The 72,089-nt window shown below is 39.2% G+C and overlaps 1 protein-coding gene and 2 pseudogenes across 1 annotated transcript; all 3 read right to left on the reverse strand.

The window, feature by feature from the left end:
* Positions 1 to 9,372: 9,372 nt before the first annotated feature.
* On the reverse strand, positions 9,373 to 11,134 carry LOC101137594 (CDK5 regulatory subunit-associated protein 3-like; annotated as a pseudogene).
* Positions 11,135 to 27,217: 16,083 nt separating this feature from the next.
* Positions 27,218 to 39,006, reverse strand: DEFB116 (defensin beta 116). Its single transcript, XM_004061964.2, has 2 exons — positions 38,949 to 39,006; positions 27,218 to 27,459 (listed from the first exon to the last, which is right to left on the reverse strand). Exons 1-2 carry the CDS (start codon positions 39,004 to 39,006, stop codon positions 27,218 to 27,220), a joined length of 300 nt encoding a protein of 99 aa, XP_004062012.2.
* A 32,545-nt stretch (positions 39,007 to 71,551) lies between these two features.
* The window catches only part of LOC101137973 (HAUS augmin-like complex subunit 6), a 5,096-nt pseudogene continuing 4,558 nt past the window's right edge, over positions 71,552 to 72,089 (reverse strand).

Below are 72,089 nucleotides of genomic sequence, written 5' to 3' on the forward strand. Positions count from 1 at the left end.
TGGATAGTATAAAAATTTTAACAATATTAAATCTTCCAATTCATAAACACAGATATCTTTTCATTTATTTGTGTCTTCTTCAATTTATTTTATCAATGTTTATAGTTTTTAGTGTACAAATCTTTCACCTCCCTGATTAATCTTTTTCTTAAGAATTTTATTTTTAGTACCTATTGTGAATGGGGTAGTTTTTTTCTGCAAAGTTTGTTGTTAAGGTGTAGAAACACTACGGATTTGTGTATGTTGATTTTGTATCCTGCCACTTTAATAAATTTGTTTATTACTTGTAATTTTTGTGTGTAGTCTTTAGAGTTTTCTGTATATAAGATCATATCATATGCAAACAGTGACCATTTTACTTATTTCTTTCTGCTTTGGATGCTTCTTATTTCCTTTTCTAGCCTAACTGCTCTGGCTAGGACTTTCAGGACTATAGTGGATAGAAGTGGCAAGAACGGGCATTCTTGTTTTGTTCTCGATCTTAGAGGAAAAGTATTCAACTTTTCACCATTGAGTATGACGTAAGCTGTGGTTTATCATATAAAGCATTTATTGTGTTGAGGTACATTCCTTCTACACCTAGTTTGTTGACAGTTTTTAATCATGAAAGGATGATTAATTTTATCAAATGCTTTCTCTGCCTCTATTAAGATGATCTTATGGTTTGTGTTCTGCACATTTTTAATGTGGCATATCACATTTATTGATTTGCACATATTAAGCCACTCTTGCACTCTTGGAAAAAAATCTCATTTGGTCATGGTAAATAATACTTTTAATGTGCTGCTGAATTCATATTTCTAGTATTTTGTTGAGGATGTTTGCATCAATGTTCATAAGAAATATTGACCTGTAGTTTTCTTTTTCTGCAATGTTCTACTATTTCTTTAAATAAGAATATTACCCCTTTGACGCTTTCTTCCCCTTATTGATATTCTATAGCTTCAATATTTGCTCTTTTGATGTTGTCCTATAAATCCCATTAGCTTTCTTCATTCCTTTCTTATTCTTTTTTCATTTTTCTCCTCTGCCTATATATTTTGATATAATCTGTCTTTGACTCCACAGATTCTTTTTCCTCTTTGATCAATTTTCCTGTTGATGCTCTCTGTTGCATTTGTTCATTGCATATATTTCTATTTGATTTTTTAAGTAATTTCTATTTGATTTTTAAAATAATTTCAATTTCTCTGTTAAATTTCTAATTTTGGTCATTTAATGGTTTTCTGATACCACCCAAATGTTTCTCTTTATTTTCTTAATGTTCACTGAGCTTCCCTAAAACAATAATTTATAAATAATTATAAATTCTTTGTGAGGCATTTTGTATATCTCCAGTTATTTGGGGTCAGCTATTGGAAGATTACTGTGTTTTTTTTTTTTGATGGCATTATGTATATCTCCTTGGTTTTTCATGTTTCCTGATGTTCCTTATGTTAATGTCTATATACAAGACATTCTAAGCATGGTGTCTGGCATGGTCCGTGAATGGGCTTGCATTGAATTCCTCAGGCAAGCTGGGTTGGTGTCTGGGTCAGCATACCAAAGGGCCTGGCACATGGACCCACAGGGTTGGGCCTGGAGCCTGGATCCAGTGGGATAGACTTGTTGATTGCGTTCATGGAGGTGGGCCTGGAGCCTGGGTCCCCAATGCTGAGACTGGAGTCTGTATCCATGGGGCTGGCCTGAAGCTTAAGTCCGAGGGGGTTGATCTAGTACTGGGGTGGGCCTTGAGCCTGGGTCTGCAGGAGCCAGCCACTTTCTGTGATGGGCCAGTCACATGGGTCCACTGGGATGGGCGTGGGGCCTGAGTTCAGTGGGGTTGGCCTGCTGTGGTTTCAATGATGGTGTCCCCTCCAAGATTTATGTTAAAACTTAACACCCAATGCTATAGGATTAAGGGGTGCCACCTTTGAGAGATTATTAAGTCATGAGGGTGGAGCCCTCATGAATGGGATTAGCAACCTTATAAAGGTGTTTGTGACTGAAGAGAATTCTCTCTTGCCCTTTGGTTTCTTCTGGCATGTGAGGGTACAGTATTTCTCCCCTGCAGAGGACATAGCACTGAGGGATCATCTTGAAAGCAGACAGCAGCCCTCTCTAGACCCCAAATTAGCCAATGCCTTGATCTTGAATTTCCCAGCCTCCAGACCATGATAAATAAATTTCTTTTGTATATAAATTACCCAGTCTGCAGTATTTTATCTTAGCAGCACAAACTAAGATAGTGCCTGGGTCCTAGATCTACAGAGGTGGACTTGCAGCCTCAGTCCACAGGGGCCAGCCTGCTACTGAGGTCTACTGGGCAGACCTGAACTAGACCTTGGGTCTGCTGGAGTGTGGGCCACAGAGGCTAGTTAGGAGTATGTGTGGGGCCACAGAGACAGGCCTGTCACTCGGCAGGCCTGAGGACAGTGTCCATGTTTACTGATCTGGTGCCTGAGGCCAGGGTTGCCAGTCCAGCACCAGGATGGGCCCAAAGCCTGGGAGTGTGTGGGCCAATCTTGCTCAGGGTTGGTCTGAAGCCTGGGACAGTCCTGGAGTCTGGGGCTGCAGGAGCTGACCTGTCACTGGGTAGGCCTAGAGCCTGTATCCACAGGGACCGATCTGATGAGTAGGGCTGCTGGGGCTAGCCTGGTGCTGGGGCAATTATGAAGCCTGGGGCAGTGAGGGCCAGCCCAGTGTTATGGGAAGTACAGAGTCTGGTCTGCTGGGGTCATCCTGGTACTGGGGTGACCAAGTCCACTGGGCATTCTTGGAGTCTGGGACTGCAAGCACCAACCTGGAGCTTCAGTCTATGGGAACTGTCCAGTCACTGAGGCAGGTCTGATGCTCAGGGTCATTAAGTTACCCCAGCACTGGGGTTGGCCTGGAGCTTGCACTGCTGGGGTCAGCCTAGTAGTGGGAAGGCCTGGAGACCAAGTCTGCAGGGGCTGTGGGATTCCATGTGGTGCTGGGAAAGAACTGGAGGCTTAGTCTACAGGTACTGGACAGGAGTCTGGGTCTGTAGGGGCCTGCCCTGCACTGGGTTTTATTGAGGTGGGCCTGGTGTTGGGGTTCAAGGCAAAGGCTTGTGCTTGCTTTCCTCTCCTTCCCCCAAGCAGAAGATACATCTCTTCTAGGTGTTCTGCCTGGGACTGGGAGAGGGATGAGGTGGGTAATGTAAAATGATTCTTCTTACTTTCTTCAATGCATATTTTCTTATTTCTGGGCTGCCCAGGTGCTGTAGTCTCTCACCTGGTTTCCTTGGCTCCTTTAAAGCTATTTTTGTATGTGAATAGTTGTTCAAATTGATGTTTCCACAGTGGGATGAGCACTGGAATGTTCTGTTTTACCATCTTGTTGATGTCAGTCCCAAAAACATATTCATAAGCAACCAGTGGTCAAAGAAGAAACCACAAAGATGGCTGGGTGCGGTGGCTCATGCCTGTAATCCCAGCACTTTGGGAGGCCGAGGTGGGCAGATCACGAGGTCAGGAGATCGAGACTATCCTGGCTAACATGGTGAAACCCCGTCTCTACTAAAAATACAAAAAATTAGCCGAGTGCAGTGGCGGGCGCCTGTAGTCCCAGCTACTCGGGAGGCTGAGTCAGGAGAATGGCGTGAACCCGGGAGGTGGAGCTTGCAGTGAGCCGAGATCGCGCCACTACACTCCAGCCTGGGTGACAGAGCGAGACTCCATCTCAAAAAAAAAAAAAAAGAAAAAAGAAACCACAAAGAACATTGGAAAATATCTTGAGACAAATTAAAATGAAAACACAGCACACCAAAGTTTATATGATTCATCAAAGCAATACTAAGAGGCAAACTTATGGTATAAAGTTTTACATTAAGAAAATGAAAGATCTCAAATCAATAACCTAACTTTATACCTTAAAGATTAAAAATACACAAACTAAACCCAAGGCTAATGGAAGGAAGAAAATAATAAATATTAGAATAAAGATAAGCATAGAAAACAGGAAAATGACAGATAAGATCAATAAAACAAAGAGTTGGTGTTTCAAAAAGTTTAAGACTCCTGCTACAAGATGGCCAACCGGATGCAGCCAGGAGGAACATATCCTACCGAGGTACCAGGACATCGGGAAGACTGGTGCACTCCTAGCAGCTCTGCAGGCGGAAGGCATTAAAGCAGATAGAGGAAAGACGCAGATGCTAGGCTGAATGGAAAGGGAGCTGAGAACCCTGCACGGGGCTACTGCACTTCTGAACTCGTTCCTGGCCCCCAACAACTCCTGTGGAAGGCGTGAGTTAAACAGGCAAGGAGCCTCTCACCACAGGCTTCTGGAATCCCAGCAGGAGACCCCCTCAACCACCACAGACACTTGTGCTGGCAAGGAGAGCTGCTTAGAGAAGTGGTGGAGGCAGAACTTCAGCCGGTGTGGAGCCCAGAGGGTTTGGTGCAGGAGTATCTGTAATGGAGCATGACAAGGGACACCCATCCTCCTAGGCTTGACTTGCTCCCATATGAGACTTTAGCCCTAGGGGAACTTTTGGACCTAAACACTGTAGGGCATTCTTGCCCATGAGATGGGACCTGTTTGACCTGAGCAACTCTCAGTCTGCTGGCCCCTCCCAGGGCCCCAACCTGGCCATGATTGAGAACACATTTTTAAAAATCCAAAATATCAATGAACCAAGGAGTTGGTTTTTTGAAAAAATTCATAAGATAGGCCATTATCTAGACTAATAAAGAAGAGAGACGATCCAAATAAACACAATTGGAAACAATAAAGAGAATATTACCGTTGACCCCACAGAAATACAACTAACTGTCAGAGGCTACTATGAACTTGTTTATACACACAAACTAGAAAGTCTAGGTTGAAAATCTAGAAGAAATGGATAAATTCCTGGACACATACACCCTCCCAAGATTGAATCAGGAAGAAATTGAATCCCCAAACAGACCAATAATGAACTCCGAAATTGAATCAGTAGTAAATAGCCTTCCAACCAAAAAAAAGCCCATGATTAGACAGATTCATAGCAGAATTCTACCAGGTATATAAAGAAGAGCTGGTACCATTCCTACTGAAAGTATTACCAAAAAAATTGAGGAGAAGGGACTCCTCTTCAACTTATTCTATGAGGCCAGCATCATCCTGATACTAAAAGCTAGCGGAGATACAATAAAAAAATAAAACTTCAGGCCAATATCCTTGATGAATATTGATGCAAAAATCCTCAACAAAATACTGGCAAGCCAAATCCAGCAGCACATCAAAAAGCTTACCCACCATGGTCAAATAAGCTTTATCCCTGGGATGCAAGCTTGGTTCAACATATGCAAATTAATAAACATGATTCATCACATAAACAGAACCAAAAACAAAAACCACATGATCATCTCAATAGGTGGTGATGATCAAAGCAGAAAAGGCTTTTGATAAAATTCAACATCCCTTCATTTTAAAAACTGAAAAAAATAGGTACAGAGGAACATACCTCAAAATAAGAGCTATCTATGACAGACCTACAGCCAACATCCCACTGAATGGGCAAAAGCTGGAAACATTTCCCTTGAAAAAGGAAAGGACAAGTATGCTCTCTGTCACTACTGCTATTCAACATATTACTGGAAGTCCTATCCAGAGGAATTGAACAAGAGAAAAAAATAAAGGGCATCCAAATAGGAAGAGAGGAAGTCAAACTATTCCTGTTTGCAGATAACATGATTCTGTATCTAGAAAACCCCCTAGTCTCGGCCCAAAAGATTCTTAAGCTGATACACAACTTCAGCAGAGTTTCAAGATACAAAATCGGCATACAAAAATCACTAACATTCTTATATACTAACAACAGCCAGGTGGAAGCCACATCAGGAACACAATTTCATTTACAATTGCCACAAAAAGAATAAAATACCTAGGAATACAGCTAACCATGGAGGTGAAAGATCTCTACAATGAGAATTACAAAACACTGTTACTCAAAGAAACCAGAGAGGACACAAACAAATGGAAAGCATTTCATGCTCATAGATAGGAAGAATCAATATCATTAAAATGGCCATTCTTGCCCAGAGCAATTTACAGATTCAATGCTATTCCTATCAAGCTACCAATGACATTCTTCAAAGAATTAGAAAAACATACTATTTTAAAATTCATGTGGAACAAAAAGCCCCAATAGCCAAAGCAATCCTAAGCAAAAATAACGAAACAAGAGGCATCATGCTACTCAAATTCAAATTATTCCACAGGGCTACAGTAACCAAAACATCATGGTACTAGTACAACAACGGATACATAGACCAATGCAACAGAACAGAGAGGCCAGAATTAAGGCCACACACCTACAACCATCTGATCTTCGACAAAGCTGACAAAAACAAGCAATGGGGAAAGGACTCCCTATTCAATAAATGGTACTAAGATAATTAGCTAGCCATATGCAGAAGATTGAAACTGGACCCTTTCCTTATGCCATATGCAAAAATCAACTCAAGATGGATTATAGACTTAAATGTAAAACCCCAAACTATAAAAACCCTGGAAGACAGCCTAGGCAATACCATTCTGGACATAAGAATCAGCAAAGATTTCATGAAGAAGATGCCAAAAGCAATTGCAACAAAAGCAAAAATTGACAAATGGATCTAATTAAACTAAAGAGCTTCTACACAGCAAAAGAAACTATCAACAGAGTAAACAGACAACTTACTGACATGTTTTGGATCTGTGTCCCCATCAGAATCTCATGTTCAATTTTAATCCCCAATGTTGGAGGTGGTGCCTGATGGCAGATGATAGGATCATGGGGATGGATCCTTCAAGATGGTTTTGCACCATCCCCTTGATGTTCTCACGAGCTCTGGTTGTTTAAAAGTGTGTGGCACCTTTCCCACCTTGCTCTCTCTCTCTTGCTCCTGCTCCCATCATGTGAGATGCCTTGCTCCCCCTTTGCCTTCCACCATGATTGAAAGCTCCCTGAGGCCTCCCTAGAAGCAGAAGCCTCAATGTTTCTTGTACAGCTTATGGAACCATGAGCCAATTTAAATTATTTTCCTTTAAAGTACCCAGTCTCAGTTATTTCTTTATAGCAATGTGAGAACAGATTAATATACCTACAGAATAGGAGAAAAATTTTGCAAACTACACACCTGACGCAAGTCTAATATCCAGCATCTATAAGGAATGTAAACAAATTTTCAAGAAAAAAACTACCCCATTAAACAGTGGGCAAAGGATATGAACAGCAATTTTCAAAAGAAGACATACATGTCGCCAATAAGCACATGAAAAAAAGCTCAATATCACTAATCATTAGAGAAATGTACATCAAAACCACAATGAGATACCATCTCACACCAGTCAGAATGGCTGTTACTAAAAAGTCAAAAAATAACAGATGTGCAGAGAAAATTGAATAGTTATATGCTATTGGAGGGAGTGTAAATTAGTTCAACCATTGTGGAAAGTGGTGTGGTTATTTCTCAAAGAGCTAAAAATATAACTACCATTCAACCCAGCAATCCCACTACTGGGTATATACCCAAAGGGATATAAATCATTCTATCATAAAGACACAGGAACATGTATGCTTATTGCAGAACTATTCACAATGGCCAAGCTACGGAATCAACCTAACTGCCCATCAGTGGTACACTGGATAAAGAAAATGTAAATATTATGCAGCCATAAAGAAGAATTGTATCATGTCCTTTGCAGGAACATAGTGCTGGAGGCCATTATTCTTAGCAAACCAATGCAGGAACAGCAAACCAAATACTGCATGTTCTCACTTACAAGTGGGAGCTAAATGATGAGAACACACAGACACAAAGAAAGGAACAACAAACACTGGGGCCCATCTGAGGGTGGAGGGCAGGAGGAGGGAAAGAAGCAGAAAAAATAACTGGGCTTAGTACCTAGGTGATGAAATAATCTGTACGACACACTCCTGTAACAGGAGTTTACCTATATAACAAACCTGCACAAGTACCCCTGAACCTAAAATGAACGTTTTTAAAAAATTTATAAAGAAGTTCAATAAAATCAAAAATCTTATGTAGACTAAAAGGAAAAAATAAGAATGCTCAAATAACTAAAATTAGAAATGAATAAGGGGACATTGCTACCACTTTTATAGAAGTGAAAAGGATTATAAGAGACTACTATATGAACAACTGTATGCCAACAGATCGGATAACCTAGATAAAATTGATAAATTCCTAGAAACCCCTAACCTGCCAAGACTGAATTAGGAAGAAATAGAAAATCTGAACAGACCTTTAATAAGTAACGAGATTGAATCAGATATCAAAAACCTACCAAAAACAACAACAAAAGTCTAGGATCAACTTACTTCACTGGTGAATTCTACCAAACATTTAAAGAATTAACATTAATCCTCCTCAAACTCTTCCAAAAGCCTGAAGAGGAGGAAGTACTTCCAAACTTATTTTACAAGGCCAACATTGCACTTACACCAAAGACAGACACAGACACAGACACTACAAGAAAATAAAACTATAAACCACTATCACTGACATATATTGATGCAAAAATCCATTTTAAAAACTGGCAAACAGAATTAAAGAGCAATTTAAAATGATTATACATCATGATCAAATGGGATTTTTTTCCTTAAATACAAGAATTGTTCAACATTTGAAAATCAATCAGTATAATATACCACATTAAGGGGAAATAGAATTATGGGGAAAAAACACATGATTATCTAAATTGCAGATAAGCCATTTGAAAATTCAACACCCTTTTATGATAAAAGCATCCAATAAACTAGGAATGAAAGGAATTTGCCTCAACATAATAAAGGTAATATATAAAAGTTCCACAGATAATATCATACTCAATGATGAAAACCTGAAAGCTTTTTCTCTAAGATCAGGAACAAGATAAGCATCCTCACTTTCACCACTTCTAGTCTACTATGTTCTATTCCAACATAGTACTAGAAGTCCTGACCATAGCAATTCGGCAAGAAAAATAAATAGAAGGCATCCAAACTGGAAAGGAAGAAGTAGAATTATCTCTATTCACAGGCAACATGATCTTTTTCTTTTCTTTTCTTTTCTTTTTACTTTAAGTTACAGGATACATGTGCAAGTGCAGAACATGCAGGTTTCTTACATAGGTATGTATATGCGTGTCATGGTGGTTTGCTGCACCTACCAACCAGTCACCTAGATTTTAAGCCTGGCATGCATTAGCTATTTGTCCTGATGCTCTCCTTCTTTTCTCCCCGCTCCAACAGACCCCACTGTGTGTTGTTCCCCTCCCTGTGTCCATGTGTTCTCATTGTTCAGGTCCCACTTATAAGTGAGAACATGCAGTGTTTGGTTTTCCGTTTCTTTTTTTGTTTGTTTGTTTTTTCCTCTTTTATTAAGTCTGCTATACAAACTAGAAGGAGAAGCTGTGGTTTTCACCTGACACACCACAGGGCCAATCACCACAGCTTCTTCTAGAGAACATGGAGAGTGCCAAGATCACCATCAGGTGCCGCTTCCTTCCTGTGGCTTTCCGTCTTCCAGTCGGCCTGGTCTTTTGCCTTGAAGGGCCCCAAAACATCAGCCCTGGCTATCATCTTCATCCCAAATGCTGAGAAGATGGGCAGACAAGAACACGGAGGGTGTCACAGAGAGGTTCCCATCAGGTTCACAGGGCGCCTGCTGTACCTCTTGGAGATGTCAGCTTCAATCAGCTTCTGCAGCTCCTTGGTCTTCTCCAGCAGCAGGTCCAGCTTAGGCTCCAGAGCCGCCTGCTCCTCAAGTGCCTCCTGCTGCTTTTGCACCATCAGCTCTTTCTTCAAAGCCAGCAGCTGGGACTGCTTCAGCTTTTGCTGGAGGAATTCTGTCACTCGGTCCACATACCTTGGTGAGGCCAGGATCATAAACAGGTGTTGCAGTTGAAGACTGGTAAGTTTGCCAATCAGGTCTTCCAACACTGACACCATGATAACCATCTTCTCTTTGGTCTGGCCCTGCAGGATGGCTGGAGCCAGCTGGAACTGGCTCACAGACAGGACATCTGCCTTCTCACTCAACTCCACTGCTCTCTGGGCTAAGAAGATCTCAAGTTCCATGAGCTCATCAAGGAACTGATTCTGGGCCTCAGTGTATTCAAGAAGTGTCAGAGCATCTGGGCCCCTGGCAACACCTTCTGGAGCCTGGATTCCTGCTTCCAACACTGTGATCTGCAAAGCAACAGCATCGTCTCCCTAGTCTATCCCATCATCTCCAAGGTCCTTTGAATCTGATTCCGGGAAGATGCCCCAGTCGATTCCAGCAGCCTCGGCAGAGATGCCAGCGTCAGTCCCCTCAGACACTGCCTCTACCCCAAAGTCGCCCCAGTCAATCGCGTCTTCTGCCACCTGCTCAGGAAGCTCCTCGAGGTGGGGTCGCTCCACCACAGAGGGCTCTGTCCCTGTCCTCCACTCATACACCGTTGAGTTTCCCCACTTCTGCACGAACCGCAGCATTGGCAACAACTGCTCTGTGGGGCTCTCACACACAAACCCCACAGAGGCCTGGTACACGTCGATGGCTTCCCCCAGGGACTGCTGCGCCGCTGCCCCAGTCTCAGCCAGCTGACTTGGCAGGTCCTTCACCAGGGCCAGAAGTTCTCCTCGGGTATTTTCGCCCATGATGCCATACTGCTTGCAGGAGTGGTAGAACTGCTCCCCCATCTCAGCAGCCCCTGCCTGACACTCCTCTTCCTTGCAGCTGTATTCTTGCTGCAGCTGCTGGCACTTGGCAATCTGCTTCTTCAGTGAGGGGATCTCATAGTTGACATTCCAAACAAGGAGGCTAGAGAGTTCCACTAAGTAGGTGTTGTCCTTCTCATACAGGGCTATAATCTCCTGCCAATCCTTCATCCACTGTGAAGAGTATCAGCCAAAAATATTTTTCGTGGAGGCCTCTGTGCCTTTAAAAAGGTCCAGGATTCTTAGGCAGTGAAAGTAGTGAATGTAGGATCCAGACAGCAGCTGGGTGATCTCTTCGCTCTCTGGCATGTCCTGGATGGCAGCATTGATCTTCTCTCAGATCGTCAGCACCAGACTCTGCCATTTCAGGTTGCAGTACCTTCTGTCCACAAGCCAATCGAGCAGCTTGCTGGTCTGGATGTCGATGGGCATGTGCTGATGGTCTTCCATCTTTTCTCCACTTCCACTTCAGGCCGGAGACCTGGTTTTCTATTTCTGTGTTAGTTTGCTGAGGATGATGGCTTCCAGCTTCATCCATGTCCCTGCAAAGGACGTGATCTCATTCCTTTTTACGGCTGCATAGTATTCCATGGTGTATATGTACCACATTTTCTTTAGTCTGTCATTGATGGCCATTTGGGTTGGTTCCATGTCTTGGCAACATGATCTTATTTGTAAATATTCCACACTAAAATAAATGCTAGAACTAATAAACAAATTCAACCAAGTTGCAGGATATAAAATCAACATACATGACTCATAACACATATTCTATCCTGTCTGTCACATTGCTTCCCTTTCTAATACAATTTCTTGGAGAGGCTGGTATCTTCTTGAATAATGGGCACAAGAAGTTCCCAGTGCCTTCAATATAAAATCTACACTCTCTAGCCTGTATTTCAGCTTAGGCTACTACAATCCATCCATCCCCTCATTCCACACCAGTTTATCATTTCACACTCTGTACCAGGCTAGGAACACAGAGGTCTCCAATGCCTACCACACTGATAAAAATGAGTCCAAAGAACCTGTAAACTGTACCACTCTTGATTGTGATTTTCTTTATGGGGAATGTCTGTCCTTTCTCCTTTAAGCATGGATGAAGCAGGAAGATAGAAAAGGAAAGAAGTGAAGTAAATGACGTTTGCATGCTGTGGTATATTCAAACTACCAGAGAAATACAGAGAAAGCACTCAACTGCTGCTACATCAGACACCTTGCTAGTCAACCAGAGGAAGGGGGATGAAAATGGCACTCATTCATCCATGCTCCAGCATCATAGTATCACTGTCTTTTTTACCTCAATCCTTTTTTACCTCAAAACCCTCATCATGATGTCTCTCCTGGCACCATCCTACTTACAATAGGATGAGAATATCTGCAGGGGGTTTCCCCAGGGTGGCATCCACACTTTTCTGGATAACACTAGATCTGGAGAATTTTCCTCTCATCCAAACACACCAGATGGAACACTTCCTGTTTTTAGTCACCAAAGAGAGGAGTAGGAACATATACAATAAGAATAAGGGAGAAATAATGCATTTTCTTCAGTCTCTCCACATGTGGAGTAGCCCAAGACAGCCTTGGAAGGAAGCCTCCTCTTCTCTCTTGAACAGCTTCCATGACTTCATATTGTCCTGAATCATTGTGCATTGTATCTCCCATGTCAAATTAATGTCACCTTTGAAATCTCTCCCTCTTCAGACCAGAAGACAGAGGAGACCTGCTTTCACATCCCAGCATGGACTTTAACAATGATTTTGTGTCTCAACTCTCTGAAACTAGCTTTTCTATCTCAGAAATGGACTTAGAGGAGTTTCAGATATGGGCATCAGATATCAAGTGTGTATAGAGAAAGAAGTTTTAGAGGCAAGAACATACTAAAATAATTTGAGGAAATTATTTTAAATTCTCACACTAAATCTTCTTCTCTAGAAATTCAGTAGGCCTGGATAGGGGCCCAGGGAATGGTATCTTGCATGAGTCTCCCCCTCACCACTATCATAAGCCCCCGCTTGATATTAATTCCTCAACTATTCCCAATCATGACCTTCTAACTCTCACATTTATGTATCACCCAGACTGTCTTCCCTCACAATATAGTCCATGGCTTAACATCATAAATCAAGTAACACCTACAACCACCATCAATAACTTATGCATGTACTTTTTTAATAGTTCCATCCAGAGCTCTTAAAAATATACCTAAGTACACCTGATACATTTATCTTCTGCCAACTGGGAACCCCAAATTGTGTTCTCCTCAAACTTCAAAGATCTTTCCATCTCATTTATATCTGCTTATGGCATACTATATTTATTTAGTCATAAATCATTTATATATTAATTTATTTAATAGACGTTTACAAATAAAGTAAATAAAACACTCAGCTTAACAGGGATACAGAGATTTATATGAAAATATAAGTAGATAAATCTCTTATGTGTATGCTTGAGATGGTAAAAGAAAAGAATGAGTGACTTTCTTATTAGAAGAGATTGTTCAAAATAGTTCCTGGCCCTGAATTATTCCAGCTGGACACATGTTAAAAATCATTAAGGAAGGAGAAATTTTTATAACCCTTGAAACATAAAGTTCTGTCTTCATTTTATTGTAAATTCATTTGCAGTGATGATTACTATTCCCGTGTTTTACTGGGAACAAGGATACCTCAAGAAAAAAGGTAAAAGGAAAAGGGTTTTGGAGGATGGAGTGTAAGAGAAAAAGTGAGGAGAGTAAAAGGAAGGGATTATGGAGCAGTAGAAGTAGAAACAAGGGGAGGAAGAAGGGAAAAGGCTAGACATCATAACTGAACTCACTCCCAAGAAAGGAGAAATAACTTTGGTTGGTTGTCCATATGTCTGTATGTCTGGTTAATGTTCGTCCTATGTTTCTTATTTCCTTTTTGTAGAGAGAGAGAGAGAGAGAGAGAGAGTGTGTGTGTGTGTGTGTGTGTGTGTGTGTGTGTGTGTGTGTGTGTGTGTGTGTGTGTGTGTGTTTATTGGAACTGCCATGGTTCGAAGGAATGCATCTGGAAACATTCTAGCCCCCTGATTTCATTTACCTGCACTGCCTTCTCCTACATTTAGGGCTATTTATGGTCAATGAAAGTCACACTCAAGGGAGTTTTTGAAGAATGTGAAAGGACACACTAGATGTATTTTATTCAAGACTAATTAGTTGCCATTCCATAAGACCCTTGCTGTGGTGCACTCAGGTGTTTTATTAAACTCTAGCCAGCCCTCATCCCAGACTAACCCAAATTCTGCTCATAACAACCCAACATTCATTCTTTTTGCACCAAACATCTGACAAAACCAAATGCCAATCCCAGTTCTACCTCTATGTTATGCCCACTCAAGCCCCAATCCCAAGACAAACACAACACTAGTCAAGCCATCCAACACCAACACCCAGCTTCAACCCAACAACCAGCTCATCCACAAATGCCCTCTACTCCAATTCTCAGTTTCACCCAATTTCACTGCTGGATACATTCATCCACAAATACAATTCTTAACCCAGCCTATCCCAAACCACTGCCCCAGCCTAATTTTATAAATATGATCCTCACTTCCATCTCATCATTGTTTATTGTTTCTATCATTACACCAACACAAAGGTCCCATCCTTTTTGTACTACAATTCACTACCCAATCTCCAAATAGCCCCTTGATTCATCCTATAAATGTTCAACTTGAACTCAATTTCTCACACCTAACCTGTATCCAAATCTTTCATCTCAATGACATTGCTAACCCTAAATTGTTCTATGCCAATCCTCTCTACCACTCTACCAACCAAAAGCATCACATTCTTAATTTGATCTTAGAAGTACAAAGCCAGTAAGAGATCCTGACATGGTACAAACCTGAGGGTAAAATCCCTAAGCTGCCTGACAGCACATCATCAAAACTGCAATACACATGCAGGACCCCAGAACCTTTGAGAGACAGAACAAAATAAGAAAACTTCATGGCAATATCTTTGATGAACATAGATGCAAAAATCCTCAACAAAATGCTGGCAAACTGAATCCAGCAGCATATCAAAAAGCTTATCTGCCAGAACCAAGTAGACTTCATCCCTGGATGCAAGCCTGGTTCAGTATATGCAAGTCAATAAATGTGATTCACCACATAAATCAACATAGTACTGGAAGTGCTAGCCAGAACAATCAGGTGAGAGAAAGAAAAAAAAAGGATCTAAATAGAAACAGAAGAAGTCAAACTATCCCTGTTTGCAGACAATATTATTCTATACCTAGAAAATCCCATAGTCATTGCCCAAAAGGTCCATGATATAATACACAACTTCAGCAAAGTTTCAGGATACAAAATCAATGTACAAAAATATGTAGCATTCCTATATACCAACACCATCCAACTGAGAACCAAGTCAAGAGTGCAATCTCATTCACAATAGCCACAAAAAGAACAAAATACCTAGGAATACAGCTAGCCAGGGAGGTAAATTATCTCTACAATCAGAATGACAAAACATTCAAAGAATGTTCATCTCTGCTCAAAGAAATCAGAGATAACACAAACAAAAGGAGAAACATTTCATGCTCATGGATATGAAAAATCAATATTGTCAAAATGGCCATGCTACCCAAAGCAATTTGCAGATTCAGTGCTATTCCTATCAAACTACCATTGACATTCTTCATAGAATTAGAAAAAAATATTTTGAAATTCATGTGGAAAACTATTTTGAAATTCCTGTGAAAAAAGAGCCTAAATAGCAAGGGCAATCCTAAGCAAAAAGAGCAAAGCTGGATGCATCACATAACCCGAATTCAAACTGTACTACAAGGCTACAGTAACAAAAACAAGACACATAGACCAATGGAACAGAATATAGAGCCCAGAAATAAAGCTGCACACCTACAACCATCTGATCTTTGACAAAGTATACAAAAACAAGCAATGGGGAAAAGACTCCCTATTCAATAAATGGTGCTGGTATGACTGACTAGACATATGCAGAAGATTGAAACTGGACCCCTTTCTTACATCATATTAAAAAAATCAAATCAAGATGGATTAAAGACTTAAATGTAAAACTTAAAATTATAAAAACCCTGGACGATAACCTAGGAAATACCATTCTGGACATAGACTCTGGCAAAGATTTCATGATAAAGACACCAAAAGCAATTGCAACACAAAGTAATAAATGGGAACCAACTAAACTAAATAGCTTCTGCACAGCAAAAAGAATCTATCAACAGAGTAAACAGACACCCTACAGAATGGCGGAAAATATTTGCAAACTATGCATTTGACAAAGGTCTAACATCCAGAATCTATAAAGACTTAAAAAAAATTAACAAGCAAAAAACAACCCCATTAAAAAGTGGGCAAAGGCATGAACAGACACTTCACAAAAGAAGGCACATATGCGACCAACAAACGTATGAAAAAATGCCCAACACCACTAATTGTTACAGAAATGTAAATCAAAACCACAACGAGATATCATCTCACACCCGTCAGAATGGCTATTATTAAAAAGTCAAAAAAATAACAGATGCCGGCAAGGTTGAGCAGAAAAGGAAACACTTATGCACTGCTGGTAGGAATGTAAATTAGTTCAACCATTGTGGAAAGCAGTGTGGTTATTTCTCAAAGAACCTAAAACAGAATTACCATTTGACCAAGCAATCCCATTACCGAGTATTTGCCCCAAGGAATATAAATTATTCTACCATAAAGCCACATCCACATGTATGTTCATTGCAGCACTATTCACAATAGCACAGGCATGGAATCAACCTAAATGCCCATCAGTGGTAGACTGGATAAAGAAAATGTGGTATATATACACCATGGAATACTATGCAGCCATAAAAAGAATGAAATCATGTCCTTTGCAGCAGCGTGGATGGAGCTGGAGGCCATTATCTTAAGTGAACCAATGCAAGAACAGAAAATCAAATACCCTATGTTCTCACTTATAAGTGGGAGCTAAACATAGAGTACGTATGAACACAAAGAAGGGAACAACAGACACTGGGGCCTACTTGAGGGCGGAGGGTGGGAGGAGGATGAGGATTGCAAAACTACCTATCAGATACTAGGCTTAATACCTGGGTAATGAAACAATCTGTACACCAAACTCCCATGACACGAAACTTACCTAGATGACAAATCTGCACATGTACCCCTGACCCTAAAATAAAAGTTAAATAAATAACTAAATAATAAAACAAATGTTTGGTAGAATTCCATGGTAAAGCCATCAGGTCCTGGGATTTTCTTTGATGCAACACATTTTATTACTGATTCAATCTCCTTACTCATTGCAATGGTTTGAATATTTGTCCCTTCTAACACTCCTGTTGAAACTTAATCCCCAATGTGACAGCATTGAGAGATGGAGTCTTAAGAAAGGATTGGGGAGGAAGGTGAAGCAAGATGGCAGAAAAGAAGGCTTCACCAATCATCCCGCCCTGCAAGGACACCAATTTAACAACTATCTACACACACACACACACACACACACACACACACACACACACTCAGACACAAACCATCTTCAATAGAAACAAAAATGAGGTGAGCCCTCAGAATTTTATATCACTGAAAGATGCACCAAAGAGGCAGAAAAAAGTCTTGAATCACAGATGTCACCCCTCCCCCATCCTCTGGGAGCAGCAGCATGGTACAGAGAGCATTTCTGTGTGCTGGAGGAGGGAGGGCACAGCAATTGTAAGGCATTGAACTCAATGCTTTCCTGTTAGAGCAGAAAGAAAAACCAGACCAAACTCAGCTGGTGCCCCCTCCCTCCCATATACACACACAGTGGGAGCACTTAAATCAGCCCTACCTAAAGGGGAGTTGCCCATCCCAGAACTTGAGTTCTTGCAAACCTTGCCACTGAGGGCTAAAGTGCTCTGGATGTCTAAGTAAATTTGAAAAGCACTGTAGGCCAGAGAACTGCAACTCTTAGGCAAGTCCTAATGCTGAACTCAGCCCAGAGACAGTAGACTAGGGGTGCACACAACTGACTGAGACACCAGCCGGGACAGCTAAGAGAGTGCTGGTATCACCTCTCCTCTAACCCCAAGCTGCACAGCTTGTGGCTCTGAAAGAGACACATTCTTTCTCCTTGAGGAGAGATGAGGGAAAAGTGGGGAGAACTTTGTCTTGCATCTTGGGTATCAGCTCAACCACAGCAGGATAGGGTGCCAGTGAGAGCCGTGAGACCCCTTTTTCTGGCCCTAGCTCCAGGATGACATTTCTTGACACACCCTGGGCCACAAGGGAACCCACTGCTTTGAAGGAAAAAACCCAGTCCTGGAACGATTCACTGCCTGCTAACTGAAGAGCCCTTGGGTGCTGAATAACCAGCAGAGATACCCAAGTACTATGTTGAGGGCCTTGGGTGGGCCTCTGAGACTTGCTGGCTTCAGGTACCAGCTCAGCCACAGGTGAGTAGAATACCAAGCACTCTAGATTCTAGAACTTGGCTCTTGGATGGCATTTCTGGATCTGCCCTGGGCCAAAGGGGAGCCCACTGCCCTGAAGGGTGATTCCCAGGCCAAGCAGCATTCACCACAAGCTGACTTAAGAGCTCTTTGGCCATAAAGGAACATTGGCAGCAGTCTGGCAGTACTATCCATGTCCTATGGTGGTGATGGCTATGGGGTGAGGCTCCTCTGCCTTTGGAAAGGGGATGGAAAAGTGGGAAGAACTGCATCTTGTGGTTTGAGTGCTGGCTCAGCTGCAGTACAACAGAACACCAGGTAGACTTCTAAGGCTTTTTACTCTAATCTCTGACTCCTGAATGACACCTATGGACCCACTCAGGGTCTGAGGATACTTGCCATCCTGAATGGAAGGACATAGGCCTGGTTTGCTTTGCCACCTCCTGATTATAGAGTACCAGGGCCTTGAGAGAACATAGGGAGTTACTACCAGGGAGTGGTTACAGCAGGCCTTGGGTGAGACCCAATTCTGTGCTGGCTTCAAGTCTGACCCAGCACAGCCAGAGTGGTGGTGGCCACAGAGGTGCTCATCTTCCTCCCCCCGACACCCCCACAACTTTAAATGGCTCAGAACAAAGACATTCCATTTGTTTGGGAGAAAGTAAAGAAAGAGAAAAGAGTATCTTCCTGGTAATCCAGAGAATTCTTCCAAATCTTGTCTAAGACTATCAAGGCAGTACCTTTATGAGGTTGAAAGAACCACAGTGTTACTGGGCTTGGAGTGCACCCTAAAACAGATACAGCTTAGATCACAATACCCAAGTCATTTCAAGTATTTGGAAAGCCTTCCCAAGAAAGACGAGTACAAACAAGCCCAGATAGTGAAGACTACAATAAATAACTAACTTCTCTGCCCAGACACCAAAGAACTCTATAAGCATCAACACCATCTAGGAAAACATGACCTCACCAAATGAACTAAATAAGGCATCACAGACCAATCATAGAGAAACAGAGATATGTGACCTTTCAGACAGATAATTCAAAATAGCTGTTTTGAGGCAACTCAAAGAAATTCAAGATAACACAGAGAAGAAATTCAGAATTCTACCAGATAAATTTAATAAAGAGAATAAAATAATTTAAAATAAGCAGAAACTCTAGAGCTGAAAAATACAATTGGCAGACTGAAGAACACATCAGCATTTTTAAACAGCAGAATTGATCAAGCAGAAGAAAGAATTAGTGAGTTTGAAGACAGACTATTTGAAAATACACAGTCAGAGGAGACAAAAAAAGAATGAAAAAGAATAAAGCATGCCTATAAGCTCTAGAAAATAGCTTCAAAAGGGCAAATTTAAGAGTTGTCTTAAAGAGGAGGTAGAGAAAGAGAGATAGGGGTAGAGAGTTTATTAAAAGGGAAAATAACAGAGAACTTCCCAAACCCAGAGGAAGATATCAATGTGCAAGTACAAGATGGTTATAGAACACTAAGTAGATTTACCCCAAAGAAGACAACCTCAAGGCATATAATAATAAAACTTCCAAAGACCAAGGCTAAAGAAAACATTCTAAAACCAATAAGAGAAAATAAACAAATAACACACAATGGAGCTCCAATATGTCTGGCAGCAGACTTTTCAGTAGAAACCTTACAGGCTTATGCCAGGAGAGAGTGGCATAACATATTTAAAGCACTGAAGGAGTCGAGGCATGGTGGCTCATGCCTGTAATCCCAGCACTTTGGGAGGCCAAAGCAGGAAAATTACTCGAGCTCAGGAGTTCAAGACCAGCCTGCAGAACATAGTGAGATCTCATCTCTATTAAAAAAAATAAACAAAATTAGCCAGGTGTGGTGGCACGTGCTTGTAGTCTCAGCTGCTCAGATGGCTGAGGTGCGAGGATCACTTAGGCCCAGCAGATCAAGGCTGCAGTGATCTGCGATAATGCTACTACACTCCAGCCTGGGCAATAGAGCAAGACCTTGTCTCAAAAAAATTAAATTAAATTAAATTAAATTAAAAAGTACTGAAGGAAGAAAACTTATCCTAGAAAAGTATATCTGGTAAATATATATATTTGAATATATATATACACATATATATATTTGAATATATATTTGATACATATCCTTCAAACACAAAGATAGATCTTCCAGAGAGAAAATCAACAAAGAAACATTAGACTTAATGTCTACTATAGACCAAATGAATCTAAACAATATTTACAGAGTTTTCATCCAACAGCTGCAGAATACACATTCTTTTCCTCAGCACGTGAATCATTCTCAAGAATAGATCACATGTTAGGTCACAAAACAAGCCTTAAAACACTCAAAACATTGAAATAATATCAAGCATCTTCTCTGGCCTCAAGATGAATTTTGTAAACTATACAAATACATGGAAATTAAACAATATACTCCTGAATGACCAGTGGGACACTGAAGAGATTAAGGAAATTGAAAAATTTCTTGAAACAAATGGTAACAGAAACACAACATATGAAAACCCATGGGATACAGCAAAAGCAGTACTAAGAAGTTTATAGCTATAAGGGTCAATGTCAGAAAAAGAGGAAAAACTTCAAATAAACAATCTAATGATGCATCTTAAAGAATAAGAAAAGCAAAAGCAAACTAAACCCAAAAATAGTATAAGAAAAGAAAGAATAAATATCAGACTAGAAATAAATGGAATTGAAATGAAGAGAACAATACAAAAGATCAATGAAACAAAAAGTTGTTTTTTTGAAAAGTTAAACAAAAGTGACAAACCTTTAGCCATACTAAATAAGAAAAAAAGATAGAAGATCCAAATAAATAAAATCAAAAATGAAAAAGGAGACATTACAACTCATGCTACAGAAATTCAAAAAATCATTAATGGCTGCTATGAGCAAGTTTATGTCAATAAATTGGAAAACCTGGAAGACATGGATGAATTCCTAGACACATGCGACACACCAAGATTGAACCAGGAAGAAATCCAAACCTGAAGAGACCAATAAGAAATGAGACTGAGGCTGTACTAAAAAGGCTCCAAGTATAGAAAACCCCAGGACCAGATGCCTTCACTGCTGAATGCTACCAAACATTTAAAGAATTAATACCAGTCCTACTCAAACTATTCTGAAAAATAGAGGAGGAGAGAATACTTCTAAACTCATCCATGAGGTCTGAAAAATAGACGAGGAGAGAATACTTCTAAACTCATCCATGAAGCCAGTATTATCCTGATACCAAAACCAGACAAAGAGACATCAAAAAAAAAAACAAAACCAAAAACTACAGGCCAATATCTCTGATGAATATTGATGCAAAAGTCCTCAAAAAACTATGAGCAAACCAAATTCAACAATATATTAGAAAGATTATTCATCGTGATCAAGTGGGATTTATCCCTCAGATGCAAGGATGGCTCAACATCAACAAATTAATCAATGTGATACATTACATCAACAGAATGAGGACCAAAAACATATGATCATTTCGATTGATGCTGGAAAAGCATTTGATAAAATTCAACATCCCCTCATGATAAAAACCCTCAAAAAGCTGGATATAGAAGGAACATACCTCAACACAATAAAAGCCATATGTGATAGACACACAGCTAGTATAATACTGAATGGGGGAAAACTGAAAGCCTTTCCTCTAAGATCTGGAGCATGACAAGGATTCCCACTTTCACCACTGTTAGTCAACACAGTACTGGAAGTCCTAGCTAGAGCAATCAGACAAGAGAATGAAATAAAGGGCATCCAAATTGGAGTGGAAGAAGTCAAATTACCCTTGTTTGCAGATAATATGATTTTATATTTGAAGAAACCTAAAGACACCACCAAAAACTTTTACAGCTGATAAATTCAGTAAAGTCTCAGGGTAGAAAATCAACATACAAAAATCTGTAGTATTTCTATATGCCAACAGTAAACAGTGTGAAACAGAAATCAAAAAAGTGATCCCATGTACAATAGCCACACATAAAATTAAATACCTAGGAATTAACTTAACCAAAGAAGTGAAATATCTCCATAATGAAAACTATAAAACACTGATGAGAGAAATTGAAAAGGACACCAAAAAATGGAAAGATATTCCATGTTCATGGTTTGGAAGAATCAATATTGTTAAAATGTCCATCCTACCCAAAGCAATCTACAGATTCAATGCATTCCCTATCAAAATACCAAGGACATTCTTCACAGAAATAGAAAAAAACAATTCTAAAATTTATATAGAACCACAAAAGACCCAGAATAGCGAAAGCTATCCTAAGCAAAAAGAACAAAACTGGAGGAACCACATTACCTGACTTCAAATTATACTACAGTGCTATAGTAACCAAAACAGCATGGTATTGGTAAAAAAAAAAAAAAAAAAAAAAACAGACATATAGACCTATGGAATAGAATAGAGAACACAGAAACAAACCAGACACCTTCAACGAACTCATTTTCAACAAATGTGCCAAAAACATTCACTGGGGAAAAGACTGTCTTTTCAATAAATAGTGCTCAGAAACTGGATATCCATACTCAGAAGAATGAAACTAGACCCCATCTCTCACCATACACAAAAATAAAATCGAAATAGATTAAAGACTTAAATCTAAGACCTCAAACTATGAAACGACTACAAAAAAATACTGGAAAAATTCTTCAGGACCTCAGTCTGGTCAAAAATGTATTGAGCAATATTCCACAGGCAACCAAAGCAAAATGTACAAATGGGGTCACATCAAGTTAAAAAGCTTCTGCACAGGAAAGGAAATAATCAACAAAGTAAAAAAACAACCCACAGAATGGAAGAAAATATTTGCAAATTACCCATCTAACAAGAGATTAATAAACAGAATATATAAGGACCTCAAACATCTTTATAAAAAAAATCTAATAATCCAATCAAAGATGGACAAGAGAGTTGAATAGACATCCCTCAAAAGAAGATATATAAGAGACAAACAGGCATGTGAAAAGGTGCTCAACATCATTGATCATCAGAGAAATGCAAATCAAAACTACAACGAAATATCATGTCACCCCAGTTAAAATGGCTTTTATCTAAAAGACAGGCAATAATGAATGCTGACAAAGGTGTAGAGAAAAAGGAGCCCTCATACACTGTTGGTGGGAATTTAAGTTAGTATGAGCACTGTGGAGAACAGTTTGGAGGCTCCTCAAAACACTAAAAATAGAGGTATTATAGGATCCAGCAATCCCACTGCTGGGTACATCCCCAAAAGAAAGGAAATCAGTATATTGAAGAGGTATCTGCACTACCATGTTTGTTGCAGCACTGTTCACAACAGCTAAGATTTGAAAGCAACCTAAGTATCCATCAACAGATGAATGGATAAGGAAAATATGGTACATATACTCAAAGGAGTACTATTCAGTCATTAAAAAGAATAAGATGCTGTCATTTGCAACAATGTGGATGGAACTGGAATTCATTATGTTAAGTGAAATAAGCCAGCACAGAAAGACAAATATCACATGTTCTCACTGATTTGTGGTATCTAAAACTCAAAACAATTGAATTTCTGGACTTAGAGAGTAGAATGATGGTTACCAGAGGCTGGGAAGGGCAGTGGGGATGTAGGGGTAAGTGGGAATGGTTAATGGGTACAAAAAAAAAAGAATTAATAAAACCTACTATTTGATAGCACAACAGAGTAACTATAATTAATAATAACCTAATTGTACATTTTAAAACAACTAAAAGAATGTAATTGGATTGTAAATGCCTGAGGGGATGGATACCCCAATCTCCATGATATGATAATTACACATTGCATGCCTGTGTCAAAACATCTCATGTATCCCATAAATATATACACCTACTATGTACCCACAAAAAATTATTTTAAAAACAAAATAAATAATAAACAATTTTTAAAAATAAATAAAATAAAATACAATCATAAAGACTTTAACAATGTAAAGAAGAGTAAAATCAATGAGGACTGCTGTAATCCAGGAATCTGGAAGAGCAACAGCACAGAAGAATAAAAGGAAAGATGGAAATAAAAATAAAATAAGTAATTAAATTAAATTAAAATACAATAAATGTATCTACCCCCTTGGCCTTGGTAATTTAAAACATACTCTGAGGAGACAGTTCTCTATTTATATCTATTATGTTTGTACAGCAGGAAAATTAATTTCCATAAAACAGAGTAAACCTGGTGAAAGGTCTTTAGTGTATTTAATCTAAATGGAATAGTTTCTCTTTATCATTTTTTTCTAGGGCATATTCTTCTAAACACAAGAAATTTTAGTGCAAATGCTTTGAGGGCTTAATCTTATATGGAGGCAATTTAAGAGTTTCAGGAACCTCTGTAGAAAATCTAGAGGCACATAGAAACTCTGGTATTTGGTTGCTTTTTAAGTTTGAAAATAAATACAACTGTTTTTCTAATTTTTTTTGTCTTTTTGCCAGTGGGTTTTTTACATGAATCTGAAAGGGCTTCTGAGGGTTATTTATTTATTTATTTTTGCCTTTGAGTTTCATTGATGATGCTTTTTAGTGTCTTATAGGTCTTTCTGTGAATGAGAAAAGTTAGAATTTTGATTTCTTTGTAAGCCTTTTCTTTCCACAAATACTATGACTGCTTTCTGGCCAAAATGGGAAATGTCCAGATTTTTCTCTTAGATATTTTGGGACATCCTGTCCTCAGGACAAAGCAGGAAAAAAGCCCACTAGTTGGGGGGGTAATTTCTGGTCACCAATTCCAAATTATATCGAGTAATAAATACCACAGTAGTTTAATATAAGCTAAACAGAAATGGAATTTCTTCTTGGTCATTCAACTGAGGACCCCACTCTGTGGGGTCTAACCTAAAAGAGTAATCTGATTTTTCTCAGGTACACATGGTAAGGGTTAACAGACAAGCAAAAAATATGGTCAGACTCATCCGATAGTCTCTACCGGAAAATACAAAGCATTTCTGAGCTCAAGTTGGGAGCAATGGTATCTTTGGGCAGCAGATATTGAGAAAAATCTGAAAGTACAGTCATGTGTGAATTCAGCCCACATCCTATATTCCACCTCCATTCTTCCTAGGATCTTACAAACAATGCCAAATTGTTCCACAAGAATGACCAGACTCAAAAGTTTTAAATAAGTGTTTGCCATTTATAAGAACTGCTTTTCAGAAAGAAAAGTTGTGGGTGCTAATTACCGAGGATAGGAAGATGACAGAAAAGCTGGGTAAACAGATTTGGAGTTAATTTTTGGGACATTTTGAGCCTGAAATGGCTGAGTAATCCAAGAGAATAGAACAAATATGTAATTCGATATGTAAGTCACAGAACAAGAGAAAAATCCTGCTGACTTCATATTCGTGTTTCTCAATACACGTGGAGCCAGGGAAATAGCAATCTATACATTAAACCTGAAATTCACAACAATTTTTCTTCTCCAAATACTTCCAAAGTAGAAAGTCTGGAAACATTATATCTCAACTATGCTACTGAATCCAAGGCCAATACTTTCTTCCAAATTTTAAAATTTTTTTCTTTTTTTTTCTTTTTTTTTTCTTTTTTTTGAGACAAAGTCTCACTCCATCACCCAGGCTGGAGTACAGTGGCACCATCTCAGCTCACTGCAACCTCCACCTCCCAGGTTCAAGTGATTCTCATGCCTCAGCCTCCTGTAAAATTTGTTTCCTTGTCATGCTACTTAGGCCAGCAAATTTATGCATTCCTCCTTGAAACCTGGCTTCTGTCAAAACCCCACCCTCTGCTAACAAACATGTCTAAATGTCAATGAAAATCTCTAGCATAAAAACATTTAACTTTCACACCAGGCTTTTAAGCTTCATGCAAATTAAAAGTCACACATATAAATTAGTCATTTAGTGCATGGCCTTGGATCCATTGGTTTAGGCTGGGATTGTCATTGATCTAAGAAACAGTGAGCAAATGCCAGCAAAGTATATTAAAAAATAGAAAAAGTAGTGAAAATGACAAAGAAATATTACAGGGCAGATGGCAGAAGAAGAAACTCCAAATATGACTAAGAAAGAACATGCAGAGACCAGAAGCCAAGGCAAAAAAAAAAAAAAGCGGGGTGGGGGGTTTCAAAGGATTGAGAAATGTTGTAAAACGCTGGCTAAAGGCAAAGCAAATGGTAAAATGTAAAGAATGCTTACATTTTTCAACAAGAAAGGCACTGGCAACCAAAAGCAAGGCCATTTCAGTGGAGTGATGGCACAAAAAGCAGATTTCTCTTAGTTGAGGTAAAATTGGGACTCTAGACCTTGGAGAACTTAGTTGGGAACACTAGTTCTAGAAGTCTGGATCCAAACAGGGGGAGAAATTAGACATTAGCCATAGAAGAGGAGTATATATAACACAATGAACATTTCTTAGCATTTCAAGTACTAGTTGTGAACTAAGTTTGAACTTGGAGGACAATATTCCTCAATTCTCAGGAATGTATGGACATCAAGCACAGTGTCTAGCCTCTGTGCAAAATCGCTTTCTAGCACCATAACCACCATTACCTCTGTCCCACATCCAGAAATGGTCCTCTAGCCTCAAAGCAGGAAGAATGCCCAGTGACAAGGCTGTTTATTCTGCTTTCTACTTAGAAAGTTTTACCCTAGTTTGTCTAACAAATTTCTATACTCACTTTCATTCCTCTGTCTTGTTCTGGTTCTTCCTGGGGACTCATCATTATGGCAAACATACCAGGTTAGTTCTCTGGATATCAAAGGCAGCTCTATTGTCTCTATCCTTAGCCTACAACGTTTACTTGAAGGACCTGATCCCTCTACATGTTCACAGGAGCATCCAAACTCAATACAGTTGTCATCTTCCCTCTGCAGTCACCACAATGGTATCAAAACAGAACAGAAAGGTGACCTTCTCCTTTCTAGGCACACCTGTACTAAGTGATGCCACCATCTTATTGGCTTTATTGGCCAGTGCCCATTCCTATACTCCATAGCTTCACAGCTCTCAGCTTAATCTCTCCAGACCAATGATGACTACCCACAGATGAAAGACACACCACAAAAAGGAATGCATTTTTTATAAGGAAAGCATTCCAGAATGGAGGAGAAATTACTACAGAGGAGGTGACGTTGGTGATATTCAAATGTGAGAGTAGCTTGAACTGTTTGTAACTGACAAGTTGGAGTTACAGTCGTAATCCTCCTTCACATTTTTAGAACTGGTTATTTTCACAGAAAGTTTCAGGCAGCACTTTTGATCATTTGGGCAGGTTAAGTATTGGATTTCATATTCTCTGCAGGCGTTTCTGCACATGCCTTGGTAAAGCTCACATGGATTCCAAGGCTCTCGGCTCTTGCCATTGTGGGATCTGAACAAGCCACCTGGGAAAGACATGGCCATGTTTAGTTTCCATGCAGCAGTGATAATAGGGTGATGAAGCATGATTTAAAGGAACACGCCCTAAGAATATTAAGGGCACAAGATCTGGAATCAAAACTACCTAGATTCAAATCTGGGCTCTGCCATTTACCATCTCTCCCTCCTCAAGAAAGCTACTTCAGCTCTCCAGTCCTCCACTGCATCATCTTCACAACAGGCAAAATAATAGAGCCAAGTTTCTAAGGTTTTAGTAAAGACTAGGTCCATGTATATAGTATTTTCAAAAAAGCATCTGGCACATAACAAGTAATTGAATATTAGATGATGTAGTTGATATGAAAGTCTTCTCCTGAGAGTATGAGGTTTCAAGGTATGCCACTGCAAGCACATATGTCCCCAAGTGCCTACAGAGATCTGTGACCCTCACACACAGCTAATCAGAAGCAGCCAGGATCTACTCTCAGATAGCACACAAATATTTGAGCCTATGTGCATGCATGCCTTTATCCTCTGAAACATAGGAACAAACAAGTACTACACCTGTCTCTCTTTGTACATTGGCCTTACAGAAACAGGTACTGTGCATACACGGGCAGCATACTGGCATATACACAGACCCATGTATACAACCCACTTTATTCACAGATCCGCATTCTCACATAAAGTGAGCACATGTGCTCACTGTACAAACCTTCACCATGCACTTTCTACATATTGCTAATTGCATCTTGATAGCTATGTGTAAGTCATCCAGGTGTGTACATGAGTGAACATAAGCTCTTTGCCTGAAAATACCCCAGTGACAAAGTTCCTGACACTTAATCAGCATTCTATAAATATTAGTCATCAATAGTATTACTTACCTATTTGATGTTCTACAGACAAAGGAGCAATTAGAAATAAATATTAACAATCACTACCATGTACTGTGGTATGGTCCAGCATCAACTATGTACAGGCATTTTACAAATGATAGCTCACTGAACCTCATAAAAACCTGCTGTTATCTTCACTCTTTAGATGAAGACACTGAGGCTCAAAGAGATGCTTTGTTTTGTCTGCATTCTCATAGCTTATACTTGATCAAGCCAGTATTCAATTTCTGGTCTACATGACATCAAGCCTATGCTCTTTTCTCTCTGTGTCACATTGCCTCTCTGTGGTAGGCACAGAGAAGACGGCATCATCCTGCATCATGTCTACACACACAGGGCCTTCTACAGATTTCAACAGAGTTCAAAATCCTTAGCTTGGCATTCAAGGACCTTTTCAACCATCCCCCCACTCCCTTATTCCACACCCATTTATGAACACTCTGTGTCAGGCCATGGACTCAGTGCTAAGTAGATAGAGGTCTCCAATTAATCAAATTTATTCACTATTAACATTAACGAAAATGGGACAAAGCAAGTATAATGTTATTTCTTGCATGGAAAAAATGAATACTTTGCGAATTTTTAGATTAGAGAAAGTAAAATGCCCAATTTTAGGTGAAGTTGGAGAACGGGAAGAGAAATAAAGAAGAGGGAAATGCCTCCATGGCAGATGTCCCATAACATTTGGGTACTGGAGTGTGTATAAACTGCCCCAGGAATCCAGAGAGGGATTTCAACTGCTCCAACATCAACCAGCCTGCTGGTCAACCAGAGAAAGGAGGTTGAAAATGATACTGATTCATCCATGCTCCAGCACAATGATATCACTGTGTTTCCCACCTTAATCTTCACCCTTATCATGGGACCTGCACACTCTCTCTCTCTCTCAGTACCATTATACTTATGGGAGAAGAAGATTGCAAAGGGCCCACCCAAGTGATATCCATACTGTTCTGGCTAACACCTGACATCTAGGACTTTTCCTTTCTACCAAACACACTGGAGGGCAGTTGGAGACCCAAGATTTCCTGTCTGCAGTCACTGGAGGGATGGATAGAAACACAGATACCAAGAATGAGCAATGGGCAAGCTGCCTTAGAAAGCTGGTCAAGGCCACCCCAAGAGGATTCTGCCTACAGTGACTTAAATAAATTTTTTAAATAAAAATAAAGATTTTGTCATAGATAGTTACAGTTTCTTACTCCTACAGCTTTTCTAACCTTAGATTGCCCTGCATTGCCCCAAATTTTGACATCCACATCAAATTAATGTTAACTTTGATAATCTCTCCAACTTCCGATTGAAGTCAGAGGACCAGCTTTTGCATTTCAGCATAGTCTCTGGCCCTCTGCACCATGCTATATTTTAACTCTCTGGACCCAGTCTCTCCATGTCAGAAAATGGGAATGGGAGACTTTGCACCAAATCAGAAAGTCTCCACTGTGTTTGTGAAAAAAGAGGTTAATAAGATGTCATACTTCATAATAACCTGGCAAAATTTTACGTATATTCATACTAAGTCTCTAGAATTTCTGATTCAGTATATCTAAGGAGAGGCCAGAGCAAGGGTGCTTTGCAAGAGTTCCCCAGAAAATACTAATGGGCTCCTGTTTGCAGTGAAAGCCACGATTCTGCCTAGCCTTCTCACATTCAGCTATAGACATTGCCCAGCTCATTTTTCCACATTGGAAGTGTACTGAAAGCAAATTAAACTGTCTTAAGTCAAAAAACAAAAGGTATCCTCTGGACCTTTATAAAAATTCCATCCCAAGCCAAAATCAATGTGATATATTATTTCTCTGCCTGCTGTGCAACCAAACATGATCCTCTCCCATCCAATTTCTAAGGTTATTTCTACTCATATATGTTATTAGCCATGATTCATTACATATTCATTCATTCAATAAGGATTTGCTAAAGCCTACCCTATTCAACACACTCAGCTCAACATCAGAAATGTGTAGATTTAAAAGACAAAGTCTTGGCTTTCAAACAGTTTAATTTCATATGCATACATTTGGGAGGATAAAAGGAAAAATTTGTTTGGATTGTCCTAATAGAAAATGTTGTCCAGAACTGTTCCTGCTCATAAATTCTGCCAAGTAAAAGTACTCAATAATTATTAAGGAAGCTACACTATGTACAACTCTTGAAGCATAGAGTGCTGTCTTCATTTTTGTTGTTTGTGTTTCTTGCAAACCCACTTGTGGTTTCTACCACCATTAGAAATGAGAACTGAGCTTTACTGAGCATGAGAACAAATGTCTCTTGAGCAAGGGGATAAAAGAAGCTGAGAAATAAGGAGGCATGAGAATGTGAAATAGAAGGAATATGACAAAAGAGAGGAGGAAAAGAAGAAGAAAAACAGAGAAGAAAGAGGAAGAGGAGGAGAAACCTCTAGATCAGATGAATCTGAACTCACTATCGAGGAAGGAAGAACAATCTTGGTTTTCTATAGGGTGGGCTGAGACTGCTCCCATATCTCTCTGTACATGCCAAGATTTGACAGGAGACACTTCCAAACATTCCAGTCTCCTGATTTCCTCTATCTCAGCCATCTACAGTCACATCTATTGTTCTTCAGTGCCCTTGAAAATCACACTTAAGAAACTTTCTTCAGAATTTGAAAATAATACTGGATATTTTTCATCCAGTGTTTATTCTCCCCATTTCCTTATTTAAATCACTTTGTTGAAGTATGATTGGCACACAAAAAGCTATACATATTTAATTTATACATTTTGATGAGTTTGGAGATAAGCATACATTACACCCATGAAACCATCATCACAATCTATGCCATAAACCTATCCACCCCTAAAAGTTTTCTCCCATCATCTTATTTATTATTTTTGGTACATCAAATCTTATTTTAAGAACACTTAACATAAAATCCACTCCCTTGGTAATTTTTGAAATATCCAACACAGTACCGTTAACTATAGGAACTGTGTTGTACAGTAGATTTCTAGGACATATTCATGACAGTAGTCTCTTCAATAAATGTATTGGGAAAACTAGGTATCTAGATGCAAAATAATAAAATTGGATATTTATCTTACACCATACACAAAAACAAATTCAAAATGGATTAAAGACTTAAATCTAAGACCTGAAACTATAAAACTCTTTTTTTTTTAATTTTTATTTTTTATTATACTTTAAGTTTTAGGGTACATGTGCACATTGTGCAGGTTAGTTACATATGTATACATGTGCCATTCTGGTGCGCTGCACCCACTAACTCGTCATCTAGCATTAGGTATATCTCCCAATGCTATCCCTCCCCCCTCCCCCCACCCCACAACAGTCCCCAGAATGTGATATTCCCCTTCCTGTGTCCATGTGATCTCATTGTTCAATTCCCACCTATGAGTGAGAATATGCGGTGTTTGGTTTTTTGTTCTTGCGATAGTTTACTGAGAATGATGGTTTCCAATTTCATCCATGTCCCTACAAAGGACATGAACTCATCATTTTTTATGGCTGCATAGTATTCCATGGTGTATATGTGCCACATTTTCTTTTTTTTTATTATTATACTTTAAGTTTTAGGGTGCATGTGCACAATGTGCAGGTTAGTTACATATGTATACATGTGCCATTCTGGTGCGCTGCACCCACTAACTCGTCATCTAGCATTAGGTATATCTCCCAATGCTATCCCTCCCCCCTCCCCCCACCCCACAACAGTCCCCAGAGTGTGATGTTCCCCTTCCTGTGTCCATGTGATCTCATTGTTCAATTCCCACCTATGAGTGAGAATATGCGGTGTTTGGTTTTTTGTTCTTGCGATAGTTTACTGAGAATGATGGTTTCCAATTTCATCCATGTCCCTACAAAGGACATGAACTCATCATTTTTTATGGCTGCATAGTATTCCATGGTGTATATGTGCCACATTTTCTTAATCCAGTCTATCATTGTTGGACATTTGGGTTGGTTCCAAGTCTTTGCTATTGTGAATAATGCCGCAATAAACATACGTGTGCATGTGTCTTTATAGCAGCATGATTTATAGTCCTTTCGGTATATACCCAGTAATGGGATGGCTGGGTCAAATGGTATTTCTAGTTCTAGATCCCTGAGGAATCGCCACACTGACTTCCACAATGGTTGAACTAGTTTACAGTCCCACCAACAGTGTAAAAGTGTTCCTATTTCTCCACATCCTCTCCAGCACCTGTTGTTTCCTGACTTTTTAATGATTGCCATTCTAACTGGTGTGAGATGATATCTCATAGTGGTTTTGATTTGCATTTCTCTGATGGCCAGGGATGATGAGCATTTTTTCATGTGCTTTTTGGCTGCATAAATGTCTTCTTTTGAGAAGTGTCTGTTCATGTCCTTCGCCCACTTTTTGATGGGGTTGTTTTTTTCTTGTAAATTTGTTTGAGTTCATTGTAGATTGTGGATATTAGCCCTTTGTCAGATGAGTAGGTTGTGAAAATTTTCTCCCATGTTGTAGGTTGCCTGTTCACTCTGATGGTAGTTTCTTTTGCAGTGCAGAAGCTCTTTAGTTTAATTAGATCCCATTTGTCAATTTTGTCTTTTGTTGCCATTGCTTTTGGTGTTTTGGACATGAAGTCCTTGCCCACGCCTATGTCCTGAATGGTAATGCCTAGGTTTTCTTCTAGGGTTTTTATGGTTTTAGGTCTAAAGTTTAACTCTTTAATCCATCTTGAATTGATTTTTGTATAAGGTGTAAGGAAGGGATCCAGTTTCAGCTTTCTACATATGGCTAGCCAGTTTTCCCAGCACCATTTATTAAATAGGGAATCCTTTCCCCATTGCTTGTTTTTCTCAGGTTTGTCAAAGATCAGATAGTTGTAGGTATGTGGCGTTATTTCTGAGGGCTCTGCTCTGTTCCATTGATCTATATCTCTGTTTTGGTACCAGTACCATGCTGTTTTGGTTACTGTAGCCTTGTAGTATAGTTTGAAGTCAGGTAGTGTGATGCCTCCAGCTTTGTTCTTTTGGCTTAGGATTGACTTGGCGATGCGGGCTCTTTTTTGGTTCCATATGAACTTTAAAGTAGTTTTTTCCAATTCTGTGAAGAAAGGCATTGGTAGCTTGATGGGGATGGCATTGAATCTGTAAATGACCTTGGGCAGTATGGCCATTTTCACGATATTGATTCTTCCTACCCGTGAGCATGGAAAGTTCTTCCATTTGTTTGCATCCTCTTTTATTTCCTTGAGCAGTGGTTTGTAGTTCTCCTTGAAGAGGTCCTTCACATCCCTTGTAAGTTGGATTCCTAGGTATTTTATTCTCTTTGAAGCAATTGTGAATGGGAGTTCACTCATGATTTGGCTCTCTGTTTGTCTGTTGTTGGTGTATAAGAATGCTTGTGATTTTTGTACATTGATTTTGTATCCTGAGACTTTGCTGAAGTTGCTTATCAGCTTAAGGAGGTTTTGGGCTGAGACAATGGGGTTTTCTAGATATACAATCATGTCGTCTGCAAACAGGGACAATTTGACTTCCTCTTTTCCTAATTGAATACCCTTTATTTCCTTCTCCTGCCTGATTGCCCTAGCCAGAACTTCCAACGCTATGTTGAATAGGAGCGGTGAGAGAGGGCATCCCTGTCTTGTGCCAGTTTTCAAAGGGAATGCTTCCAGTTTTTGCCCATTCAGTATGATATTGGCTGTGGGTTTGTCACAGATAGCTCTCATTATTTTGAAATACGTCCCATCAATACCTAATTTATTGAGAGTTTTTAGCATGAAGGGTTGTTGAATTTTGTCAAAGGCTTTTTCTGCATCTGTTGAGATAATCATGTGGTTTTTGTCTTTGGCTCTGTTTATATGCTGGATTACATTTATTGATTTGCATATATTGAACCAGCCTTGCATCCCAGGGATGAAGCCCACTTGATCATGGTGGATAAGCTTTTTGATGTGCTGCTGGATTTGGTTTGCCAGTATTTTATTAAGGGTTTTTGCATCAATGTTCATCAAGGATATTGGTCTAAAATTCTCTTTTTTGGTTGTGTCTCTGCCCGGCTTTGGTATCAGAATGATGCTGGCCTCATAAAATGAGTTAGGGAGGATTCCTTCTTTTTCTATTGATTGGAATAGTTTCAGAAGGAATGGTACCAGCTCGTCCTTGTACCTCTGGTAGAATTCGGCTGTGAATCCATCTGGTCCTGGACTCTTTTTGGTTGGTAAACTATTGATTATTGCCACAATTTCAGCTCCTGTTATTGGTCTATTCAGAGATTCAACTTCTTCCTGGTTTAGTCTTGGGAGAGTATATGTGTCGAGGAATGTATCCATTTCTTCTAGATTTTCTAGTTTATTTGCGTAGAGGTGTTTGTAGTATTCTCTGATGGTAGTTTGTATTTCTGTGGGATCGGTGGTGATATCCCCTTTATCATTTTTCATTGTGTCTATTTGATTCTTCTCTCTTTTTTTATTTATTAGTCTTGCTAGCGGTCTATCAATTTTGTTGATCCTTTCAAAAAACCAGCTCCTGGATTCATTGATTTTTTGAAGGGTTTTTTGTGTCTCTATTTCCTTCAGTTCTGCTCTGATTTTAGTTATTTCTTGCCTTCTGCTAGCTTTTGAATGTGTTTGCTCTTGCTTTTCTAGTGCTTTTAATTGTGATGTTAGGGTGTCAATGTTGGATCTTTCCTGCTTTCTCTTGTGGGCATTTAGTGCTATAAATTTCCCTCTACACACTGCTTTGAATGCATCCCAGAGATTCTGGTATGTTGTGTCTTTGTTCTCGTTGGTTTCAAAGAACATCTTTATTTCTGCCTTCATTTCGTTATGTACCCAGTAGTCATTCAGGAGCAGGTTGTTCAGTTTCCATGTAGTTGAGCGGCTTTGAGTGAGATTTTTAATCCTGAGTTCTAGTTTGATTGCACTGTGGTCTGAGAGATAGTTTGTTATAATTTCTGTTCTTTTACATTTGCTGAGGAGAGCTTTACTTCCAACTATGTGGTCAATTTTGGAATAGGTGTGGTGTGGTGCTGAGAAAAATGTATATTCTGTTGATTTGGGGTGGAGAGTTCTGTAGATATCTATTAGGTCCACTTGGTGCAGAGCTGAGTTCAATTCCTGGGTATCCTTGTTGACTTTCTGACTCGTTGATCTGTCTAATGTTGACAATGGGGTGTTAAAGTCTCCCATTATTAATGTGTGGGAGTCTAAGTCTCTTTGTAGGTCACTCAGGACTTGCTTTATGAATCTGGGTGGTCCTGTATTGGGTGCATATATATTTAGGATAGTTAGTTCCTCTTGTTGAATTGATCCCTTTACCATTATGTAATGGCCTTCTTTGTCTCTTTTGATCTTTGTTGGTTTAAAGTCTGTTTTATCAGAGACTAGGATTGCAACCCCTGCCTTTTTTTGTTTTCCATTTGCTTGGTAGATCTTCCTCCATCCTTTTATTTTGAGCCTATGTGTGTCTCTGCATGTGAGATAGGTTTCCTGAATACAGCACACTGACGGGTCTTGACTCTTTATCCAACTTGCCAGTCTGTGTCTTTTAATTGGAGAATTTAGTCCATTTACATTTAAAGTTAATATTGTTATGTGTGAATTTGATCCTGTCATGATGATGTTAGCTGGTGATTTTGCTCATTAGTTGATGCAGTTTCTTCCTAGTCTCGATGGTCTTTACATTTTGGCATGATTTTGCAGCGGCTGGTACTGGTTGTTCCTTCCCATGTTTAGCACTTCCTTCAGGAGCTCTTTTAGGGCAGGCCTGGTGGTGACAAAATCTCTCAGCATTTGCTTGTCTGTAAAGTATTTTATTTCTCCTTCACTTATGAAGCTTAGTTTGGCTGGATATGAAATTCTGGGTTGAAAATTCTTTAAGAATGTTGAATATTGGCCCCCACTCTCTTCTGGCTTGTAGGGTTTCTGCCGAGAAATCCGCTGTTAGTCTGATGGGCTTCCCTTTGAGGGTAACCTGACCTTTCTCTCTGGCTGCCCTTAACATTTTTTCCTTCATTTCAACTTTGGTGAATGTGACAATTATGTGTCTTGGAGTTGCTCTTCTCGAGGAGTATCTTTGTGGCGTTCTCTGTATTTCCTGAATCTGAATGTTGGCCTGCCTTGCTAGATTGGGGAAGTTCTCCTGGATAATATCCTGCAGAGTGTTTTCCAACTTGGTTCCATTCTCCGCATCACTTTCAGGTATACCAATCAGACGTAGATTTGGTCTTTTCACATAGTCCCATATTTCTTGGAGGCTTTGCTCATTTCTTTTTATTCTTTTTTCTCTAGACTTCCCTTCTTGCTTCATTTCATTCATTTCATCTTCCATTGCTGATACCCTTTCTTCCAGTTGATCGCATTGGCTCCTGAGGCTTCTGCATTCTTCACGTAGTTCTCGAGCCTTGGTTTTCAGCTCCATCAGCTCCTTTAAGCACTTCTCTGTATTGGTTATTCTAGTTATACATTCTTCTAAATTTTTTTCAAAGTTTTCAACTTCTTTGCCTTTGGTTTGAATGTCCTCCCATAGCTCAGAGTAATTTGATCGTCTGAGGCCTTCTTCTCTCAGCTCGTCAAAATCATTCTCCATCCAGCTTTGTTCCGTTGCTGGTGAGGAACTGCGTTCCTTTGGAGGAGGAGAGGTGCTCTGCGTTTTAGAGTTTCCAGTTTTTCTGTTCTGTTTTTTCCCCATCTTTGTGGTTTTATCTACTTTTGGTCTTTGATGATGGTGATGTACAGATGGGTTTTCGGTGTGGATGTCCTTTCTGTTTGTTAGTTTTCCTTCTAACAGACAGGACCCTCAGCTGCAGGTCTGTTGGAATACCCTGCCGTGTGAGGTGTCAGTGTGCCCCTGCTGGGGGGTGCCTCCCAGTTAGGCTGCTCGGGGGTCAGGGGTCAGGGACCCACTTGAGGAGGCAGTCTGCCCATTCTCAGATCTCCAGCTGTGTGCTGTGAGAACCACTGCTCTCTTCAAAGCTGTCAGACAGGGACATTTAAGTCTGCAGAGGTTACTGCTGTCTTTTTGTTTGTCTGTGCCCTGCCCCCAGAGGTGGAGCCTACAGAGGCAGGCAAGCCTCCTTGAGCTGTGGTGGGCTCCACCCAGTTCGAGCTTCCCGGCTGCTTTGTTTACCTAAGCAAGCCTGGGCAATGGCGGGCGCCCCTCCCCCAGCCTCGCTGCCGCCTTGCAGTTTGATCTCAGACTGCTGTGCTAGCAATCAGCGAGATTCCGTGGGCGTAGGACCCTCCGAGCCAGGTGTGGGATATAGTCTCATGGTGCGCCGTTTTTTTAAGCCGGTCTGAAAAGCGCAATATTCGGGTGGGAGTGACCCGATTTTCCAGGTGCATCCGTCACCCCTTTCTTTGACTCGGAAAGGGAACTCCCTGACCCCTTGCGCTTCCCAGGTGAGGCAATGCCTCGCCCTGCTTCGGCTCGCGCACGGTGCGCGCACCCACTGGCCTGCGCCCACTGTCTGGCACTCCCTAGTGAGATGAACCCGGTACCTCAGATGGAAATGCAGAGATCACCCGTCTTCTGCGTCGCTCACGCTGGGAGCTGTAGACCGGAGCTGTTCCAATTCGGCCATCTTGGCTCCTCCCCGAAACTATAAAACTCTTAGGAGAAAACATAGAGAAAAAGCTTCTTGACGTTGGCCTTGGGAAGGATTTTCTGGATATGACACCAAAGCACAGGCAACAAAAGCAAAAATAAACAAGCGGATTGCAGCAATCTAGAAAGTTTCTGCACAGCAAAGGAAACAGTCTACAAAATGAAGAAACAACCTATGGAATGGGAGAAAATATTTGCAAATCATATATCTGAGAAGGAGTCAATATTCTCCTTATTTCAATAGCCACAACTCTGCTGTGATGAATTCAACTGTCTTACTCAAGCTTAATCACCCCCAAACCCAGGCTAAGTCAATCCCTGCCCAGATAAACCTCACATACCCATGACTGAATAAGATACCCACTTTAGGCAAACACTAACTACAACTCAAGCCCTACCTCTTCTAATAACCACCGAAAGCCCAACTGGAAAACATACAAACATAACACTATCCAAGCCACCCAACCCCATTCACAGCATCAATCTAAAACACAGCCCAGCTACAAACCTCTCTATACCCCAACTCCCAGTTGCACCAACTCTACCCCAGCTCCATTCAAGAAAAAATACCATTTCCTCTCTAGACTGCACCAAAACATCTATTCAGCCCAACATATAAATACAATTATTCACCCCATGCTCATCCCCACTCACTTTTTGGATATTACCCTATCTCTAAGGTCTTACAACCTCCCCACCTCAACTCCCTACCCAACTCCAAACTGCTATACCCCTCCTATAGCTCCTCAACTTGCACACAGTCTCTCACACCTAACTCATGAATTAAGCCCCCATCCCAATGACAACACTACCTAAAATGTTCCATGCTTAGACTGTCCACTATGCCAGGAACAACAACCTCTTCAATTTGTCTTGGCAGAGCAGAACCAGGGGAGATCTTTACATGAAATTAACCTTGGCAGTAACATCTGTGACCCATCTGAGACCAGAAAAGGCTTTAGGTGTTGCCCACTATATGTGAGTAGGAGTCACTGCAGAGGTCACCAAGATACCAGTACCACATGCAAGACGCCAGAACCTTTGAGAGAGGCCTGAGTTACCTGGAGTCTTTTGAGCCAGGATCATAAGGATGGCAATGGTCATTAAACAGGGCTTCATTAAACAGGGCTTCATGACTGACATGTTCCACCAGAATGAAGGGCTCTGTTGCAGGTGACCAAACAGAGATCACTGTAGCAGAGCAGTAGCCCGCCTTTATTAGTTTTGGAAATGGGTCAGGGTTGTGTGCAGTGAACTAAAAGGGATGGGAGATACCTGATGTCAGGCAGGAAGAAGGACAACATGTATCACTTATCTGAGCTGGATACTCTGTGTAAGCGTGGGAGACTTGCTAGCAGTGCTCATGCCTGGGTGGGCCTTTCTTCCCATTAAGAAACAAAGACAAATTAGAGCCAGTTGGCACTTTGTGTGAAACGAATTTGAATGAATGAATCAACCAAGCAAGCAAGCAAACTTGAAAAAACTTATAAACAATTAGATAAGAAATAAGCACGTGTATACCTATGTGAGGCACGTGTATACCTATGTAACAAACCTGAACGTTCTGCACATGTACCCCAGCACTTAAAGTATAATTGTAAAAAAAGAAATAAATAATTATTTTTAACTGTAGTCACCATGCTGTGCCCATAGAACACCAGAACTTATTCCTCCTGTCTAACCGAAAGTTTGTACCCATTGACCAATGTCTCCCCTTTCCCCATCCACCCTCCCTCGAGGCTCTGGTAACAACCATGCTAATCTCTACGTCTATGAGTTCAATTTTTTTAGATTCCACATCTAAGTGAGATCATACGGTATGTGTCTCTCTGTGCCTGCTTTATTTCACTTCACATAGTGTCTTCTAGGTTCATTCACATGATTGCAAATAACAGAATTTTCTGTTTTTTAAAGGCTGAATAGTACTCCAGTATCTATAGTTAATAATAATGTAAAGAGCTAAAAGAAAGATTTTTAAATGACCTCATCACAAATAAATAATAAATATTTGAGGTGATGTACATGCTGATCTCTCAATTAATTGATCCCTTTATTATTATATAATGACCTTCTTTGTCTCACTTTGTGGTTTTTTACCTAAAGTCTATTTTTTCTGTTGTAAGAAAAGCTGTTCCTGCTCTTTTCTGGTTTCTTTTTCCATGGAACATCTTTTTCCATCACTTAACTTTCAGCCTATGTGTTTCCTTAAAACTGAAATGAGTCTCTTGTGGGCAAAATACAGTTGAGTCATTTAAGAAAAATCAATTCAGCCACTCCTTCAATTGGCAAACTGAATCCATTTACATTCAAAGTAATTATTGATAGGTAAGGATTTACTTTTGCCATTTTGTTCATTCTTTTCTGGTTATTTTATACATCCTTTGTTCCTTTCTTCCTCTTTTGCTATCTTCCTTTGTGATTAGATTATTTTCTATATTAGAATGCTTTGATTCCTTTCTTCTTATCCTTTGTGTATCTACTGTCAGTTTTTGCTTTGTGATTACTATAAGGGTTACACAAAACATATGTTGTTATAACCGGCTGTTTAAAGCTGATAACCACTTAACTTTGGTTGTAAAATGTGATTCTATGTTTTTATTGTATCTCTCCTGATAATTTATGTTTCTGATGTCACAATTTACTGTTTATATTGTGTGTATCCCTAATCAGATTATTGTAACTTATTATTAATAGTTTTGTATTTTGTTTTATACTCAATATATTAGTGACTTATCGTCATCTTTACAGTATTAGAGTATTCTGAATTTAACTGTGTACTTACTTTTACCAGTGAGTTTTATACTTGCACCTGTTTTCATTTTAGTTATTAACATCCTTTCCTTTCAGCTTGAAAAATTTCCTTTAGCATTCCTTGATAGACTGGCCTGGTAGAAATGAACTCTCTCAGATTTTGTTTGTCTGTGAAAGTCTTTATCTTTTCTTCATTTCAGAAGCAAGGCCTTGCTCAGTAAAATAGTTTTGTTTGGAAGCTTTTTTCCTTCAGCATTTTGAATATATTATCTCACCCTCCTGACCTGTGAGGCTTCAGTGGAGAAATTGACTGACAGCTGTATTGAGTCTTTCTTGTAGGCGATATGCTTCTTTTCTCTTGCTTTTTTCAGAATTTTTTCTCCCTGATTTTTGATAGCTTGAGTATAATGAGTCTTGGCTAATTGGTCTTGAGAAATCAGTATCCATGGCAGCCATAGCCTTATGAAATGCATTTCTTAAATAATAAGACCTGGAAGTCAAAATTATTCCTTGATCCATGGGCTGTAAGTGATTGTTGTGTTAGCCAGCATAAAACCAACGTTAATATCCTTTTACATCTTCATCAGAGGTCTTGGGTACTAGGTACATTGCCAATGATCAGTGATATTTTGAAAGAAATCTTTTTCTTGGCAGTAGGTCTCAACAGTGGGCTTAAAATATTCAGTAAACCATGCTGTAAACAGATGTGCTGTCATCCAGACTTTGTTGTTCCATTTTTGGAACACAAGCTATAGGTTTAGCAAAATTCTTAAGGACCCTAGGATCTTTGAAATGGTAAATGAACATTAGTCTCAACTTTAAGTCACCAGCTGCATAAGCCCCTAGCAAGAGAGTCAGCCTGTCTTTCAAAGCTTTTAAGCCAGGCATTGACTTCTCTTCTCTAGCTATGAAAGTGCTAGATGGCATCTTCTTACAATAGAAGGCTATTTTGTTTACATTGAAAATATGTTGCTTAGTGTAGACACCCTCATCAATAATCTTAGCTAGATCTCCTGGATAACTCGCTGCAGCATCTACATCAGCATTTGCTACTTGACCTTGAATTTTTTTTCAGAAGGTTGTTTTATAACTTTATTTGGTGTATTTGATGATCAACAGTTCTTATCCACATTGACCTTCTGTAGATTTTTGAAAGTGGTAACAGGTACGCAGGTAACCAAAGTATAGAGCTTGTTTGGTGAATCTTCATCCTCATTACATTTTCTGGACAACTGTACATGGATATGGTATAGGACATTCTTTATTCCTTAAGCCCAAACAGCTTTGTTGAACCTGATATCAATCCTCACATTTGGAGATCCCATCTCTTCATGGAAAATTTCTGGATCTCATTGAGTGCCTGAGGGACACACTTTAAAAAAATTTTTTTTTAATTATACTTTAAGTTCTAGGGTACATGTGTACAACGTGCAGGTTTGTTATGTATGTATACATGTGTCATGTTGGTGTGCTGCACCCATTAACTCATCATTTACATTAGGTATATCTCCTAATGCTATCCCTCCCCCCTCCCCCCACCCCACGACAGGCCCCAGTGTGTGATGTTCCCCACCCTGTGTCCAAGTGTTCTCATTGTTCAATTCCTACCTAGGAGTGAGAATATGCGGTGTTTGGTTTTCTGTCCTTGCGATAGTTTGCTCAGTATGATGGTTTCCAGCTTCATCCATGAGGGACACACTTTTTAAAGTTCACTCCATGGATGCACTTGTGAATGTCGATGGTGTACTTTCAGGTCACCACCTCACTGATGGCAATCTGTCTTCATGAGGCGTTAGAGGTTGATGTTCTCACAAACATAAAAGCAGGCAAGCAGTAGTACTCAGCTATTACATGAACTTTTAAATTAGCCATATCTTTACATAGATATAGTCAATATCTATACTGATAGTAAATATGTGTTTGGGGCATGTCATGCTACAGACCAAATTTGGAAGAACAGAGTCTTTCTAACATTAATGAGAACAAAATATCACACAGAAATGGACTGTTGATTTGTTAGAGTCATTGCAATTTCCCCAACAGATTTATGTTCATTGTAGAACTCATAGATAAGATGAATTATCTAAATAAATTTGCATGAAAATAGCTACTAAGATTTGGACTGGGGAAATTGAAGTCCCATCACATCTATGGGGAGTCCTATTCATGGTTTCAGTAATATGAGACTCCCCCCAAGTTAGAAAATTAGACATCAAGGAGAGCTAAAAAGAGCACCACAGAAAATATGAGAATTACCCAATGAGATATTCCTGTACTGGTTTTTCATGCCATCCAACCAGCAATATGACTTAAACAAAAGGAATATACTGAAAATCTTGGAATCTTACCACTCCTGTAATAAGGTCAAATAATTCGGTAAATAATACGAGCATGTGCTGTCTGTCAGAAAATTTATTTACAGGGAATACCTACAGTAAGCCAAGGAAGCCCACTCAGGCCAAAGTTCCCAGGACCCGGTGGCAAATGAATATTATAGAGCTTCGGTCATCACAAGCTAAGAAATACTCTTTAGTATGATGCCTGGATGGACAGAAGTATTTGCTTTGGCTCAAGGAAGTGCTCAAATAATGATCAAGGCCTTACTAAATTATGACATCCCAGTCTTCGGAATTCCTGAACATAGAGAATCTGACATGGAAAATCATTCTCCCTGTGGCAAATCAGGGGCTCAGTAAAACCCTACAAATACCAATAATTTATACTTCCTATCATCCCGTTTTCTGGACAAATGGAACTTACTCTAAGGAATTATTTGGCTAAACTATGCCAGGTGCAGTGGCTCACACCTGTAATCCCAGCACTTTGGGAGGCCGAGGTGGACAGATCACTTGAGCCCAAGAGTTTGAGACCAGCCTGGCCAACATGGCGAAACCCCGTCTCTACAAAAAATACAAAAATTAGCTGGGCATGGTGGAGAGCGCCTGCAATCCCAGCTACTTGGGAGGCTGAGGCAGGAGGATCGCTTGAACCCAGGAGGCAGAGGTTGTTGCAGTGAGCCAAGATCGCGCCACTGCACTCCAGCCTGGCCAGCAGAGGGAGACTCCGTCTCAAAAAAAAAAAAAAGAAAAGAAAGAAAGAAACGAGAAAAGAAAAAAGAAAAAAAAACCATTTGGCTAAATTAAATGAAGCCACTGGCTTACAGTGACTCAGAGCCTTAGTATTTGTTCTATGAAACTTAAGGTTAACTCCCTGTAGCAAGCATGATATTTCTCCTTTTGAGTTAATGTTTGGAAGCGCTGTGTGTTTAGCAGTGAAGCCTAGCCTGTTACTTTATACGAAGGAAAACACAGTTTTCTCATTTCCCTAGGCTTATTACGCCATCGTGTGGCCAAAAGATGGAAGAATCCCCCTGAAACGGTATGTTGCTAATACAGACTAGGAGACAATCTACGCTGAACTTACCCAATGGCAGGCTAGATTATCATAGTGCTGAGAAGGACACTACTAAGTGTTGCTGATAACTCACATCACTATCACAGGAAGGAGCAACACACCTGGATACGTGCTTTACCTGTGAGAAAAGCATCAGTGACTGAATAGACTGTAACTCTACTATTAAAGTTACAGTCTCCAGAAAGTTTGACTCATCATTGTTTTGAGATTTGTCCATGTTGTGTGGAGATAGCAATTGTTCACTCATTTTTATTATGGCATAGTGTTCCATTACCATAACTAATTTATCCATACTACTGATCATAAGCATTGGGTTCTTTCTAGTTTGGGGTCATTATAAATAATGCTACTATGAACACTCCTGTTCATAACTTTTTATGCACATATGTAGGCCTTTCTATTGGGGAAATTGAGAGGTCATAGATATGCATGTGATCAGCTTTTTAATCTGCTGTCAAATAGCTTCCCAAAGTGGTGTACCATTTTAATACACCCCCACTGATACTTGATATTGTTAATCTTCATTAAGTTTAGCTAATCTCTGTGTGTAATGATAGCTCATTACAGTTTTAATTTGTATTTCCTTAATGACCAGTGGAATTAAGAGCTTTTTCATATATTTATGGGTCATTCGGATGCTCTGTTCAACACTTTGGCTTCTTTGTTCTTGGAGTGCGTGTCTGAGTTTTTCTTAATGAATTGTAAAAATTCTTCATGTATTCAAGACACAAGATCTTTGTTGGTTATAGGTTTTGAAAATAGCTGCCACAATTTTGTGGCTTAACTTTTCTGCCTCTTAATGACATCTTTTGTTCAACAGATGTTCCTAATTTTAATGAAGTCTAATTTATCAATCTCTCTCTTTACAGTTGGTACATTCTGTGTCTTGTTTAAGAAATCTTTACTTACCCCAAGGTCTTAAACATACTCTCTTATGTTTGTTCTAAAAACTTTATTGTTTTATTATTATTATTATCTACATGCAACTGATTTTAGGTGTGAAGGAAAGATCAACTGATAACCATTTATTGAAAATACCATCCTTCTACCATTACTCTACTGTTCTACTTTTCTCATGGAATCATACATGATTAGATCTCTTTCTAGACTCTATTTTGTTCCTTAGTTTCTTTATCTTTGCATCAGTAGTACATTTTACTAATTACTATGGCTTTATAATAAGTCTTAATATCCAGGAATGTAAATTCTCTAACTTTGTTCTTCACAATTATATTGGCTATTCTTTGCCCATTTATTTCTATCAATCTTTGAATTTGTTTATCGATTTCCACAATCCGTGGAACTAGCTCCTACTTTTTAGTCCTTGAACTTATTTCTTATTTTTTCCTAAAAACAAGGGCAGGCTCTCCCTCCACTGTTGTAATAAATATTTGCATTATTAATGAGAGTCCTTGGGTTTTTTTCCAATTTTTTTTTTTTTTTTTTTTGAGATGGAGTCTCGCTCTGTCAGTTGCCCAGGCTGGAGTGCAGTGGCGCGATCTCGGCTCACTGCAACCTCTGCCTCCTGGGTTCAAGCGATTCTCCTGCCTCAACCTCCCGAGTAGCTGGGACTACAGGCACCCGCCACCATGCCCGGCTAATTTTTGTATTTTTAGTAGAGACGGGGTTTCACCGTGTTAGCCAGGATGGTCTCGATCTCCTGACCTCGTGATCCGCCCGCCTCGGCCTCCCAAAGTGCTGGGATTACAGGCGTGAGCCACTGCGCCTGGCCTTTTTTCCAATTTTAAAGGGACTGTACCTAAAGATCCTTGAATAAATCTAACATTTGCCACAAAATTTTGGCATTTAATCTTTAGTATGTTTGATAGTGCTCATCTCTTCCTAATTAGCTAAATATTCTACTATACTTAATTTTTGAAATTTATAAAATATTTTCTGTGTATCATTTAAGAATCATATAATTCTTTTTTCTATTAGGCTAGAGATTTACATTGCTAGAGTTTCTGTTGTTATTCATCCTCATGGCTTCCAGATAGATCCTAATTGATATACAGGAAGTATATTTTTAACACAGTATTAGGTTCCATTATTCACTATTCTATTTGGGATTTTGGCATATATATGCAGAGGAGCTACAGCCTATTGTTTCTCTTTCCTATTGTTTTTACCTGCCTTTGAAGTCAAGATAACACTGACCTCCTAAGATCATTTAGGCAGCTTTTACATTTCCTCTATTTTCTGGAACAATTTGTGTAATACAAGAATTAACTGTTCCTTCAAAGTTTGCTAGATCTAAGGGTATTATACAATTCTTCTATAATTTATGTAACTAGGACACATTTGAGAATAAAGGGGGTATTAATAATAATTATTCCAAGACAAAAGAACATGAACTATTTTAAGCAAAGCAAAGTAGAACTCAATGTTAATACTTTATGAGTCTGAGATTTAGTGGGAGGGGGAGGCCTGTCAGTACCATTTCAGTGTCTTTATGCTTGGTTGATCTTCTCAGGTTTGCACTTCTTCCAGTGCTAGTCTTGATGGGTTGTATTTCCTTTAAGTATTTTTCAAATGTATCATGTATATTTCCTCATAATAGAGTTTTATTATTCTTAATCTCTGTGGTGTCCATAGTTATTTCCAGCTTTTTAACTTTTTAATTATTTCCATTTTTTTCTTGATAAGATTATCAAAAATCTATTTATCTTTAGCAAGAATTAAGATTCCAGTTCTGTTATTTATATTCCAGGGTATTCGTTGTTATTATAGTCCATTAGACTAAACTCAATGAAATGCCTGAACTTATTATGTCATTTCTCTTGGTTTCTCCCTAGATATCCTCTTGCTGTTTTTCTAGCATCTAAAATTAAATGCTTAGCTTATTTTTAAACTAATATTATTACAAAAGGGGTATATTTTATTGTATGTTAAAATACAGATAAGCAAAAAATGAAACAATAAAAACACTATATCGCTATTACCTAGAGATTGCCACAGTTAACATCTTATTGTATATTACTGGATCTTTTTCTATGCATAGATTTTATTAAAATGAAATCTCACTACACATTGTTTCATAATCTGCTTTGTTTCATATATAATCTTCATTTTTCAATTTTAACGCATTTTGTTCATATTTAACACCCAGGCTATATTCAAATTTCCCCAATTGTGCTAGAAATGTTCCGTGAAGCTGGTATGCTTAAATGACTGAATGTGATTTATTTATATCCCTTTGATCTCTTTCAGTCTAGCACAGTCCCCATTTTGTCACACTGATTTGTTGAAAACATTGAGCCAGTTGTTTTTACACTGATCCACCTTCTGATTTTCTAGTTTCCTTTTGCTTCTTCACCAATTTATTTTGTACGTGGGAAGTTAGTTCTCATGGCTTTATTGACGTACACTAATAATCTTGGCAAAAATGTATCAGAGCTGAAGCTGTGTTCTTTATACTGCATCACATCAGAAGTCATTTAATATCTGGATGTCCCTTGCTATTCATATTCACAAGTGAATTAAAGTGACGACTGTCTGGTCTTTTTATTGGACAGTGCTGATTTTTCACTTTCATATTCAAATTAGTCTGTATGTTGTTACTTTTGCCAAGTAACAAATATCTGGTTCCATGTCAATCACATCCTTAATGGTTTTAACACAAATTATGGTCCTTGCCTGAATCAATAAATTCTTTAGGCATTGCAGAATACAATTCAGTAAAATAGAGCTTTCCCTCATCAACAAGAGCTATTTGATTACTAGAAATACAGCTCTTACTGGAGAGGCAGGATAAATGCTTAATTCTTTCAAATTACTTATTGGTCTTTGAAGTAAGTGGTTTGCTTAGTAGCTGCTTCAAATGGTGACATATGAGTTTTTCTGGTTATCCTATCTCTGAGTATCTTTAGACAATCATGCCTTTTCATTGATTAATTGTATTCCAGTCCATTTTATTTGTTACTATTTTTGATGCTCAAATTGTTATAACCTTATCAAGTAGAGATTTCCTCTGGCTGGATTATATATCCCTTTACATGACCCATTCGCTTTTTAAAGCTTTGATGATTTCTGCACAAGAAAATGTCCTGGGCTCACACTGTAAGTCCACAGCACTAGACCAGGGTTCAGCCATTTTTCTAAATGGCCCTGGTTCCTTTGAGTGAAGACTTGACTTGCAGACCAAAATCTGGGCACTTATGCTCATTGCTAATATGGTGCTATTGGTTCTAGTCAATTTAAGTTGGAAAAACTAAAATATTTACATTTTAATGCTTGTGAGGTTTCTGGATTCTGTTTAGCCACCTAAATTTAGGTCTCCTTACAGTACTCCAAAAGTCATATATATCATATGAATCAATAAGAAAAGCATATAAAATTATCCATAACAAATGCCTACAATACAATCAAAAGACAGAGCTTCCATATATACAATTATAATTTGTCAAGTAACAATGGCAAATAAATAAGGCAGATATTCTTAGGTTATTCATTATGTTGATATGTGATAAGATGTGCCATATCACTCAGCCTGTGGTAATATTTTATAAATCTTCTTGTCTCTATTTGAGAACAATTTGTATCATTTGGATGCAGTGTGCAGTGTTCTGTATATTAGATCAATCCTACTAACTGGTGATTACCACATCTATATTCAGAGGAGTATTTCTAAGTCCCCGACTTTAATTGTGGATTCATCCATTCCTCTTTATTTCTGATGATTTTTATTTACATATATTTCCATGCTGTATTAATAAAGGTACAAAAATATGTTTGGAAAACATGTCTTCCCAGTAAGTTGAACATTTTATCACTATGCAGTTATCCTTTTTATCTCAATAATGCTTTCTTTCCTGGAAGTCTATTTTGTGTGATATTAATTTAGCTAAACTGCTTTCTTTGGGTTAGTGTATTTCCTATTCATTTCAACTTTATTTTTTTAATCCCAAATACTCATCTCCTAATTTATGTGCAATTTTAATTTTATCTTATTGTTTTTGGTTAAGAAAAATACTATTGTTATTATTTTATCAATGAATGATTGCAAATTTGCCACATATTTATAAGTATTGACCTTCTGTCTAAAGCTTCTCTCTTAGAATTTCCTTTGGTGATAGCCTATTATAGAAAATTCTCCTAGATTTTATCTGAAAATATCTACAGTATATCTTCATTCTTAAATTACAATTTCATTAGGTGTAGGAATATATGTGAGAGTTATCCTTTCTCAGCACACTGAAAATATAATATCATTGTCTTCATGCTTTCATTGCTGATGCTGAAGAAGTTGCTGTCAGTCTAATATTTGCTCCCTTGTAGGTAATAGGACCTTTTTCTCTAGCTGGTTTCAGATCTTCTCCTTGTTTTCATTATTCTACATTTTCCCTGTGTTCTGTCTACATGTGCATTTTTCATATTTACCCTGGTTTTGATTTATTAGGGTTTTTTTTGAGTCTGAAAGATTGGTGTTTTTCATCAGTTCACAAGTTCTCAGTCATGTTAACTTGTACTATTACTTCTGCTCCCATTTTCTCTCCTCTTTCCTTCTAGAATTCCAAATAAACATGTTTAGGACTTCTCACTATATTTTCTATGTCTCTTAACCTCCCTTTTATTTTTTTAACCTTTTTGTCTATCTGCACTAAATTCTGAATAATTTCTTCTGAATAATCTCTTAATTCACTAATTCTCTCTTCAGCTATGTCTAATGTAATGTTAAATCCAAGTTTTTATTTTCACCTTATTTCAAGTTATTTCTATTTATTTTTCAGATCTGCTTACTTTTTTTTTTTTTTTGTGATGGGGTCTCACTCTGTCAGTCAGGCTGGAGTGCAGTGGCATGATCTCAGCTCACTGCAACTTCCACCTCCCTGGCTCAAGCAATCCTCCCACCTCAGCCTCCTCAGTAGCTGAGACTATAGGTGTGCACCACCACATCCAGCTAATTTTTTGTATTTTGGTAGAGACAGGGTTTCATCTTCTTGCCCCAGGTGGTCACAAACTCCTGAGCTCGGGCAACCCACCCGCCTCGACCTCCTAAAGTGCTGCAATTACAGGCGTGAGCCACTGCACTTGGCCAAGATCTGCTTGCTTTTTATTTATAATTTCAAGTCTTGATTTTTTCTTGAAACATATTAAAGATGATTATTTTTTCTTTTTTTTTTTTTTTTTGAGATGGAGTCTTGCTTTGTCACCCAGGCTGGACTGCTTTGTCACCCAGGCTGGCCCAATCTCGTCTCACTGCAACCTCTGGCTTCTGGATTCAAGTGATTCTCCTGCCTCGGCCTCCCAAGTGGATGGGATCACAGGCACATGCCACCATGCCTGGCTAATTTTTTTTTTTTTTAGCAGAGACGGGGTTTCACCATGTTGGCCAGGCTGGTCTTGAACTCCCAGTCTCAGGTGATCTGCCCACCTTGCCCTCCCAAAGTGTGGGATTACAGACGTGAGCCAATGTGCCCAGCCATAAAGATAATTACTTTCTATTCTGTGACTGACAACTTCAATATCTGAATTGTTCCAGGTTTGAGTTTACTATTTATTGTTTCTGCTGCTTCTCATTCATGATGCTTTATTTTCTTGAGAGTTTTGTGATTTTTGTCTGCAAACTGATCATTTTCTTTAAACTTTTTTAAAGAGGTCTAGGATTAAGATGAGTTCTTCAGAGAATATTTATGTTTACTTCTGTCAGGCAACTGAGGGCATTACCAGTCTGGGCCTGTGTAAATTAGATTCTCAGCTTTAGATTTTTCATATCACCAGAGTGCCATGACTCAGGCTATATACTAAGTGAGGGCCTGCTTGGGATTACAAAATCTCAGAGGAGACTCCCCTGCACACACACACCCAATCTTCTCATTAACTAAATTAAAAACAGTTCATTTTCCTTGCAATCCAACTGGGGAGTAGGGATTGTTTCCAGCTCACTGTTATTGTAAAGACGCAATTCTTTGAAGTCCCATATTGATGCAGGAGTCTCTTATTAGGTTTTTTACCACTGGTACTCTGTATAGTAATTTCCATTTCTCAGTTCCATAAGGCCATGAAAAGCATAACTCAAGTTCATATGGTTCAGGAAATACCCTCAAGGTGGAAACTGTTTCAATGTTTCTTTTCCTAAAAGGACTCCCTTCTCAATTCAATTTCTTGCTTCCATATTATTTAATTTTTGCAAGCTTATGAAATCATTTAAGAAAATATGAAAAATATCCATTTTAGAGATGTTTTCAGCAGAAAAGTACTCACTCTGCCATGGAGTTCAAGGCAAATTCTTCAGCCCAATGTTAAGCTTTGTTGCTCAGCATGGCTAGTAGAGAAAGAAGATTCTTTCTGCCCATTCTTGAAATTTGGTTGCTATTTGACCAGTATCTTCTCTTTTGCTTTTTCTAAACAAGTCTAAATATGTCTGAACCTCAAGGTTATGTGCAACTTGAGTTTTTTTCAAACTTAGGTTTCTTTATCCTCTTATAAATTAGACAGTGTCACTTTATAATCTCCTTCAAGTAAGTACTTTACTGCCCATAAGATTATCTCATGCCCCACCAGAGAAATCTTTGAACTAAAGAAGTAATAAAATATTTTCCCAGTGTTGGACTTACCTTTTAATTTGTGTATGGTACATTTTGCCATAGAGAAGTAATTAAATTTAAGTAGTTAATTCTTCATAGCTGTTTTCTGGTTTTGTGCTTACAAATTTCCAGCAAAGTCTCTCTAAATAGTAAGTAATAAAGCCAACATTCATATCCCAAACCCTCAACTATATCCATTGTACCACACCATCTCTACATATAGTGAAACAGCTGGAGAAGGCTGACTCCTTTCTAGATAATGCCAGTTGCAGCTGTGATATCCATTGCTCTATAGGTTTTTGTGGGGGGTTTTCTTGTGTTTTTTTTTTCTTTTCTAATATACCAGAGGTGCATACCATTATCTTGGTCCATACAAAATTTTTGGCATATTTATAGCCCTCTTTAATGTTTATTTATTGTAATGTTTTTATTCATTTATTTATTTTAAAAATAACGAGTACTTCACAAATACAAGAGCTAGAATAGCATCAATAACTTAAATTTAAATACTCCTGTATTCCTCTAAAAATCCCACAGATCCTGCCTTTCCTTATCCACTCCCCAAGAATTTAACATATTTGTTTGTATTTCTAAGTAGCATAATGGTAATTTTTATTGTTTAAAGTTTAATTTTGGGGAGAGTGGGAAAAAAATAGTTTTATTTTTAAAAGAGGTACCAAAGTCTTCTTTGGCATGCATAGTCTTCTAAGATTTGTCTTTTACAATCCATAATATATTATTATTATTAAAATTCAACTATTGCGTGTAGCTGAATTTTACTTCTTTTCCCTGATATGTAGCTCATTCTTTCAATATATCACAATTTATTTATCTATTTGCCTGTCAAAGAACATTTCTGTTCCTTACAGTTTGTAGCTTACCTTTTTACTTTCTTTTGGGTATCTTTTGATGGACAGAAATTCTTATATTTTTACATACTCAAACTTATCAATGTTTTCAATATAATGTTCAATACAGTGCTCACATGAAGACTCAGGTTATATACACATAAAATTTCAAGTGCAACCATTTTCATAAAAGAAATGGAGTAAGTGAATTCCTCCACAGCTGTCACCATAAGTTCTCAGCATTTTAGTCTATTGAAATTCCTCCACAGTGATGCTCCCCTTGACAATACATTTATTTATTAGCACTCATTTCATGCTTATCCTTCTATGAAGGGCCAGGTATAATAAATTCTTCAGTACCTAAATAAACTAAAAATAATTCCAATATAGAAACAATGCTCAAAGTCATCCCTTGTTTATAAGTATTTGAATAAACTAAAAATTATTTCTTCTATTTTCTTTGGATCAGGATGGCAGCAAAAAAAGGATATTTTTTTTCTTCTCTGAAGTTTTGGAAAGAAGGAATGCCTTTGTGTCAGGCTAGTATATGGCCTCCCACAGAAACCCAAAACAGTAGCTACATCTGCTGGCCTCCTGGTAGATCCCAGAAAACTACCAAAAACTTTTACAGTCCTTGCTGCATTTGAATCACAGTGCCCCTGTATGTCCCCTCCCACATCCAAACAGACAGGGGACTCCTCCCTGCTGCCTGGCATGCCTTCTCAGCAGGCCTCACATAGATAGGGAGAAGTAAGTGCTGCAAGGAGCCCTCCTCAGAATGAAACTCAAACCTGATCTAATTCCGCCCCAGTCTGAAGGGATTGCCCTCTCCCAATCGCCCTGAATAGGAAGACCACTACGAAATACTCAAAACTCTCTCAGAATCCACCACAGCAATGGGCAAAATGCTGACACAGAGAGAGGTGCAGGAAGGTAGTCTCTCTCTCTCTCACTCTTTCCATCGGGACAGAGACACACGGCTGCATCACCCAAAGCAAATGTCAGTACCTTTTTTAAGTTCCTTATTACCACGGTTTTTTGGGTAATACTTTGTATCGCCATCATACTTTGTATCGCCAACATCAATTTATTTTCACTTCTAATATTTCCTCATTGCTCAGTCTGATAGTCAGAAGAAATCTTCTTTTGAATTTCACCATTGTGTGTGACCCACTGAATGCCTGTGTGAAGGTCACTTTCCTTTCTGAGGCTCAGTTTCCCCATCTTCATCTTCTTCACAAAACAATCTACAGGGTATAACAGTGTTGGTGGGATATTTTTTAAAAAGAAAACAAAAACACTGGCAGTGATTAGTTCCCATATGTAGAGAGAATTGAGGAGCAGCGCAAGAAAAAAGAGAGTCTGGATGAGGGAGACGAGAAGGACAGAAAGATGATTGTGTTGACTTTGAAATAGTGGAGGGATGTGAGAAACTACTCTCAGGGTATTCTTGTGGAAATGCTCAGCTTCAAGAGGTGCCCTCTCTGATCATACCAGCCTTTTTCTTCCTCTACCCAACTTCTAAATTCTAACATTTGAACCATTCAGTGCCTATGAAGTTCTCACCCAAGGAATCTGGGAAATTATGGAGAAAGGCCTCTGGATATTTTCATTTGGAGGAGGGAACAGAATAAATTTTAATAGACCCCGATCTACCTGATTACGTGGCTCCACTTAAGCCTAACACAGATTCAAGTTCCACACAACTACAGACCAATCCCAAGTTCTGATCACTCACACTTTTGTTCAAATTGAGCCTAAACTCTGTTTCCATCTTAACTCCAAACTCCAACCCTACTCTACCCAAGGTCTATCCATGTTTAACCCCAAGACAACCACAACCTAACTTTACTACCACTAGCTCCAGTTCAGCCCATCACCCTGCCTAATCCCTATATCCAGATTCATTTGGCCTAAAATTTCACCCCCTCTCCAGACTTCCTCATACCAATCCTAATTCCCCCAATACAACTCCTTATCTAATATTTATCCTGAACCATCTTCCAAATATCTCCCTAACTGCAAGCTCCTCTTCCCACTGTTCAACAAAATTCATCCCTGGTGTCCAATATCTCTCAGAGATCCCTACCCCTCCTCAACTGGGACTCAATCTCTTGCCCTTAACCCTTCATCTAATTGCATATTGTATGAGTCACAGTTTTATCAGTTATCTTAACACGGATTATTTAACATTTAAGTGTAATATTAGTGTTCATATTAATAAATTTAATATTAACTTTAATATAAAGATTTGTTATATAGGCATTTAAGAATTGAAAAAATAAAGAGGACACTCAGCTATCACAGAGGTAGCAACTGCAGGAATCAGCTACCAATTCCAGGGTGGGAATAACAAGAAAAAAGGTTGGAACCATTAAAAATAAATTAGAAGCTTGGAGTAAGAGACCTGCTGAGCTGAATTTCAGATCTCTGAGGAAGGAGCTCTGCTCAGCTAGAACTAGTATCTATGAGGCATCATGAGGCTGGCTGTGTTGGAAAATTGCAAATTGGATTCAACTGTGCTAGAGGAATGCCCTCCCAGTGTTGGGGTGAAGAAGCAAGAATGAGTGATGCTGTTGGCAACAGGAAATAAATAGGAAGCCCTTAGGAAGTAAATAGGAAAGAGTTCTTCCCCCTCCAACTTTGAAATGTGCTTCTGGCACCGCCTCTTGGCAGAGCTTAAGGAAACATTCTGCAAAGGAGAACCCCTGTTTGTAGTGTGCTAGCCTCAGCATTGCAAAGTAGAGCATAGATGGTTGGATGTGAAGCTGACAGACAACAGGCAAACATATCAGCGCCAGTCTTGACTGACACATGCCCAAGTCTTCCACCCTTCCACCACTGCAAAAGCAGCAACCTCTTAAATCCACCTTGGCAGAAAGCCACAAAGAGATGCTAACATGAAATGGACATGGGGATAACTTCATCAAGCTGCCTGAAACCAGGCTTCAGTTGCTGGCCACCCTACACAAGACCAGAATCCTAAAAAAAGACCAGAACTCCAGCACACTTGAGAGAGTCCTATATTATTTGAATTCCATGAAGCAGATTGACAAAGATCAGGATATGAAACTCTGTGGCTGCAGCGTCCCAGGAGAAGTAGGTGGCTGATTTATGAAGGATGCAAAATAATTTTTGCAGCAAGTCTGAACTCTGACTATATTAGCTCCTGAAGCATGGTGGGGTATTGGTAAGCAAAATATAGAGACAGGCTATTTATCTGAAGTCAACATAACAGAGATACAACATTTAATATATATTCCATCTAGACATTAGAATGGGAAAGTGAGATACTGGCCAGCATCCATAACAAAAGTGGGCTTTCTCTCCTGGTAAAAGAAAATCATTTGTCCTTTCAGAAAATGAGTAACAAAATCGCTAAAGCCCTCGCCTATTAATAATTACTTTAAAATAAATGAATTAAACTTCCCAATCAAAAAGGGAGAGTATATGAATGGGTTAAAAAAAAAGAGTCAATGATATGCTGTCTATAAGAGACTCACTGTAGATTTGTGGGCACACATAGACTGAAAATGAAGGGATGGAAAAAAAAATATTCCGTGTAAAAGGTAACCAAAAGAAAGCAAGGGTGCAAGGATGGCTATACTTATATCAGACAAAATAGACTTAAAGTCAAAACTATCTCTAGGGACAAAGAAAGTCATTATAATGATAAAAGGGTCTCTAGGGACAAAGAAAGTCATTTATAATGATAAAAGGGTTAATTCAATAGAATGATATAACACTTATAAATATAAACCTACCCAACACCAGAGCACATAATTATATAAACCAAATGTAGACAGATCTGAAGGGAGAAACTGGCAACAATACAATAATAGTAGGAGACTTCAATACCCCACTTTCAAAAATGGATGGAATATACAGACAGAAAAATCAATAAACAGCTGACTTGAACAATATTATAGACCAAACGGACCTAACAGACATAGAACTTTCTATTCAATAGCAGAGGACTACACATTCTTCTCAAGTACACCTGAAACATTCTCCAGAATAAATCACATGCTAGGTCACAAAACAAGTCTTCAGAAATTTAAGAAGATTGAAATCATATCAACCACCTCTTAAAAAAAATAGGTATAGGAGGAACTTAACACAATAAAGCCCATACTGAATCTCAACAATGAAAAGACATCGACACTGAAGGCTCTCAACACTGAAAAAGCCCTTTGCAGAAAGCCACAAAGAAATGCTAACATGAAATGAACATGAGGATAACTTCATCAAGCTACCTGAAACCAGGCTTCAGTTGCTGGTCACCCTACACAAGACCAGAATCCTAAAAAAAGACCAGAACTCCAGCACACTTGAGAGAGTCCTATATTATTCATAATCAATGAATTGAAAAACTAACATAATCAATGAGGATAAACTGGAAGTTTTTTCTCTAAGATCTGGTACAAGGCTAGGAGGCCCACTCTTGCCATTTCTACCCAATACAGTATTAGAAGTCCTAGTCGGAGCAATTAGACAAGACAAAGAAATAAAAGGCATCCAAATTTAAACGGAAGAAGTAAAATTATCTCTGTTTCCAGATGACATGATCATATATATAGTAAACCATAAAGACTCAACAAAAAAACCCTGTTAGAACTAAGAAACTAATTCAGTAAAATTGCAGGATAAAAATCAACATACAAAAATCAGTGGCATTTCTATGCACAAACAATCTGAAAAGGAAATTAAGACAACAGTTATATTTACAATGGCAACAAAAAGCATAAAATACTTAAGAATAAGCCTAATCAAAGAGGAGAAAGGCTCATACGGTGAAAATTATAAAACGTTGCTGAAGGAAATTAAAGAAGGTACAGGTAAGTGAAAAGACCTCATGTTCATGGACGGGAAGAATTAATATTGTTAAAATGTTCATACTACCCAAAGTGATCTAGAGATTCAATGCAATCCTTATCAAAATTCCAATGCCATTTTTCACAGAAACAAACAAAAACACTAAAATTCATGTGGAATTACAAAAGACCCCAAAAAGAACAAATCCATCACACTTTCTGTTTTCAAAATATATTACAAATCTACAGTAAATGAAACAGCATGATACTCACATAAAAACAGACAGATAGACTAACAGAACAGGATAGAGATTCTAGAAACAATTCTACACATTCAGTCACCTAGTCTTCAACAAGGATGCCAAAAACATACCCTTGGGTAATGGGTATTTTCTTCAACCTATAGTGTTGTCACCCTCATAGAGGCAGAGCGTACAATGGTGGTTGCCAGGGTGGGGGAAGGGGAAAATGGGGAGATATTTGTCACAGGGTACCAAGTTTCAGTTATGCAAAGTAAGTTCTGAAGATAATATGCAGTATAGCGATTACAGTTAGTAATATATACGTGATATTTGCTAGCAAATGGTAAGTGTTCTCACCACAAAAAAAAGGAAAAAAATAGCAACTATGTGAGGTAATGGATATTTTAATTAGCTTGATTGTGGTGATCAATTCACAATGTATACATATATCAAAACAATTGTACAACGTAAACATATAAATTTTTATTTGTCAATTATACCTGAACAAAGCTAAAAAAAAAAAAAAACATTTTGTTATCATCCCTCACAAAAAAACCATTAGTCCTTTTGTGTAAGACACAAATAATAATGAAAAGGGTTTTTTAAGAAACCCTTTAAAATAATAAATTGTCCTTCCCTCCTGTTGTGTAAGAGCTATGGAGCACTTATGCATTCAGCCTTGTGCTAAGCACCATAGGAACAAAGAAGAAAGCAAAGAGATGAGAATAAAAATTGAGGGTAGCAGGAAGAGAGGGAAGATGACAAAAGCAACTACTTTGTGTCAGGCTCTGTCCTAAACCCAATGTGGGCAGTAAGTACAGATATAGATACAAAAATGGAAGTTCCAAGACAGGTGTTAACCTTCCCAAGCTCATGCAGCTCCTGAGAACAAGGATGGGAATGCAGATTTATCTGAAGTCTTGAACAAAGTACATTTTCTTCACAGAGTCAGGGTAGGATGGAGGACAGTAGAAGAAATATTTATAAAATAATAATGTATCAATATTTTCTTAATACTCATTATTAATTTAAATGTGTCCAATGTTGGTTTAGATAAGAAACCTCTGGGGTCATCATACTTGTTTGTTCTGTTTTTATGGGAGGAGTGGGAAGATCCAGTGATTGCCATCTGGTTTTTTATCTTTGAGAAAAGAGAAAATATGGCAAATATAATAAACAGGACAACCAAGTGGAATTACAGACCTCAGGGAGGTTAAGGTTAACTTCATAGGGCAGAGCAACAAACTTTGAAGTCTGGGTATTTTACAAAACTTCTTTGTTAGCATGAATCTTCAAAAGAATAGTTTTATCAACCTGAATATTACCTGCTTTCCTCACAGACTGCATGGGAGCAGGGAACATTTTCTCCTTGTTGAAATTTACTTCACCAACAGTGAGTAGGATTTATAGTTTCAAGGACAGGTGCTGGAATATCAATGATCACTAAGGGAGGAGGGAGATGCAAGTTTAAAGCTTACAATATAGAAGAAGACAAAAGAGAGTTTTTAATAAACAAAATATGAGCATGTCATGTTTTACATTGATGGTGCCCCTCTCTGTTGCCACTCAGTGGCACTTTACTTAGACTTGAATTTGTAGAAGATGTTTTAGCTCCTTTTTTTCAGATTTATTTTTCCAGTATGCATTACTCCTTAATATACATGTAAGAACTTCTAATTTTCATTAGTAAAGGTTGCAAATTATGCAGCATTCTATAAGTGTCACTGCTAAATTTGAATGGTTTCCTCCAGCACCATTACAATACTGTATATTTTAAAGGCAAGAAAACAGAAGTGAATAAGTGTTAATTTTTTTTTTTTCTTTTTTGAGACAGTTTCTCTCTTGTTGCCCAGGCTGGAGTGCAATGGTGCAATCTCACCTGACTGCAACCTCTGCCTCCCAGGTTCAAGTTATTCTTCTGCCTCAGCCTCCTGAGTAGCTGGGATTGCAGGCTTGCACCACCAGACCTGGCTAATTTTTGTATTTTTAGTAGAGACAGGGTTTCACCATGTTGGCCAGGCTGGTCTCGAACTCCTGACCTCAGGTGATCCACCCACCTCAGCCACCCAAAGTGCTGAGATTACAGGCGTGAGCCACCACGCCCAGCTGATGTCTCCAAATATTCAGAATCCTTCTATATATACTTTCCATTTGCCAAACCTCTTCCATCAGGGCCAATTAACATTCGTCTTTTCATCCTTCACATTCCCTTTTCTACATTCAAGTCTTTCTGAAAACTTCTTTGCCTCTTAATCAGATAACTCTCACTGCCGATTTCTCATTTATATGCAACTTTGTACAAGAGATTGGTTCAATCAATTAATGTCAAGTCTTTGTTCTCCTGAAAGACACCCAATTTGGATAAGGATTTGTAAATTGGGGCTTCAAAGCCACCATCATCTGCAAGACTCAGTCCAGCCAATAAATTATAACTTAATAAATCATTGCATGCATTCAAAAAAGAAAATAATAGAGCTTAATCTTTGAAAATCCATATCTGTCCTTAGTCTTCTTTCAGTCTCATGGACAGCACAAGTCTTGGCCACTCTAGCTACCCACGGTTTTTTCAGAGTGTCCACTAGATTTAAGCAATCAACAACAAGATGTTTCCAGAAAGGTCACACAAACTATACATATCAAAATATATGCTGTGTTGTACCACCCAGGTGCCCATAACGACTGAAGCTTTCATTTCCCCAGCAGCCAGGAGTGCTGGCTGCTGACAATTCACAGCTGAGTCTCTCTCTCCGGGAATTTCCCTCTACTGAAAGAAGCTGCCATATCCAAGATCTCCACCTTTTCCCCAGGAAGAGCCCTATAGCCAATATCTGGTCAAAGAGAAGGTTCAATGTCCCCCAGCTCCAGCTGAGGCCTCTGCTGCAACTGCATTCTATTTTTTTTTTTTTTTAAGACAGAGTCTTTCTTTGTTGCCAGGCTGGAGTGCAGTGGCGCAATCTCGGCTCACTGCAACCTCCAACTCCCTGGTTCAAGCTATTCTCCTGCCTCAGCCTCCCAAGTAGCTGGGATTACAGGCATGCACCACCACGCCCAGCTAATTTTTGTATTTTTAGTAGAGACAGGGTTTCACCATGTTGGCCAGGATGGTCTTGATCTCCAGACCTCGTGATCCACCCGCCTCGGCCTCCCAAAGTGCTGGGATTACAGGCGTGAGCCACTGTGCCTGGCCAACTGCATTCTAATTTAACTTCTCCCTCTGCCCAATCCTGCTTCTTCGTTTCCTTACAGATGTTGTATGAACCTCCTACATGAAAATCTCTCCCAATCTGCTTTCAGAGAACCTAACCCAAGACGCAACTCCTGCAAGAATGTTTCAGTCATTCAGAAGATCAAAAGAAGGCTTTAGGCCAGGTGTGGTGACTTACACCTGTAATCCTAGCACTTTATTAGAGAGAGATGGGAGGATTGCTTAAGGCCAGAATTTTGAGACTGGCCTGGGCAATCTGGCAAGACTCCATCTTTACAAAAAAATTAAAAATTAGCCAAGCATAGTGGTATACACCTGTAATCCCAGGTACTTGGGAGACTAAGATGGGAGGATTTCTCGAGTGCAGGAGTCCACGGCTGCAGTAAGCTACAATTGTGCCAGTCCAGCTTGGGCAATGAAAGGAGACCCTCTCTCTAAGGAAAGGAAGAAGAAGGAGAAGGAAGAAGGAAGAAGAAGAAGGAGCAAGAGGGGAAGGGCAGGGGGAGGGGGAGGAGAGAAGAAGGAGAAGAAGGACAGGAAGAAGGAGAGAAGAAGGAGAAGAAGAAGAAGAGAAGAAGGATAGAAGAAGGAGAGAAGGAGAAGAAGAAGGAGAGAAGGAGAGAAGAAGGAGAAGAAGGAGAGAAGAAGAAGAAGAGAGAGAAGGAGGAGAGAAGAAGGAGAGAAGAAGGAGAGGAGGAGGAGGAGGAGCAGGAGGATGAGGAGCAGGAGAAGGAGGAGCAGGAGGAGGAGGAGCAGGAGGAGGAGGAGCAGGAGGAGGAGGAGCAGGAGAAGGAGGAGCAGGAGAAGGAGGATGAGGAGGAGGAGAAGGAGGAGGGGGAGAAGAAGAAGGAGAAGAAGGAGAAGGAGAAGGAGGAGAAGGAGGAGAAGAAGCTTCGAACTTTTCATAGAAATGTACTCAAGGCCCAAAGACAATGGAAAAGAACAAGATGATCAAGAATGGCAAAAATGGAGCAGAAAGAGGAAGGAATAGCCAGGGAACTGAGGAGAGGTAAAAGAAGTCCTCTGAAACAGGGCTGTGGTATACATTCCTGAGATGCCTCACTTTTCTGGGTGTTTGGCCAAACTCATTTGGCTGAACTACATGGTAGAATCTTGTTAGTTGGCAATGGATTCACCAATGCTGAGCCTATGGAATATGGCAGGGGAACTCACAACCTTCATGTACAGCTGCCATCAGTTCCACAGGATAATCAGGGGAATTCAGAGCACCCTTCTTAAAGTTGTAAGTTTCACCAGAAACAATATGGCATTATATTCTGCAAGTATGACATTTTTAGTGCAATCCAGGGTATGATGAGGATTAATATAATGCTGTTGTTGGCAACCTCACTAGCCAGGAACACTGGCAACTATATAAAAGGCAGGTACCTCTGTATTTTCCTACCATGGTGATGAAACAGAGAAGCACCAATCCTGCAAGGCTGAACCAGTATCAATCTATTCAAATGTTATGCATACTGTCCCAAGAGAAAGTCCTGGGAATTTCTCCCTTGGTGCCGTGTGGTATGTGAGCAAGCATTTTAAAACATTTAGGTCTTTTACATATAAATAAGATAGTTGAATGGATTTATTGATGTGGTGTCTTTGGGATCTCATACTCAAAAGCATAGCAAAAATACCTAGACACAATCTTATCATTTCAGTTTTAATCTTTTAAAGTGAACACTCTTTACCTTAAAATTGAGGTCCAATGGCCAATCTGTAAAGTTCTGTAGAAAACTATAGCAACTATCAAACCACAAGATTTTGCTTAGTGTCAGCACTATTGACTTATTCTTTGAAGGAAAGGAAAAAATTTACATTTTTTCTCAAACTTCCCATGTTGTGAGATATGTCCCATATAAGGACTTATTTCCTGATTGGAAAATGAACACGTTATTGGCAGAAATAGGTTGTGTATTTATGGGAAGAAGATGAAGAAGAAGAATCTAATTTTTAGGAACAAACCAGTGTAGTCCAAAGCAAGATCAACCAGAAAGTTGAATGCTCTCTCATTGGAAATTTTCAGTAATTGTTTCAATGTGGAATTCACTGTAGCAGTGTAGAAGTTATTTGAAAACTCTGGTATTTTAGGGGTGAGATCAACGGCAGAGTAGGTCTTCAGCTGTTCAGGTAATTTTAAGACATTGTTAAGAAGTGGGTCATTTGTCTCTGTACCTAAAAAAAGAACACAAATTAAGAACAAGATGTTAAACGGGAGCCAAGATGGCCAAATAGGAACAGCTCCAGTCTACAGCTCCCAGCGTGAGCAACGCAGAAGATGGGTGATTTCTGCATTTCCATCTGAGGTACTGGGTTCATCTCACTAGGGAGTGCCAGACAGTGGGTGCAGGACAGTGGGTGCAGCGCACCACGCGCAAGCCGAAGCATGGCGAGGCATTGCCTCATTCAGGAAGTGCAAGGGGTCAGGGAGTTCGCTTTCCTAGTCAGAGAAAGGGGTGACAGACAGCACCTGGAAAATCGGGTCACTCCCACCCGAATACTGCGCTTTTCCAATGGGCTTAAAAAATGGCACACCAGATTATATCCCACACCTGGCTCAGAGGGTCCTACGCCCACCGAGTCTCGCTGATTGCTAGCACAGCAGTCAGAGATCAAACTGTAAGGCGGCAGTGAGGCTGGGGGAGGGGCGCCCGCCATTGCCCAGGCTTGCTTAGGTAAACAAAGCAGCCGGGAAGCTCAAACTGGGTGGAGCCCACCACAGCTCAAGGAGGCCTGCCTGCTCTGTAGGCTCCACCTCTGAGGGCAGGGCACAGACAAACAAAAAGACAGCAGTAACCTGTTCAGACTTAAATGTCCCTGTCTGACAGCTTTGAAGAGAGCAGTGGTTCTCCCAGCACACAGCTGAAGATCTGAGAATGGGCAGACTGCCTCCTCAAGTGGGTCCCTGACCCCTGACCCCGAGCAACCTAACTGGGAGGCACCCCCTAGTAGGGGCAGACGGACACCTCACACGGCCGGGTACTCCTCTGAGACAAAACTTCCAGAGGAATGATCAGACAGCAACATTCGCGATTCACGAAAATCCGCTGTTCTGCAGCCATCGCTGCTGGAACCCAGGCAAACAGGGTCTGGAGTGGACCTCTAGAAAACTCCAACAGACCTGCAGCTGAGGGTCCTGTCTGTTAGAAGGAAAACTAACAAACAGAAACGACATCCACACCAAAAACCCATCTGTACATCACCATCATCAAAGACTAAAAGTAGATAAAACCACAAAGACGGGGAAAAAACAGAGCAGAAAAACTGGAAACTCTAAAAAGCAGAGGGCCTCTCCTCCTCCAAAGGAACACAGCTCCTCACCAGCAACAGAACAAAGCTGGACGGAGAATGACTTTGACGAGTTGAGAGAAGAAGGCTTCAGACGATCAAACTACTCCGAGCTACAGGAGAAAATTCAAACCAAAGGCAAAGAAGTTGAAAACTTTGAAAAAAATTTAGACGAATGTATAACTAGAATAACCAATACAGAGAAGTGTTTAAAGGAGCTGATGGAGCTGAAAGGCAAGGCTCGAGAACTATGTGAAGAATGCAGAAGCCTCAGGAGCTGATGCGATCAACTGGAAGAAAGGGTATCAGCAATGGAAGATGAAATGAATGAAATGAAGCAAGAAGGGAAGTCTAGAGAAAAAAGAATAAAAAGAAATGAACAAAGCCCCCAAGAAATATGGGACTATGTGAAAAGACCAAATCTACGTCTGACTGGTGTACCTGAAAGTGACGGGGAGAATGGAACCAAGTTGGAAAACACTCGGCAGGATATTATCCAGGAGAACTTCCCCAATCTAGCAAGGCAGGCCAACATTCAGATTCAGGAAATACAGAGAACGCCACAAAGATACTCCTCGAGAAGAGCAACTCCAAGACACATAATTGTCACATTCACCAAAGTTGAAATGAAGGAAAAAATGTTAAGGGCAGCCAGAGAGAAAGGTCGGGTTACCCACAAAGGGAAGCCCATCAGACTAACAGTGGATCTCTCGGCAGAAACTCTACAAGCCAGAAGAGAGTGGGGGCCAATATTCAACATTCTTAAAGAAAAGAATTTTCAATCCAGAATTTCATATCCAGCCAAACTAAGCTTCATAAGTGAAGGAGAAATAAAATACTTTACAGACAAGCAAATGCTGAGAGATTTTGTCACCACCAGGCCTGCCCTAAAAGAGCTCCTGAAGGAAGCACTAAACATGGAAAGGAACAACTGGTACCAGCCACAGCAAAATCATGCCAAATTGTAAAGACCATCAAGGCTAGGAAGAAACTGCATCAACTAACGAGCAAAATAACCAGCTAACATCATCATGACAGGATCAAATTCACACATAACAATATTAACTTTAAATGTAAATGGACTAAATTCTCCAATTAAAAGACACAGACTGGCAAATTGAATAAAGAGTCAAGACCCATCAGTGTGCTGTACTCAGGAAACCATCTCACATGCAGAGACACACATAGGCTCAAAATAAAAGGATGGAGGAAGATCCACCAAGCAAATGGAAAACAAAAAAAGGCAGGGGTTGCAATCCTAGTCTCTGATAAAACAGACCTTAAGCCAACAAAGATCAAAAGAGACAAAGAAGGCCATTACATAATGGTAAAGGGATCAATTCAACAAGAAGAACAAACTAACTATCCTAAATATATATGTACCCAATACAGCAGCACCCAGATTCATAAAGCAAGTCCTGAGTGGCCTACAAAGAGACTTAGACTCCCACACAATAATAATGGGAGACTTTAACACCCCACTGTCAACATTAGATCAACGAGACAGAAAGTTAACAAGGATACCCAGGAATTGAACTCAGCTCTACACCAAGCGGACCTAATAGACATCTACAGAACTCTCCACCCCAAATCAACGGAATATACATTTTTTTTCAGCACCACACCACACCTATTCCAAAATTGACCACATAGTTGGAGGCAAAGCTCTCCTGAGCAAATGTAAAAGATCAGAAATTATAACAAACTATCTCTCAGACCACAGTGCAATCAAACTAGAACTCAAGATTAAGAAACTCACTCAAAACCACTCAACTACATGGAAACTGAACAACCTGCTCCTGAATGACTACTGGGTACATAACGAAATGAAGGCAGAAATAAAGATGTTCTTTGAAACCAACGAGAACAAAGACACAACATACCAAAATCTCTGGGACACATTCAAAGTAGTGTGTAGAGGGAAATTTATAGCACTAAATGCCCATAAGAGAAAGCAGGAAAGATCCAAAATTGACACCCTAACATCACAATTAAAGGAACTAGAAAAGCAAGAGCAAACACATTCAAAAGCTAGCAGAAGGAAAGAAATAACTAAAATCAGAGCAGAACTGAAGGAAATAGAGACACAAAAAACCCTTCAAAAAATCAATGAATCCAGGAGCTGGTTTTTTGAAAGGATCAACAAAATTGATAGACTGCTAGCAAGACTAATAAAGAAGAAAAGAGAGAAGAATCAAATAGATGCAACAAAAAATGATAAAGGGGATATCACCACCGATCCCACAGAAATACAAACTACCATCAGAGAATACTACAAACACCTCTACGCAAATAAACTAGAAAATCTAGAAGAAATGGATAAATTCCTCGACACATACACCCTCCCAAGACTAAACCAGGAAGAGGTTGAATCTCTGAATAGACCAATAACAGGAGCTGAAATTGTGGCAATAATCAATAGCTTACCAACGAAAAAGAGTCCAGGACCAGATGGATTCACAGCCGAATTCTACCAGAGGTACAAGGAGGAACTGGTACCATTCCTTCTGAAACTATTCCAATCAATAGAAAAGGAGGGAATCTCCCTAACTCATTTTATGAGGCCAGCATCATCCTGATACCAAAGCCGGGCAGAGACACAACCGAAAAAGAGAATTTTAGGCCAATATCCTTGATGAACATTGATGCAAAAATCCTCAATAAAATACTGGCAAACTGAATCCAGCAGCACATCAAAAAGCTTATCCACCATGATCAAGTGGGCTTCATCCCTGGGATGCAAGGCTGGTTCAATATACACAAATCAATAAATGTAATCCAGCATATAAACAGAACCGAAGACAAAAACCACATGATTATCTCAATAGATGCAGAAAAGGCCTTAGACAAAATTCAACAACGCTTCATGCTAAAAACTCTCAATAAATTAGGTATTGATGGGACGTATATCAAAATAATAAGAGCTATCTGTGACAAACCCACAGCCAATATCATACTGAATGGGCAAAAACTGGAAGCATTCCCTTTGAAAACTGGCACAAGACAGGGATGCCCTCTCTCACCACTCCTATTCAACATAGTGTTGGAAGTTCTGGCCAGGGCAATTAGGCAGGAGAAGGAAATAAAGGGTATTCAATTAGGAAAAGAAGAAGTCAAATTGTTCCTGTTTGCAGATGACATGATTGTATATCTAGAAAACCCCATTGTCTCAGCCCAAAATCTCCTTAAGCTGATAAGCAACTTCAGCAAAGTCTCAGGATACAAAATCATGTACAAAAATCACAAGCATTCTTATACACCAATTAACAGACAAACAGAGAGCCAAATCATGAGTGAACTCCCATTCACAATTGCTTCAAAGAGAATAAAATACCTAGGAATCCAACTTACAAGGGATGTGAAGGACCTCTTCAAGGAGAACTACAAACCACTGCTCAAGGAAATAAAAGAGAATACAAACAAATGGAAGAACATTCCATGCTCACAGGTAGGAAGAATCAATATCATGAAAATGGCCATACTGCCCAAGGTAATTTATAGATTCAATGCCATCCCCATCAAGCTACCAATGACTTTCATCACAGAATTGGAAAAAACTACTTTAAAGTTCATATGGAACCAATAAAGAGCCCGCATCACCAAGTCAATCCTAAGCCAAAAGAACAAAGCTGGAGGCATCATGCTACCTGATTTCAAACTATACTACAAGGCTACAGTAACCAAAACAGCATGGTACTGGTATCAAAACAGAGATATAGATCAATGGAACAGAATAGAGCCCTCAGAAATAACGCCGCATATCTACAACTATCTGATCTTTGACAAACCTGAGAAAAACAAGAAATGGGGAAAGGATTCCCTATTTAATAAATGGTGCTGGGAAAACTGGCTAGCCATATGTAGAAAGCTAAAACTGGATCCCTTCCTTACACCTTATACAAAAATTAATTCAAGATGGATTAAAGACTTAAACGTTAGATCTAAAACCATAAAAACCCTAGAAGAAAACCTTGGCATTACCATTCAGGACATAGGCATGGGCAAGGACTTCATGTCTAAAACACCAAAAGCAATGGCAACAAAAGCCAAAATTGACAAATGGGATCTAATTAAACTAAAGAGCTTCTGCACAGCAAAAGAAACTACCATCAGAGTGAACATCCAACCTACAAAATGGGAGAAAATTTTCACAACCTACTTATCTGACAAAGGGCTAATATCCACAATCTACAATGAACTCAAACAAATTTACAAGGAAAAAACAAACAACCCCATCAAAAAGTGGGTGAAGGACATGAACAGACACTTCTCAAAAGAAGACATTTATGCAGCCAAAAAACACATGAAAAAATGCTCACCATCACTGGCCATCAGAGAAATGCAAATCAAAACCACAATAAGATACCATCTCACACCAGTTAGAATGGCAATCATTAAAAAGTCAGGAAACAACAGGTGCTGGAGAGGATGTGGAGAAATAGGAGCACTTTTACACTGTTGGTGGGACTGTAAATTAGTTCAACCATTGTGGAAGTCAGTGTGGCGATTCCTCAGGGATCTAGAACTAGAAATACCATTTGACCCAGCCATCCCATTACTGGGTATATACCCAAAGGACTTAAATCATGCTGCCATAAAGACACATGCACATGTATGTTTATTGCGGCACTATTCACAATAGCAAAGACTTGGTACCAACCCAAATGTCCAACAATGATAGACTGGTTTAAGAAAATGTGGCACATATACACCATGGAATACTATGTAGCCATAAAAAATGATGAGTTCATGTCCTTTGTAGGGACATGGATGAAATTGGAAATCATCATTCTCAGTAAACTATCGCAAGAACAAAAAACCAAACACCGCATATTCTCACTCATAGGTGGGAATTGAACAATGAGAACACATGGACACAGGAAGGGGAACATCACACTCTGGGGACTGTTGCGGGGTGGGGGGAAGGGGGAGGGATAGCTTTAGGAGATATACCTAATGCTAAATGACGAGTTAATGGGTGCAGCACACCAGCATGGCACATGTATACATATGTAACTAACCTGCACATTGTGCACATGTACCCTAAAACTTAAAGTATAATAATAATAAAAAAAAAACAAGATGTTGTTAAATATGTGAGGAACACATTTCCTTATAGTGGGAGGCAGATACCTCAGGGCTGGACACCATGTTTGAAGATGGCTCTTGGTGGGGCCCTTTCCAGAGAGGTTTGAGCAAATATCCACTGACTAAACTTGATATGAAATCCGCTGCCAAGCTTATTCAACGACATGCCCTTCTGGATCAATTAGAGGGCTTCTTGTGAAGAAGCATTGGCACACTTCCTGAGTGCCTTGCAATAATCTAGCTCAAGATTACCTAACACAATTCTTCTTCTCCCATGATTGGTCCCTGAAGAGGTAGCAGAGCTTTAACCATTAATATTTCACAGTGAAGGCTGTGAAGGCATTGTTTTGTACAGTGTGGCCCAAATACCATCAAGAGGCAAGGTATATACAAGTCCTTCTGCAGACAGTCATTGCATACATATTTACACGTGGGCATGGTTCTGCCCTTCCTAACAACATGGACAGAATCATTGAAATATATTTATCTAGACCACATTTCACACATAGAAAAATCTATCTAAATAGTTACAATAGGCCTCCAAATGGAAGTATAAGCTACTTTCTTTACCTGAACACCATAAAATAAAATCTCTTTTACAATATTGTAGAGTAATTCTGAAAGACTCTAAAGCATACTAATTGAGGCTAATTATTACTAAAATGCTGTCTTTCTTTCTGTATGTGTGTCATGCCAGAGATTACATAAGCAAAGTAAGACAGCAAATATTTGGTGCAAAAGAGCAGCTACTTGTGAAGGCCAAAGCTAGTCTGCACGCAAGAGATGCCTGTCACTCTCTGAAGGTCTAAATTTGAGTCCTGATATTGGACAAGGGGAATATCTGTGAGCACTACCAGTTGAACACAGGAGCATAGGTACATGAGATCGAGAGAAGGTCACCATCTAGCCTGGGTGAATAACTAAAGTTTTGGTACCTTATAATAAACACTGTAGATGTTAAAAGAAGGATCATTAGAAATTTTAGCTACTCCAGAGGCAAGGGAATTGTTATTCTTTTTATAATTGTCTACATTATAAAATGCACTTAAGGTTAAGTGCATAATGAGAGTCAAAGCTCTTTTGAGATATGAAAAAACACAATTTCTCAAGGGGAAAATGTTGACTACCTGTACAAAGTATACAGAAAGCAAAGAAGTATTTGCTACGTCATATTGAGAACATAGTATATATCTTAAGTTTAACTTTCTTTTCTCTGATCTATCAATCTTTTCTCCTCTATTTAGTTCAAATTTATTGTTTTCATTAGCTTCAATAGATCTTGATATGTACATATGTGTATATATACAATATATTTTTTAACAGACTAATGAAATTTTTGATTTATATTTTTGTTAAAATGTAAAACTAGGATTTATATTTAGTTTAAATATGAGACTAAATATTAGACTAAATTAGACTCAATATAAACGTTACGCCACCCACTGAATGGATTTGTAGTTTGACGGTTCCTTTTAAGCTCCTTAAAAGGAAAAGATGAGAGTTCCATCTTTTTTCTTTTTTAAAATCATTCTGCCCCAGTCTTCACTTATCATCACATGCACTTTACTCCACCAAACATCATTTCTCAAAATCAATCTATTTGAATAATCATTAAGCCCGTTTAGAGCTTTCCCAGTCTTAAAATTTGTCATCACACACAACGTGTGTGATGTCATGTGTGACTACACATCCCAAGGCCTTTCTCACTTTTTCTGGTTAATACAGAATGTCCCATAAAGAAAGAATAAAAGGTCAGGTGCAGTGGGTCATGCCTGTAACTCCAGCACTTTGGGAGGCCAAGGCGGGTGGATCACTTGAGACCAGGAGTTCGACACCAGCCTGGCCAACATGGTAAAACCCCATCTCTAATGAAAATACAAAAATTGGATGAGCATGGTGATGTGCGCCTGTAGTCCCAGCTACTCAGGTGGCTGAGGCATAAGCATCACTTGAACCCCGGAGGCAGAGGCTGCAGTGAGCTGAGATCGCACCACCGCACTCCAGCCTGGGCAACAGGGCGAGACTCTGTCTCAAAAAAAAACAGAAACAAAAAACAATAAAAGTTGTATATTTCTTTAAAATGAAAGATCAGTAACTTCAATGGCTATTATATTAACCACTTAGTAAAGGTACAACAAAAGCTACACATCCTTATGTTAATTAACTGAAATTATAATAAATTAGTTAAACTACTTTTGTCACTTAATGTTTGCAACAGTACTCAAGAAATCAAAATGGCTTCCCATTGCTTGACATTTGCTTTCCAAATACTTCACATTTCAACCCTATATCCCTACAAAGAGAAATAATTCAACATACTTTCCTTACCTAAAAATACTACAGGAGGCTAAAAGGCATTTAGAATTTTTTAGACCTTGAAGAATAATGTTACACTTCCAACATGTATTTAACTTATAAATCAGTTTCTATTCTGTGGCATAGCTTCAGTCTAAGTACATCATAGTTATATTAACTCCGTATTGCTTCATCTTGTCAAGTCAGACAGAGATTCTGTTGCAACAAGGCTCTTATTCAAGATGTCTTCTTCGTTTGAATTAGGTAGAAGTTCTCCAAAACTACATGGTATTGTGGTCAATCTTTGTTCCACTGGAGGAAACTTAATTAGTGGTGAAAGAGACTTTTCTTTCACCAAGGGACATGTGTAAATGTGGTTTTGCATATTCAATGTGCACATCATGAGTGTCCAAATAGTTAAGCATATCATCTGTTTGCACATTTTGGGGAGTAGGGCTCAATTCTGGTTTGTGTCTTTCAAGTGTTTCAAGATTAGACAGGTAAAATTCTTCCCTTTTCTTGGAAAAAGATTTCTTCAGAGCCTCATATCTACTGCAAACAGCCTATAGATTGAAGTCTGATTCTGGAGTAGTTTGTCCATCTACCATAATATCTCCTAGAAAAATGCCACTGTCCACAGGACTATTTGGCTCTAGTTTAAACTGGACTCTAAACTACTGGAACTTTTAACACTTAGGGGACCACCTTCCTCCGGAAAAGTTTCATGC

The sequence above is a fragment of the Gorilla gorilla genome, chromosome 21, assembly GCF_029281585.2.
Source record: "Gorilla gorilla gorilla isolate KB3781 chromosome 21, NHGRI_mGorGor1-v2.1_pri, whole genome shotgun sequence".
In the NCBI taxonomy this organism is placed as follows: Eukaryota; Metazoa; Chordata; class Mammalia; order Primates; family Hominidae; genus Gorilla; species Gorilla gorilla.

What these genes read in the sequence shown, in the direction of transcription:
- DEFB116 (XM_004061964.2), bottom strand. Translation starts at nt 39,006, where the DNA reads ATGAAGCCCTGTTTAATGACCATTGCCATCCTTATGATCCTGGCTCAA. An exon ending in CCTGGCTCAAAAGACTCCAG is followed by an intron (nt 27,460 to 38,948) that starts GTAACTCAGGCC and finishes TGTCTTTCCCAG; the next exon opens with GTGGCTTGTTCAGATCCCAC.